General features: G+C 45.1%; 1 pseudogene; it reads left to right on the top strand.

The window, feature by feature from the left end:
* Nucleotides 1-21,415: 21,415 nt before the first annotated feature.
* Nucleotides 21,416-59,194, top strand: LOC124967900 (pyroglutamylated RF-amide peptide receptor-like; annotated as a pseudogene).
* Nucleotides 59,195-72,089: the final 12,895 nt, after the last annotated feature.

Below are 72,089 nucleotides of genomic sequence, written 5' to 3'. Positions count from 1 at the left end.
ACAGGCAGGTCAAGGATGAGACCTCCAGGACCAACCCCTGGACGCCAGATGTGAAGGACACTTACAAATCAAAAAATAGCCTGAGTGAAGCAGTTCCGTCACAGGTTTTCCCTGGGCAGGCCTGTCTGTGTGGGAGCCTCCAAGTCTCACACCCTCGGAGGTCAGTGTGTGCTTGGAGCTCTCCAGGCACAAGGCCTGGCCATGCCACCAGTCCCCAACCAGACATCCGCAAACCTCAGTTGTTCTAACAGTCGACCTTTGAATTCTGGAGTCAATGTTTGGAAACAAGGACCTTTAAAGGCCAGGCATGCAGATAGGGCAAAGCAGCGCAAGATGTCTGGCCTCAGGAATTGGCTGAGGGGTGGGCTGGGCTGCAGCTTCAATCTGCTGGAACCACTGGTGTGCTCATCAACTTGAGGAATGATTCATTTTTACCTTAATTTAATTGGAGTCATAAATATTTGTAAAGACGGACTGAGGATATAGCTCAATTGGTAGAGTGCTTGCCTTGCAAAGCACAAGGCCCTAGGGTTCAATCCCCAGCACCTGCCAAAAAAAAAAAAAAAAAAATAGAAAAAAAAAAGGTTTGAAATGACAATTTTATTTGTATTTTTATTTTATTATTGTATACAAATGGGATACATGTTGTTCTCTATTTGTACATAGAGTCAAGGCATATCATTTGTGTAATCATACGTTTACATAGGGCAATGATGTTTGATTATTTTTTTTTCCTTCCCCCCCCACCCCCCCCCCCCCCCTTTCCCCTCTATACAGTCCTTCTTTCCTTCATTCTTACCGCTCTCCTTATCCCTAACCCTAACACTAACCCTAAACCTAATGCTAACCCCTCCCACCCTCCATTATATGTCCTCATCCGCTTATCAGCGGGATCATTCGTCCTTTAGTTTTTTGAGATTGGCTTATCTCACTTAGCATGATATTCTCCAATTTCATCCATTTGCCTGTAAATGCCATAATTTTATCGCTCTTCCAAATTTTAAATTGGTTATAAAAATCTAAACTTTGTAGGCCAGCATGTGGCTCAAAAGGGAAGTCCAATTCCCACGGCCCATGGCTCACCACCTCCCCATCCTGTGCCTCAGTTACTGCTGCTTGGTTTCTGTGTGCAGCAATTTGGTTTATAAGAGTTTTTAAAAGTAGTCCACTATAATTTTGAAAAATATGCAGCACACATAATTAAGAAAGAAATGTTAAAAATTCCCAGTTAGCTTTGCTTGTTGTGAGAAACAGAGTGGAAACATGAATCAGACTGCCAAGATAGAAAGGAGTCTGCCAGCATCTGCACTCTGGATTGGAAACCGGAGGGTGAGGCAGGGAATGAACTAGGGCTTTCAATTAGAGCCTCAACCAGTCACTCTGCCTCCTAGTTTATCCAGGTAATGATAACTGATATTTGCTGAGAGTCACTGTGTGCTGGGTACATACGAAGCCTCATATGGAATAATTCAGTAACCTGTGAGGCAGAAGCTGCAATGGCCTCAATTTGGGCTGAGGAAAGAGGGGGACAAAGACATGATGCAACCCACCCAAACTCTGGCAAATAAATGACAGTCACAGGCAAACTCAGGGGGTTCCAGGACGTACATGACTGTGCACAAGAAGGTGGAGAATGCCTGGCTACCTCCTGACGGAGTCATGAGACAGAACCAGGAACTGAATACACTCTCAATACAGGCATGAAAACCATCCAAGGTGATGAATGTGCTGATCACTGAGTGATCACTACCCAACGAGTGCGTGCATTGAAAGGTTCCACTGTACCTCACAAAAATATGCAAGTGCTACGTGTCAATCAAAACAATAAATACAAATTGCACATGAAAGCAATCCAAACACTACAAAGTACTACAAAAGGTACAGTGGCAAGCATATATAGAAGCTAGAATATCAATAAATGCTGAGTCTAAAGGCAGTGTTTGATCACTGTGTTCCAAAGTACTATGGAGAAGATACTTTGGAAAATTAAGACAAATTATGCAACTCAAACGATGGATATGTATTTTAAGTACTCTTATGTGCACACAACCAAGAAGTTAACTCCATACAATTTTTCAGTATAATTACAAATATCTATATTTGATATCAGCTACTTTGTAAATTAAGTAAAATATAAAATTAGGGTAAAAAGACGCTCAAGTGCAAATATTTCCCATTGTGATATGTGGGTCTGTTATGGCTTGGATCTGGAATGTCCTCCCAGAGTCACGTGTCAGAGAGTGGATCACCAAGACTCTGACCTCATTGGTGGATTGATGGATTACTGAGAGATGGTGGTGATTGGGGGCAGGAGGGCCATGGGTGCAGGAAGTTGGTCTGTCTTGTCCCTGTCCCCTCCTCACCGCTGTCCCCAGCTTTCCTCTGCCATGCCCTCCCATCATCCTGTTTGGTCCCCCCATCACAGAGCACTGATGATGCTGACCATGGACCCAACCTCTGAAACCCTAAACCAAAATAAATGTCTCCTCTCCTAAGTTGCTTTCCTCGGATATTTATCACAGTGACACAAAGCTGTGACATGTATGGTCCCTAAATGAAGTGCCATTCTCTCACAAAGAGTAGGAACTTGCTAATCTAAGACGATGGGCAGGACTTAGGAGCAGGGCAATGAGGGTGATGCAGGAACCAGTGTCCTGTGTCCCTGCTTTACCTCTGGTGGCATTGAAGCCCCAAGATTGTCACTGCAGACAAGGGAACAGACAGGTGATGATGAGGCCAGGGAAGTTTGTGTCTGGAAGATGAATTTTAGTGCAGGGGAGCATCAGTCAGTGGGGCCCAGCCTTCCAGGGGCCCATCCACAGGCTTCCAACCACGAGTATATAAGCTGGGTCCACTGATTGGCACTGGTGTCTCCAGAGCCACCTAAACACTCACAGCTCAGATGAAGACTCCAGTCCTGGGGTGTCTAAAATAAAATATGGTAAGTTCTGAGCTGCTGGATTCCATTAGTGTGGACTCCATTCCCAGGAAGGAAGAAAGAGCTACAGGCGGAAGGCCCCAGTCACCTGCTCTTCTGGGAAGACCCTGGACCCTGGGGTCTATGTGGGTGCAGACCTGTGTCACTATGTCAGACACTGTAAAGGATGGAGTTTAAAGCAGAGTGGGCAGGCAAAGCTTGCTTCTGCCATCTGAGTCATCTCCCTGAGTCACCTCCACTGAGTCATCTCACCTGAATCGTCTCGCCTGAGTCCCCTCCCCTGCATCACCTCCCGAGTCCCCTCCCTGAGTCACCTCTCCTGAGTCCCCTCCCTGAGTCCCCTCCCCTGAGTTCTCTCCCCTGAGTTCCCTCCCTGAATCCTCTCCCCGAATTCCCTCTCCTTTCTTGATCCTCTGGACCCACATAGCCGGAGCTCCCATCATGTCCTGACAGTGTGGGTGCCAGCAGTGTCTCACCACAAAACCTGCTCAGGGGACCACTGGCCCATCAAGACAGGGCTTGTGACTAGTGGCCCAGAGCTCCTGGAATTCAGGGTGCCACCGGGGCTCCCCAAGCACTTCCATCCCAAGGGCAGACTGTTACGGGGCACAAGTTAAGAACAGACCAATCTCCACTGAGAAGCCCAAATTGAGAGTCTTTATTACGCCGGCTGGCTAACTGTCTCACACCATGCCCCAAAAACAGCTATTGGGAGAAGAGCCCCGACCACAGGGTTGTAGGGGTTCTTATACCAAAAATATGTTAATCATAAATGTCTGTTGCTATGATTTGAAATTACACGTTAACATCATGAGATCATTGAGAAAGGAAGAATGGGGAGTGGATCACCTAGGTACAACTTAAAGAATGAGTATTAATAACCACACAATTACATTTACATGGTACATTTGTAGGAATGATTACTAATAACTACACAATACTGCTTTCATGGTACATTGGTTAGGAGCAATAGAGATCAAAGAGAGCATTCTTCATTACATACGAATTGTCATTTTATATTATTAAACCGTGTCACACCAAGTAACTGATGATGGGCACAGAGGCAGGGTGTTCCCATTGGAGAAACTTATTTCCTACATAACACAGAGTCTCAGAGCAAAATGGAATCTGTTTAGTCAATTCCCTTATAGTCTGGCTTATAACATTCTTATGGAGCCAGATCTATCAGCCCATCACAAGACACTGCTGAATTTGGGCCTGGACTTCCAGACTCTGGGAAGTTGGAGCCCAGGACAGCATGAAGGTTTTCCAGGGCAGACACTGGCCAAGACTCCTAATTTAAAAGGCTATTTCTGCCCTGAACAGAGTCAACCTAGAGAACTTTGAGAAGTGCCAACCCATGCACTGTCATGACTAACCTTGTGTCTCAAGAAAATGCCTGGCACACAAGAGCAAAAAGCAAACCAGGGTCATTGCCGCAGCAGATGCCAACACTCCTGGGGTCCCAGGGCACTGGGTGAAGCCATGTGCTGACTGTCATTTGACATCCTGGTATGACAGTGACACACTAGAAACCTCTAGGGAGGCTGTTGTCAAGTGGTCCTCATGCAGGTGGCATTGCCCTGGGTAGCAGGGTTTTCTGAAGGAGCTGTGTCTTGTTTTCCTCCCCTCTGAAAGTCCAGAGGTGGGGCCTGACAGATCACACCAGTGTTTCTGTTTCCAGTTCTCACCCACAATGTTGTCAGGGAGATATCTAACCCAGAGCCACCAGGAGTGAAGGGTGCCCCTGGGTGACTTACAGATAGGAACTGTTTAAGCCTGGTAACTGCTTTTCCAGGGAGGTGCTTTAATGTGCCCAGGTTTCCCCAGCAGTCTTGTGCCAGAGTCAAGATGGACACCCAGGCAGTGATGAGTCGTGCCTGGCATAATGTGTGGGCTGCCTCCCACATGGACCTGCCGAGACTGACGGCAGGTGTGGTCTGGATGATCACATGTTCCATTGTGCACTGAAATGCAGGTGACCACACAGTGGTCACGAGTTGCAGGTACCTCTTTCTCCTGAGAGTTGGCGAGATCCTGTAAGGAGAGCAGCTAAGGAAGCTCTTGTCTCATGACAGAGTTTGAACAATGATGGTTACTTCTCACTTCAAAGTTCCTGATACAAATTTTCTGTCTTTGCTTGTTGTTCCAAGCTTGATCTTTAAGCAGTACACAGTTGATTTCTTCAGGAATGTTTGCCTGCACCCTTCAGGCTGCCTGCGACCCTGGCAGCCTGCCCTGCCTCCTCAGCTTGGGCCTGGCAGAGCTGACTCTGATCTGAGCACGCTGCAGCTGCTCTGCTTCCTGGTTGTGGTCCTAGCATCCTCAGGCTCTGCTGTGCTGATGAGCAGACCTCTCTCCTGCCTTTGGTCAGAAGAACCATTTGCTACTCAGGCTCTGAACTGGAAACCGATTTTGCATTTCACAATACTTGGCACTTTCTGGAAAATGGAGTGCGCCAGTGATTATTTCTGTAGCAGCACCCGAGGAGTGGCTGACTGGGCAGAGTTTCTGTTTGAACTGGTGTGTGTAGGCAATACTATCCAGGGAATATCAGCAATTCTGTGTCACCCACACCATGAACCCCCCCAGAGAAGAAATAAAGGTTTATGACTAGAATCTTCGCTTGAGTACACACACCATTCTGAGCAGAGGCGATTCCCATCCAGGATCTCCTTGACAAAGCATCAGCTCAACTGTTCTCTGCTTCATTGACTTGGCAAGTATTTTCTAGTTTGCAGTACTTTATGGTCATTCCCATAGGACGAGAATCCATAAAACAAACACAAATATAACACTATCACCTCCCATATTGGGGCCACAAAGCTGATTCTTTGCAATTGATTCTTTATTAGTGGATAGATTGGACTCACTTATGATTTCATTATAAAATAATCCGCTTAATTCAACAAAGCCCTCTTATGATAAAGCAAGACAGTCGTTATTTATATTAGTGGTTCTCAGACTTGATTACCCAGAGTCCTTTGGGAGCCCATGTTCATCCAAATTAGGATCATCAGCGTCTCAGTGGGTCAGATCCACATATGACACTGTTCCCCAGATGATGCCAACATATAGCTGAATTTGGGAACAATTACATACAGGGAGAGTTTAAAAACAGTAATGCCATTTAGTATGCACGGATAATGGGGAATACTTGTTATCTTGTTCTTGGTGTGTACCAGCAGTGCAGAAAAAGTAAAAGCTACTCCCTATTATTGTGAATTTTATGTCCACTATCTGCATTTTATTAGGCTTTATTAATATAAACACATTTAATCCTCCCTATCACTCCATGATTACTCTATTGCTGTCTCCATGTTAAGCTGGTGAAACTCAGTGTGGCTTCTGTAAAGTTGCCCATATTAGAAGTGACAATGATTTTCACTCCATTCCTTCAGTTCTTAACACAGTGACCTGCCTCTGGTGAACTTGCACATGTCCAGTGGAGTGGGCGCAGGTGGCTTTGATCCTGCACTTCCTGTGGAAAGTTCACTCCGAAGAGCTTCGCACAGAGAAGCAGGGATAGTAAGAAATTCTATGTAAGCGCCACTCTTAGAGTAACTGCTCCATCTAACTAACCCTGATTTTTATTGTTCTCTCTCTGAATAAAACTCTTCTCCTCCCACTTGCAGTCCCAGTCCCAGAACTGGTGACTGCTTGTTGGAAGCTCTCTCTGCTGCTGCTGGCTTCTCCTTCCAGGTCCTGGTCTGCCCACATTCCCACAACCTCCTTTCAGCTTCACTGACACCTGGATTTCACAGAAACAATTACCATGGTCCCTCGGGACACAGGGAAGAGGAGCTGCCTCCTCTGGCCAGCCTCAGCCCAACAGGGGCCTCTGCTTGCCCCTCCCACTCAGAATCTTCAGCAGCTCTCCCAGGTAGAGTTCAAAACCATATCAGTGGAGGAACATTTAGTACCCTACCCTCTGGGGGTCACAGGTCAGCATGCAGCACCCGGCAGAGCATAAGCTGTTCCCTCTCATGAACCTACAACTGACTGTGAGCCTCAGCTTTATGCCCTTGAACATCATGAGAGAGTGGTTCTGATTGTCACTAGCCTGGGGAGAGATCAATATCCCAAATTAAAGGTACATTTCTACTAAATGTCTTGCATCCTCAGTGTTACAGTTGGGGGACTTCTGCACTTCTGTCCTGTCCTATGGGGACAGGCTGGATCCTGGCACCAGTTCCTTGGCTAGGCTGGAGCCAGTTGGGCTGGGTTTGTCCCTGGAACAGGCCCGTGAGGTCCCTTGGTAAGGTTGGCATGTACATGTGTGGTGGTGGCGCAAGGCCTGAGCTTGCCTATGGTGGGGGTGCATGGCTTGAGCTTGGCTGTGGTGTGGGTGCATGGCCTGAGCTTGGCTGTGGTGGGTGTGCATGGCCTGATCTTGCCTGTGGTGGGGGTGCATGGCCTGACCTTGACTGGTGCTCAGTGAGCAGTTGACTTATTTCTCTGTCCACCCTGCATCTTAGCTTTAAGGATCACATCTGTTTTTTTCTCTTCTCCACACCTGACTTCACATTCAAGCCTCTGATGCGGGCCAGACTGGGACTGTGGTCCTTTCCTGTTCCCTTACACCTGCTGGCATCTGTTGTCCAAGTCCCCAAATCCAGCTGCCAGTAGGGTGGCCACCTGTTGCCTGGTCTCCCTGGGCCTCTGCTTGGTCTCCTGACCTCAGGTCTACCCTCCAGCCCTTCTGCCTCTGATTACAAGGCGCTGGGTGTTCTTCACTTCACTGGCCCCACCCTGGGCTCTGAGGTGCTTCTGGCTGTTCTTCCCAGCCTGGCCCTCCCCCAGGGCTGCCTTGCTGTCTGGAAGCCTTTCCCCCTCTGGAGCTGGGTTTTGTGATAAATTAATTGCTACAGTCAAGTGGAATTTTGTTTTCTACTGAGCTGTGTCCCAGGCTTCTGGCTTGGCTGTTTTCCCACCTGCCTCAGGAAATCTGACATAGACCACTCCTTTACTAAAGGGGCCAACTCCTTTTCAGTATCATATTTGAACGGTCACACTGTACATGATGTTCAGTATCTCTGAGGGCATCACTGGGCACCACCTCCCCCACACCTGCAACCCCCATCCCTTCCCCCAGCACAACTCACCCGACCAGTCCTTCCCTTTACCACGATCCCACCCCCAACAGCCCTCGCCTCAGCCTGCTGCCCAATCTGGAAACACTCAGCAGGTTGGGCTGAATATCAGAGCCACCAGGATCATTTTTAATTAAGCCAGAGGCTCCACAGGTGGCAGCTGGGAGCTGGGCATGGCAGTGTTAAGAGCTCTTCTGGGCACTCCACTCTCTTTAAGCCCAAGGAATTCAGATCTGGAAAAATCCAGGCTGTTCTCTGCACCAAGGTGAGAAGGTTCCACAGCCCAACCAGCTCACACCCAGTTCCTCCTTATTCCTGGCAGGGAGCATAGATGCGGTCAAAGTGCCTTGATGAATAAACAGATGGGTTTTCCAAAATGTGTTTTGACTTTTCCCAGGGCTGGAGGCCAGGATTCCTGTCTTCCCAGGCCTGGACCCAGGATTCGGGTTCACAGAACCCAAGTGGTAGGAAATTGAGGCAAAGGCATTCCAACTATGTACATATCCAATTATGAAGTTTTTAGATTTTAACAATCTTGACTTCCCCTAGGTTTTAAAATTTAAGTATTTTCTTCCATTTTTTGTGTATCTCCATTATAGGAAAACATAGAAAATACTTAGAACCCAAACAAAGAAACTAAAAAAAAAAAAAAAAGAACTTGTACTTCAACCACCCAGAAATAAACTAACAGTAATTCTTTATCATCTTTACATTTATTATGTACACATATGTATCGCTGCATGCATTGTATTGAATCATTGTATATCAGCCATATATCATGTGAAATCATAATCTCCCTGGTTGGTAACTCGTACGTGGGTCAGGAAAACATTATGAAGGTCAGATTCAAATGCGAGACCCGGCAAGGACCTGGTTCCTGGCCTTTGGCTCATCATTGCCTTTGTGCTTCCTTGGCACCGAGGTCTCAGACAGGATGTCAGAGTGAGGTCCTGGGACCCCTTGGTGAGTTCATATGAGGGGAGGGTGACTGCTGGAAAGGGGATTCGAGCATCAAGTTCCTTGTTTCCTCTGGCGGCCGTTGGCTGTTGACAGAAGAAATCGCAAGGCTTGTGTCAGCCAACTTTGTTCACATCCTGCACCACGTGCTCCACGTGATTTTGTTTGTGGTTTCAGAAAAAAACAGGTAGACTCGGGGCCATGGCTAGTGAGAGTCCAGTTCCCGCACTCAGCGTGGGGGAGCAGGGACTCGGGTTAGAAATTGTCCCTGGCCATAGCGAAGGCAAACATCGTGCTGCTCTGCAAAACCTGTTCTTCCCATGTCCTCCCTCCCTTCCTCCAGCACACCCCAGAGTGGTCTCGGGGTCACGGCTTAGAAGTCCCATTTTCTTCTTGGGACCTTGGGAAGTCACCTGAACCTGGTCTTTGGACTTTCCGTGGATTTCCAACTTAAAGGATTCCAGGGTCAGCTCTTCAGTCAAGTTGGCCAAAGTCTCCTGAGGCTGCAGAGTGACACCATCTGTTGCTGCCCCATGCAGAAGGGAGAGGTCTGGCTGGCCGTGGATGACACAACTGAGGCCTCAGTCTTCACACACCAGGACACAGTGTGGCCATGGCACTGCGTCTCTGTTCAGCCCCCAGCAGACTGACTCGCTTGCTCCAGTTTAGAGCATCTGCAGCACGGCTCCCATGCAAAGGCTGGCAGGTCAGCGACATCAGGACTGGGGGCCCTGAGATGAGAGTGCCATGTGCTTGCAGGACTCTCTCCTCATAGGCCACCTCAGAGGCAGCAGCTTGCCCACATCACATTGTTCTGAGTCTCCATAGAAATGGCTGTGCAGAGGTGCCACCTGGATCAGGCCATCATCCTGCACCCTGTTTGGCATCAGGAAAGACCACATGCAGAATGTCCACTGCCGCTGGCCATGCCACCTGCTGTGCACTGGACTGGTCTCATATGCAAGTTGATGTGGCCAATTACTTCCAAAGGTGGGGCTGGGGAAGGTAGGCTCTTCTGAAGGTGGGTGTCCCTCCTCTCTGGTTGGCGAGGACTGCAGCACTCCTCTGCATTCTGCTCTGGCCGCTTCCTGACTGCAGAGCTGGAAGCTCTGTCTACTGTCTGCTGCGGCTTCCAGGGCCCCAGCTTTGGCTCTGTACTTACCTGCTTTTCCTTTGACATCCCTCACACATACCCCTTCCCTCTTTCTATTTCCGTGCTGTCCTAACAGTTTAGCTTGGTAGGTGGTGAACACAGTGTGGTGTGGGATAGAAAGTCTGACTGCTTGGAATTTTGAGAAGCAAGCTGGTTTTACCTGTGTGATTTTGAACAAGGTTTCTAATATTGTCTAAATCCCACTTTTTCATCCATAAAATGAAGGAAAAGTAAAGTCCCTATCTCAAATGGTTGTTGGGAATTTATAATGCTGATGTGATATGGTTCAAAGCTATGCTTGCAATTGTTTTCTCCTTTTCAAAAGTCATGGTAACAAATATCACAGGAACCCAGAGGATCATTAGGAACTATTTGGAAAATGTATACTCCAATAAATTGGAAAACCTAGAAGACATAGATACATTTCTAGACATATACAACGTGCCAAAATTGAATCAATGAGGCATAGAAAACCTAAGCAGACCAGTAAAGAATAAAGAAAAGGATGTGATGGATTCTCAGCTGACTACTAAGTCTTTAAAGAAGAACTGATACCAATGCTCCTCAAATTATTCTATGAACTAGAAAGGGATGGGACACATTCCAATTCATTCTGTGAAGCCAGTATCACTCTCATACAAAAGCCAGATAAGCACACATCAAGGAAAGAGAACAGCAGACCTATATCCCTGATGAATTCAGATGCAGAAATCCTTAATCAAATATTAGCCAATCATGTTCAACAGCATGTTAAGAAGATTACACATGATGACCAAGTTCATTTTATCCCACAGAAGCAAGGATGGTTTAACATACACAAATCTGTAAGTGTATTCATCTGTAAGTGTATTCATCATATAATAGAGTTAAGGAGGAAATCACTTAGTCATCTCAGTTGAGGCAGAGAAGGCCTTTGACAAAATTCAGCACCCACTCATGAGAAAAACGCTAGTAAACTAAGCATGGAAGGAACATCTTAACATCATTGAAAATCCACAGCCAACCTCATAGCAAATGGGGGAAAACTAAAAGCATTTCCTGAGCAATGGAAAACTGCACCCATTAAGCACCACCTTGTCTTCCTCTCTCCCAGTCCCCAGCAGACACCATCCTGCTTTCCTCTGGTGATTGGCTTGTTTCCCTCAGCATGCTGCCCTCAGGGGTCATCTTTCTTTTCAGTGCTGAGTATTATTCCATGCTGTGTTTGTCCTGGACCACATTTCCTTTAATCATCCACCACTGTGAGCATGCAGGCTGCTGCCACTGTGGGCTGTTGTAAAGATGCAGCCATGAATGTGGGTGTGCTCACGTCTCCTCCAGACCCTGCTCTCAATTCTTTGTGGGGGGGGCTACCCAGAGGTGGAAATGCTGGATCACACAGTGGCTCTAGTATTAATTTTTGGAGGAACTTTCGTTCTGTTTTTCATTTATACTGCTCCAATTCTCACCTACTCCTCGGTACAGAAGTCTCTCCTTCCATACCCTGTCCACACTGGCCTTTTTGATAACAGTCATTCTGACAGAGGCAAGGCGACAGCGTGTGTGTTTGAATTGCATTTCCTTACCTCTTAGCATGTGAACAAGCATCTTCTCCTGTGAAGCTGGTCATTTGCATATTCACTCCCGGTCCGGTCTTTGATTATTTTGTAATCAGGTGTTTTGTTGTTGAGATGCAGGAGGCCTTTGGACACTTTGGGTATTAACTCCTTATCAGATTTGGAAATACTTTTCCCATTCCATAGGCTGCCTTTTCAGCCTGCTGTGTCCTTGGAGCTTTACGTTGTCATGTGGTTCGATCTGTCTGCTTCCAGTTCTATGGCCTGTGCTTTTGGGGTCATATCCAAGAGCCATGATCACATGCAATGTCACACAGGTTTCCCTGCATTTTCTCTCAAGAGTTTGATACTTCTAACCTTATGTTGGGTTTTTGATCTGTCTGAGTGAAAAAGAAATCTCTAGGGCCAGATGGCTTCATGAGAGACTTCTAGAAAAATTTAAAGAAGAATTAACACTAATTCTATACAATCTCACCCAGAAAATAGGAGAGAATACTTTCTAATTCACTGTATGAAGCTACTATTACCTGGATACTAAAATCAGGGGAGAACAAGTTCAAAAATAAAGAAATTACATCCCAATATTTCTCCCAAACATAGAAAACCTTAAAAATCATAACTAACAAAACTCAGCAATATGTATAAAGAAGTTATATCATGACTAAATGGATTTTATCTCAAACTTTCAAGACTCATTCAATATTCAAAAGTCAGTCCATGTAATCCTCCACATGAAGATGAAAAAAATCACATGATTGTATTAATTGGCACAAATGTTTATTTGATGAAATTCATTTACCTTGATAAAAATTTCCAGTTAAGAATTGAAAGGAACTTCCTCACCTTTATAAAGACCATCTGGAACCAACATCAGACCTGAGAGTGAAAGAGAACTGAATGCTGCCCAGGGTTAGGGACAAGACAAGGCCATCCACCACCTCTGTCTACTTAAGGTAGGGCTGGTATCTAACCCCTGACAAAGGCAAACACAAAGAAAGGAAGGAAGAAATCAAGAAAGATGTGATGAATGCATGCAGACCAGAAAGGAAGAAACAAAACTGTTTCCTTTCTAAGATGGCATGATCATTAATAAAGAAAATCCCGACAGTGTTTCAAGATGGCGGACTAGAGGGTGGCTGCATTTCATGTTGCTCCAGGACTTAGGATTCAAGAAGAGGAGATATTGAGAGACTTGGGACCAAGTCAAACCCACCGGGTGAGTCCCTCCTGTTGGGGAGGCGTCCCGGATGGTGTGGTAGTCCTGGAACACAGGGACCTTTATGAAGTAGAGCTGCCCGGTGAGACACCCCTCCCCCCGCTGGAGCAGTGATCTTGGACAACTGGGAGCATCATAGAGGAGGCCGCTCAGTCCCGTGCTTGGACTCAGAGCAACCCACCCAGGCTCCGGGTGGCTGCCCAGAGGAGGAGGCACAAGGCGAGTTGTTTGGATTCAGAGTGACTGCTCCTGAACACCGGGGGTGTGCCCGGAGAAGGAGGAGGAGCGCAGCGGGTCGCTTGGACTCAGAGTGACTGCACCAGGGCTACGGGCGGTTGGCGGGAGGAGGAGTCGTGCAGTGAGTTGCTTGAACTCCTAGCGACCACACCAGAACACCAGGTGGCTACCCGGAGGAAGAGGCATGCGGCGGGTCACTGGGACTCGGAGCGACTGTACGGTGCTCCAGGTGGTGGCTCAGAGGAGGGGCCACATAGCCAGGCGATTAGGTGCAGAGCAGGATCCCGGGACCAAGGAGGCTTCTTGGTGGAAGAGCCACACAGAGACACACTTAGGGGTAGAATGAAGATTCCAGGACTGCGGGCAGCGTCTCTGAGGAGGAGCAGCCTAAGGAGACTCCTCTGCAAAGGGTGAGGCTCCCAGGCTCAGGAGATAGGTCCGGGCCCCTGGGAACATTGCAGATGAAGGCAGCCCAGCTCAGGCGGTAGTTGTGGATTGAGGGGAAACTCGAGGAGGGGAACTGACTAGCCAGACCTCCCCACAGGGTGAGTCTTCCCTGGCAGGTGAGCTTGAACCACAAGGACAGTAAAACAAGAGACACAGGCCCAAACAGGCCTTGCCTCAGCCCGCAGCCTAGTTCCCCTTTGGATGATCATTGGTCAACAAGTGGAGGCACCTCTGCCCACTAGAAGGAAATATACCCCACCTGAAGGCCACCACCCCTAGAGAGGCAGCTTCCTTGTGGAACACCACATTATCAACTTCCTCCAAGACTTCAGGCTACTGAAGACAAAGAGGGGATATACTAGAAATCTTCAGGGACATTATAAGTCAATAGAGGAAATCTGCAATATCTTAATGACCCACTGATTCCTGAACAATATGAGAAAACAAGGGAAGAAAATGCCCCAAACAAATCTAGATGTTACATCAATAAAATCCAATGACAGCATGGCAGAAGAAATGACAGAAAGGGAGTTCAGAATGTACATAATTAAAATGATCAGAAAAGCAAACGATGAGATGAAACAGCAAATGCAGGCATTGAATGATCGCACAAATCGACAGTTAAAAGAGCAAATACAGGAAGCAAAAGATCATTTCAATAAAGAGTTAGAGATATTGAAAAAAAACAAACAGAAATCCTTGAAATGAAGGAAACAATAAATAAAATTAAGAACACCATAGAAAGCATAACCAATAGGATAGAACACCTGGAAGACAGAACCTCAGATATTGAAGACAAAATATTTAACCTTGAAAAGAAAGTTGAACAAACAGAGAAGATGGTACGAAATCATGAACAGAATCTCCAAGAACTATGGGATATCATGAAAAGTCCAAATTTAAGAATTATTGGGATTGAGGAAGACTTAGAGAAACAAACCAAAAGAATGAACAATCTATTCAATGAAATGATATCAGAAAATTTCCCAAATATGAAGAATGAAATGGAAAATTAAGTTCAAGAGGCTCATAGGACTCCAAATACACAAAATTACAATAGACCCACACCAAGAAACATTATAATGAAAATACCTAACATACAAAACAAAGATAGAATTTTAAAGGTTGTGAGAAAAAAGAACCAAATTACATTCAGGGGGAAACCAATACAGATATCAGCAGATATTTCAATCCAGATGTAAAAGCTAGAAGGGCCTGGAACATCATTTTTCAAGCCCTGAAAGAAAATGGATGCCAACCAAGAATCTTATACCCAGCAAAATTACCTTCAAATTTGATGCTGAAATAAAATCCTTCCACGAAAAACAAAAGGTAAAAGGATTTACAAAAAGAAAGCCAGCATTACAGAACATTTTCAGCAAAATATTACATGAGGAAGAGATGAAAAACAAAGAAGCAAATCAGCAAAGGGAGAAATTATCCTAAAGGAATTGTCAAATAAAAGAGGAACCAAGTCGTGTCAAAATAAATGAATAAATAAAATTTAAAAAATGAACCAAATGACTGGAAATACAAATCATATCTCAATAATAACCCTGAATGTTAATGGCCTGAACTCATCAATTTAAAGACATAGATTAGCCGATTGAATTAAAAAGAAAGATCCAACAATATGTTGTCTGCAAGAGACTCACCTCATAGAAAGCGATACCCATAGACTAAAGGTGAAAGGATGGAGAAAAACATACCAGGCACATGGAATCAGCAAAAAAGCTGGGGTATCCATCCTCATTTCAGGTAATGTGGACTTCAAGCCAAAGTTAGTCAGAAGGGATAAAGAAGGACATTTCATACTGCTTAAGGGAAGCATAAATCAGCAAGACATAACAATCATAAACATCTATGCCCAGTGGCTCATCCATGTATGTTAAACAAATCCATCTCAATTTCTGAAACCAAATAGACCATAACACAATACTACTAGGTGATTTTAACACACCTCTCTCACCACTGGATAGATCTTCCAAACAAAAATTGAACGAAGAAACCATAGATCTCAATAACACAATCAATAATTTAGACTTAACAGACATTTATAGAATATACCATCCAACCAAGAGCAAATACACTTTCTTTTCAGCAGCACATGGATCCTTCTCTAAAATAGACCATATAGTGTGCCACAAAGCTAATGTTAGCAAATACAAGAAGATAGAGACACTATGTTGTATTCTATCAGATCATAATGGATTGAAATTAGAAATAAATGAAAGAGTAAAAAACAGAAACTACTCCAACACCTGGAGATTAACCAATATGCTGTTATATGATGAATGAATAACAGAAGATATTAGGAAGGAAATTAAAAAATTCTTAGAGGTAAATGAGAACAAAGAAACATCATATCAAAATCTCTGAGACACTATGAAAGCAGTATTTAATGGAAAATTTATTTCATGGAGCGCATTCAATAAAAGAAATAAAACTCAACAAATAAACAACCTAATACTACAGCTCAAAGTCCTAGAAAAAGAAGAACAGACCAACACCAAAAGTAGTAGAAGACAGGAAATAGTTAAACTCAGAGCAGAAATCAATGAAATTGAAACAAAAGAAACAATACAAAAAATTGACAAAATAAATAGTTGGTTCTTTGAAAAAGCAAACAAAAAATGATAAAACTTTAGCCACACTAACAAAGACAAGATGAGAGAAAACCCAAATCACTAAAATTCAGAATGAACAAGGAAATAACACAACAGACATGACTGAAATACAAAACATAATTAGAAGCTATTTTGAAAATCTATACTCGAACAAAATAGAAAATTTTGAAGACATCAACAGGTTTCTAGAGACATATGAATTGCCTAAACTGAACCAGGAGGACATACACAATATAAATAGACCAATTTTAAGTAATGAAATAGAAGAAGTCATCAAAAGCCTACCAACAAAGAAAAGTCTGGGACCAGATGGGTTCTCAGCTGAGTTCTACAAAACCTTTAAAGAAGAGCTCATTTCAATACTTCTCAAAGTATTCCATGAAATAGAAGAGGAGGGAACCCTCCCAAACTCATTCTATGAAGCCAATATCACCCTGATAACTAAACAAGACAGAGACACATCAAGGAAAGAAAATATCAGACCAATATCCTTATGAACATTGACGCAAATATCTCAACAAAATTTTAGCAAATTACATACAAAAACATATTAAAAAGATAGTGCACCATGATCAACTGGGTTTCATCCCAGGGATGCAAGGTTGGTTCAACATCAGGAAATCAATAAATGTAATTCACCATATCAATTGACTTAAAGTCAAGAATCACATGATTACTGCAATAGATGCAGAAAAAGCATTTGATAAAATACAGCACCCCTTCATGCTCAAAACACCAGAAAAAATAGGGATAGTGGGAATATTCCTTAACATTGTAAAGGCCATCTATTCTAAACCCATGGCTAATATCATTCTAAATCGTGAAAAAATGAAAGCATTCCGCCTAAAATCTGAAACAAGTCAGGGATGCCCTCTTTCACCACTTCTATTCAATATCGTCCTTGAAACTCCAGCCAGAGCAATTAGACAGACAAAAGAAATTAAAGGGATACTAATAGGAAAAGAAGAACTCAAACTATCCCTATTTGCTGATGATATGATTATATACTTAGAGGAACCAGGAAATTCCACCAGAAAACTTTTAGAACTCATAAGTGAATTTAGTAAAGTAGCGGGATATAAGATCAATGCTCAGAAATCGAATGCATTTTTATACATAAGTGATGAATCTTTGGAAAGAGAAATTAGGAAAACTACCCCATTCACAATGGCCTCAAAAAAAATAATATACTTGGAATCAATCTCACAAAAGAGGTGAAAGACCTCTACAATGAGAACTACAGAACACTAAAGAAAGAAATTAAAGAAAACCTTAGAAGCTGGAAAGATCTCCCATGTTCTTGGATAGGAAGAATTAATATTGTCAAAATGATCATACTACCAAAAGTGGTATACAGATTCAATGAAATTCCAATTAAAATCCCAATGACATACCTTACAGAAATAGAGCAAGCAATAATGAAATTCATCTGGAAGAATAAGAAACCCAGAATAGCTAAAGCAATCCTTAGCAGGAAGAATGAAACAGGGGGTATCACAATACCAGAACTTCAACTATACTACAAAGCAATAGTGACAAAAACGGCATGGTATTGGCACCAAAATAGAGAGGTAGATCAATGGTACAGAATAGAGGACATGGACACAAACCCAAATAAATACAATTTTTTAATACTAGACAAAGGGGCCAAAAATATGCAATGGAGAAAAGATAGCCTCTTCAACAAATGGTGCTGGGAGAATTGGAAATCCATATGCAACAGAATGAAACTAAACTCATATCTCTCACCCTGCACAAAAATCAACTCACAATGGGCCAAGGAGCTTGAAATCAGACCAGAGACCCTGCATCTTATAGAAGAAAAAGTAGATCCAGATCTTCAACATGTCTGTTTAGGACCAGACTTCCTCAACGGACTCCCATAGCACAAGAAATAAAAGCAAGAATCAATAACTGGGATAGATTCAAACTAAAAAGCTTTCTCTCAGCGAAGGAAACTATCAGTAATGCAAAGAAAGAGCCTACAGAGTGAGAGAAAATCTTTGCCCATCATACTTCAGATAGAGCACTCATCTCCAGAATCTATAAAGAACTCAAAAATCTCTACGTCAAGAATGCAAATAACCCAATCGACAAATGGGCTAAGTAAATGAACAGACACTTCACAGAAGAAGATCTACAAGCAATCAACAAACATATGAAAAAATGTTCACTATCTTTAGTAATAAGAGAAATGCAAATCAAAACCACCCTAAGATTCCATCTCACCCCAATTAGAATGGCAATCATCAAGAATACAAGCAACAACAGGTATTGGCGAGGATGTGGGGAAAAAAGGTACACTCATACATTGCTGGTGGGGCTGCAAATTAGTGCAGCCACTCTGGAAAGCAGTATGGAGATTCCTTAGAAAACTTGGAAATTGAACCACCATTTGACCCAGCTATCCCACTCCTCGGCCTATACCCAAAGGACTTAAAATCAGCATAGTACAGAGATAGAGCCACATCAATGTTCATAGCTGCTCAATTCACAATAGCCAGATTGTGGAACCAACCTAGATGCCCTAGATGGATAAAGAAACTGTGGTATATATATATATGCAATGGAATATTACTCAGTCATAAAGAATGATAAAATTATGGCATTTGCAGGCAAATGGATGAAATTGGAGAATATCATGCTAAGTGAGAAAAGCGAGTCTCAAAAACCAAAAGACAAATGATCTCACTGATAAGTGGATGATGACACATAATGGGGTGTGGGAGGGATTAGTGTTAGGGTTAGAGTTAGGGTTAGGGAGGGGGGCAAGAATGGAGGTAGGAAGGACTGTATAGAGGGAAAAGAGAGGTGGGAGGGGTGGGGGGGGAAGGTAAAAAATAACAGAATGAATCAAACAACATTACCCTAGGTAAATTTATGATTACACAAATGGTTCACCTTAACTCCATGTACAAACAGAGAAACAACATGTATTCCATTTGTTTTAAAAAAAAACGAAAATCCCAAGAAATTTACAAAAGTGAAGAAAAACTCCAAAATTTAAGTGAGTTTATTAACATTGCAGGACTCAAGACCAACATACAAGATAAATCACATTTCTAAATATTAGTAATGAGCAAAAGTTAGACGTATACCTGAATGAATGCTTCAAAAAAGAAAAACTTGGGTGAGAATCTAACAAAACACGCACAAGAGTTTATGCTGAAAACTACAAAACGCCATTGAAAGAAAACCAAGGTCTGAATACATGGGGACATTCACTCTGCTTGTGGATCGGAAGACTACTATGCAAGGTCTCCTGCAGAGATAGGTGAGCTTATTGTAAAATTTATATGCATGGGCACAGGCCCTAGAAGATACAGTAATTCCAAAAATTAAGAGTAAAGTAGGAGAAATCACTCAATGATTTCAGTATTTATTCCTGCAAGTGACTGTGGAGTGCAGAGACAAGATGTGTGGAACAGAACATAGCCTGGGAATATAAATTGTGAAACCAAAACACTTAGACATGAGAAAAAGTGTTCAAGACCCAGGATGTGGTGAGGAGTTGCAGGAATGAACACCAGCCTGACAATCAAAACAGTGAGCCCTGTTCTGTGGAAGGTACTGTGCCGTGACCCACGCACCCAAACTCTTGTGTCCGACGAGGGGCGAAGGGGGATTGGAAAATAAAGATTCACAGACACAGATTTTGAATATTAAGTTGGGATCAGGTGGAGCCTGCTCTCTGATGGAGATGCAGGTCTCAAGAGTTAGGCCAGCAATCTTTATATGTGTGGGTCTCATTATCAGGTTATAGACTATGCAAACATTATTCTTTATATTCAGGAACATTACAGAAACTAGGACACCTATGTAGCTTTTCCACAGTTTCAATTCACAGTTGCAAAGTGCAATGCTAGGAGCTTTGTGTAGCTCTCAAGAAAGTTCATTGTTTAAAGTTACTGTAAGGCAGGCAGGAACTGGAGAAGTGGAGCTGGTGAAACACTGTGGTTGTCTAGCATAAGAGTTCCTTCCTTCCTGGGAGCTGTGTGCCTGAGATCAAGGTCAGAGCTGATAGGACTCTTGCACAGAGCCTCCTCATGCAGGGCACTGCCACAGCAGCTGAGTATCCTGTACCCTTGCACAGGAACATTCCCAGGCACCAGACATGCCACAGCACGAGGGCATTAGAGACCCTAATCAGTCACTGCTCCCCCATTCTCCCTCACCGCTCTCCACAGTCCTGTTAACCAGAGAAGCAGCCAGTTACAGACTAGGAGAAAATACTCGCAATGGATTCGCTTGGCCAAGGGTTGTATGTGTAACTTAAAAAGGACCCTGAGTCAACAGGAAAAGATCCAAACAACTCAATTGTAGAATGGCCCAAAATTAAGGACAGCCACTTCACTGGAGTGGGGTGGCAAAGGCCACCTGGACGTTCAGCACCACTAGCTATTAGGAAACACCCAGATAAGATCCCAGGAGAGATCCCACATTTCCCAGAACAGCAGATTAACAGTGGCAACGCCAAAGATTGCCTTGGCATGGCTAGCAGAGAGGTTCAGTGGAGCGGCTGCCCAGAAGGCACTCTGGTCATCCTTTAAGAGTTACAGACAAATCTAACATCTTGGCTTTGGTATGATTCTATTTATATGACTTTTTGACAAAAGTTCAGAGGCAGAGAACAGTTTAATGATGGCCAGGGGTTAGAAATGTTAGGGTGTGGCCAAATTCAGCATCTTGGCTTGGTAGGGGCTACAGGATCTGCTCCTATGATAAAATGACAAAAGACACACTAGCTCTGTCCAATTTCTGGCTTGGTGTTTAATGATAATTCAGCAAGCCACAAACAATGGAGTCAATTGAGCAAAGGCTGTGAGCCAGCTGTGGCCCGCGTTACTTCTCCAGGGAAACCTCGATGCCCACTTTCACATGCAGGCCTGACCCAGCACTGCGGACACACGCTGGCTGTTCACGGGCTGCATGGGCGCGGTGGGCACTGTGCCTCAGGAGTCGCGCGGGCGGGCTGAGTGGGGCAGTCGCAGCGCACTGCCTTGAGACTGCTAGGGAAGAACATTTTGGAGCGCGCCTGTGGGTCCCTGGATGCAGTCGCTCTGCCTTGGACCCCGCCTCCCCACTGCTGTGGGCCCCGCGTCGCCTGCCTGTTGTGCTCTTCAGTCGTCGCTGAGGGAGTAGAGGCTGCGGCCCTGGTAGGGCAGGCGGGCGCGGCATGCAGGCGCTCAAGGCGCTCAACATCACCCCGGAGCGCTTCTTCCAGCTGCTGCGCGACCACAACCTGACAAGCCAGCAGTTCATCGCGCTCTATGGGTTGCAGCCGCTAGTGTACACCCCGGAGATGCCCGCAAGCGCCAAGGTGGCCTTGGTGCTCACCGGGGTGCTCATTTTCGCCCTGGCGCTCTTCGGCAACGCGCTGGTGGTTTACGTGGTGACCCGCAGCAAGGCCATGCGCACTGTCACCAACATCTTCATCTGCTCCCGGGGGCTCTCAGCGACTTGCTCATCGCCTTCTGCATCCCGGTCACCATGCTCCAGAACATCTCGGACAACTGGCTAGGGGGTGAGTGCGTGCCTCCCCCAGTGCCCCGCACCCTTGCTGAGGGTGTTTTTTCCTTCCCACTTTTACCTAGGTTCAAGTCCTATTATTCCAGATATAAGAGGATTTAAACCTCTATTATTTACTCTATCAAAGTAACTCTTTTGTCAATTGTCAAAGAAACTCAATTGGCAATCCGTGGTTTCTTTCATAGACATTGTTTTCTATTATCTTGCACGGAGTTTACTGTCAGGTAAACTGTTAGGTCAGGAGGCTAAGTCTTTAACTCCCCTCTCATCTGTAGTGGATATCTGAAGCAGCCTTAAACATAGATTTACATAGCATTGACTTGAAAGTGACACACAGTGCAAAAAAGTTTTAAATGATTTATAGATCAGAAACTTTCTCATGCTCTCAAATGCAGCTATTATATTTGGGCATTTAAAAGTTGCCTGGTGCAACTAACACCATCAAATTAAGGGGACAATTTTAGATCATCTCATAGAACTTGGTTTTTGATCAAAAGATGAAGGCTTACCATTTCTGCACAAAATTATTGAGGAGACGATGTTGGAGCTGTGTTTTGAACAATAATTTAGACTTGTCAAGCAGAGAAAGATGGGGTGTTCTTAGGAGCAGGACTCACTCCAAAATTGGGAAGAGAGACAGAAGAGGGTACTTGAAGCTATTTCAGGAATGTGCAGTTTACAGGTGGAATGGTGGGAAATGAGATAGCCAGTGATGAAGGAGCAGATTTGTGAAGCCTGCCATGCTGCTGTGTGATTACAGCTCCGTTTGTACGACAAGGAACATGCATTTCTTTCTGGGAATCAGGAGACCCTGGTTACCACCTTGGCTCTAATGCACATGACTTCAACATGTCTGGGCCTCAGTGTTGCAATGTGATATTAGGAATCAGCATCATTTGCTAGTGAAATGAGGCCCACAGCCATTCTGAGCACGGATATCCAGGGAGACTGTAATGGAGGATGTCCCCTGCTGATGGCAGAGGGGCACTGCCAAGGCTTTTCTCACGCCCTGCTTTCTTTGCTTCCTATTTCATGGGGGCATTTCACGTTAGCTTCTAAATACTGAAAAAGGGGTGATATGTGGCTGAAGTATTTTGTAGGGTGAGAGAGAGATGAGTGTTAGAAAATGTGCTTTGAAAAGGTGGGCCCTTTTCAAAAAGTGGGTATTCAGCTGGAGGCAGCCTGTGTTTATCTGGGATGGGATTTGTAGAATAAGCGATGTGCTGTAATCAAGTAGAGGACACCTAAGTTGAAGTCCAGGAAAGAGGACAGTGCCTGGGAAACAGCTGAGCAAGAATCAACTTGTATGTTTCTAAGGTAGCAAAAAAAAAATTGCAAAAAAAAAAAAGAGTTCAAGAGCTGAAAATTAATTCTTAGTTTATTATTTTACAGAGCCATTGAGGACTCCTAGGTGGCAAAGTATTCTACCTTGGGGGTACAGACACCAATGAAGCTCATCTATGTCCCTGTGGGTCTCAGAGACGCTGTCCCAGCTTGAGCAAAGCCATGGTTTGAGAGGAGGAGGGCCACTCTGGTCGAGATGGGGGTAGGTCAGGAAGGCCTCCCAGAGGAGGGGGCATTGTGGCAGGGGCTTGGATAATTTAGGCTTTTGTCAGTAGACAAGGATGGCATTTCATAGGGGCTGGGCTCCTTCCACAATGTGGAGAGAGGAAGAAGATGGTGCCCTTTAAGAACTCCATGTAGGACCTTTTCAGAGTACACAGCTTTCAGGTGGGGAATGGTGAGAGGTGAGACAGATTAATACCACCGGGGAGGAAAATGCACACATTGTGTAACAACCCACCACAGGACTACTTCACAGGTGAGGCAGGACAGACAGGGCCTCCAAGATCAGCAGGTGGTGGCAATGGCCAAGGGCAGACCCCTGGGGGAAGGGCGGGGCTGCCCAGATGGGGCCGGTTTCACATATCTCCCTTGCTGAGGTGGCAATTCCCCTTCTGCAGAGGAGGGGATGTCTGTGTTTATGATGTTGGCATAGAACTGAAATGAAAGAGCCATTGAAATGATAGTGCCACTGAGTCACAGAAAGCACCTCTGTGGCCCAGCCAGATACACTCCCCACCTCCTGGTTGGGATTTCTGCAGTTCAAGCATTTCTGACGGTGGTGGGCTGGGAACCGCTGCTGATCTTCCTTTACTCCACTCACCTCCTCGCTAGGAGAAGCAGCACCCACAGTGTCAGCTCCTGCATCTTGATAAGTTCCTGGTGATCATGTGCAGGTTGCATTGTGAAAGTGCTGCTGGGTGACACTCTTGGACCTGCCTGCATGGGCATCTGCTGAAGGGCTGGACATCATCCCTGCTGGCCTCCAGTCTTGCCAGCTATGCTTGGCTCCATGGAGCCCGCTCATGCTGACTCAGCCTCGCATAGGGCTCTGCCCAGCTCCTCCTTCAGCAGGCCATGTTGTTGTCCTATAGTCAGTCAGAGTGGGAGTATTTACAGCATAGAAACCAGCGGCTACAAATTAGGCTGCAAAACAAACAAACAAAAGTCAAATGGCTGTTTTCTGGTACCCTGTGAGCACACTAGCAAAGTCACCCATAAACACCCAGTTTATTTAGGTGAATCACACTGACATCAGGAAGGAACCCCTGATGTGCAGCATCCAAGTGTGCCAGCAGGATGGGGCAGTGTGCAGGGGCTTTTACCCACCAGTCTCTGGATCAGTGACTGGAGTGGGTTCTTACCCCAGGCATGGTCAGCAGCCTATGCTCATGACCCCCCAGTGGCTGTTGTGAGGATGAGATGGTGTAGCCCTGGCACGTAGAAGTTCATCCAGAGAGTCCTCTCTCTTTCTCCTCTTATCTTTTTCAGATGCCACCAGTGAATTTCCCCATTGCCCTCTGAGAATGACATTTACAATCTTTGTCTGGAACTTTCTCATTTGCCTCCTTCTTCTCTTTATTTCTTCACAACAGCAAAGTCTCCTCTGAATGCACTGACTGAGCACATTTTGCTTCTAACTAAATTCAGAACAATTGATTTTGCTGTGACTGAGGCTCAGGAGCAAAGCTCTCTTCTCCAGGTCCCCAAAACTCCTTTTTTCCTCTTTCTTCCTTTTCTTTATGTTTCCATGTCTTATGTTTTCTCTTAGATGGTTCTCCCAATTCTTCTTTTGTGCCAGTGTCCGCTGAAGCTTAGTGTCAGTCTCTTTTCTTTGTTAGTCATCCCTGCATGGAGGCCATTGCCAGGTCTCACTTCTCCGCTGATGATTCTGAGCTTAGCATCTGATTTTTATCTTGAGCCATGTGTTTCAGCTGATCTGAAGACTAGGCATGCACATGCACAGCATCCAGGACTCTTGTGCATCTCGTCCTTCTTCCTGCAGTCCAAACTGTAATTTATGCTGTATGAGCTGATCCGGCATCTGGCATTCCTGGGTATCTGCTATGTGCTATGTGCATGGCATGCCAAAGGTGTTGACAGAGCTTTGTCCTTGTGGGGCAGCCAGGGTTCAGTCAGATCAGGAGAAGGAAGCACTGGAAGAGAGGGGGAGGACAGGGAACTTCATCAGGGTTCCAGGGTGCACAGCACCAGTGCTGGGATCAGTTCTGAAGATCTCCCAGCATTGAGTAGAAGTCAGCGTAAGTAAGGTGACATGGTGTGCTTGGGGAGGGCATGGAGCAGGGCTTTGCAGGCACCTGGGGAGGAAGGGTCTCCCCAGGTGCACGCTGAGCTCTCTGGTACTCCCTGCACCCCTGCTGTGGCAGCCAGGGAGCTTCCTGATAGTGACTGGCAAGCTGACTAAATGCAGTTCCAAGGAAAGAGTTCCAGAAGCTCCCTGAGTGGTGGGGCACCGAGGGCAGACGTGTGTGTCCTCTCACCTGCAACGTGCAGCTGCTATGAGAATTCCTGAGAGTTCCCCTCAACAGTGGCTCTCAGTCTTGGCCTCACCTGGATCTGACGGGAGTTTTTAAAGATGTGTATCTGCCCACCACCTGCCCTGGGGATTCAGACTTTAATTGACCTGAGTGTGATAACTGGTGTCAAGTTTTCAAAGTTCCCTAAGCTAGAGAGGATCTTTATTTTCAACCAAGGCCTACACCACTGACATAGTATAAATGCTACCAGGACCAGGACCATGGTGGGGACTGAGGATGGGGCTAACAGAGTAACAGAAGCGAGGTTTCAGAGAGCATGGAGCCTTCACACCACAGGTGGCATGTTCTCAAAATAGGACCAGGAGTGACACATGCCTGAGAAATGGAGAAGTGGGTTGTATAAGATGGAGTCCCACAGGACCTCTGAGGCAATTGCTGCATTGTAGGCAGTCCATATGTTTTCATGGAAACTCTGACCTTCATGCAGTCTTTCCAGATGAATGTGGAGAACTGGGATGCAGCTCATGGATAAAGTGCTTGATTTGCATGCATGAGATCCTTCTCTGTTCTTTGCTTTTTCCTCCCTCCCTCTCTCCCTCCATCCCTTCCTTCCTTTCTTCCTTCCCTCCCTTCCTTTTTTCCTTCCTTCCCTCCTTCCTTTCTCCCTTCCTTCCTTCCTTTTCTTTCTCTTTGACACAGAATTTAACCCAGAGGTACTTTACTGCTGAGCTATATCCCCATCCCTTTTGTTATTTTTTTATTTTGAGATAAGATCTTGATAAATTGCTAAGGATCTTGCTAAGATACTGAGACTAGCCTTAATTGTTTCAACCTGTGCCTCAGCCTTGGATTCACTGGGATTGCAGGTGCTCCACCACAGTTGGCTAGAGGTTCTGGTTTAATTCCCAGCATGAAGGGAAGACAAAAAAGAATTTGGAAAGGAGTAAAAAATGGTACAGAGGTTGGAATATAAGATATACTAAGACTAGAAACCTTTTTATGTCATTTGGAGAATAGGATGCCTGCTATAAATTAGCATACCTCTGAGCAAAGACTTTCAGTACCTTGTTCCAGAGCCCTGGGGATTGGTGTGGGTGGATGCCGGAGTGGGCAACTCCCAGGCTTCACCAGAACAGCACCTGTCTCTGTTTTTAATAAATAGATCTTTGCATCTGACTTTAGATGAGAAAGAAAAGGATTTTACTGGAAGGAAAGGAAGGGAGTAACATGCTCCAAGCAAGGCATAAAACATTCAGGTGCATTTTTAGAGAGCCATAGTGATCCTTGGTGACATGCGCTAAAGGAAGGCTGCAGGCTTTAATTGTGGGGCCAGTTCAGAGCAGAGGCCTGACCCTGAAGCTTCTCCAGTTTAGGTTTAAAATGCAATTAGCAATTAGAATACATCCCTTTTTCATAATATCATCCTTTTCTATGACACTTTGGAAACGTACATCTGTGAAACTGATATAGAATCAGGAGTTGTGTGGGGTTTAGAAAGTCTCCTGGCAGGAACAGTGACAGCTGCTGGTGAAGAGTAATCTCTTTAAAGCAGAGAAGAATGACAAGAGGAGAGGAAGGAGAAGCCCACAGCAGCACTCAGTTTGGAAGTGAAGTTGGGAGGTGCCCTGGGTTGCCTCTGGGCCAGTCCTTGGAGTCAGCCTGCTCGCATCTGAGAGGGAAAGCCCCTGAGCCAAGGAAAGCATCACTAGGGAAGTGGAAGGGGTTGTAACAGTGGCAGAACCCACATGGAAGGTCTTTCCTGCTGAGGACGATAGCAGTTTGCCATTACCACGATGACAGAAGTGGATCTATTACCGGGAAAGTCTGAAAACGCTCATTGCACACGTAGGAGGCACAGACAGCGTCCTCTTTTGAATTTGCTTCTCTACAATGTAGGCCAGCATGTTCTTTGTCCCTGGGCTTGTTTATTAGGGTTCTTGTTTGCAAGTAGAGAAGCCCAGATTAAACTCCCTTTAATGAAAGAGGGAGGCTATGCGCACGGGAGAAAATGCTCAGTTAGGGCAGTTCAGTCACAGCACCATTTAGATCCTCCAGCAGGGCTCATCCTATCTCTACTCCAGGCTCACAGTCATAGTTTTGTGGTCTTCTTCTTCTTTTTTTTTAATTTATTTTTTTGTAAAAAAAAGGCATACATGTTTCTGTTTGTACATGGAGTAACAGCATACCATTTGCATATTCATACATTTACATAGAGTAATGATGTTTGATTCATTCCATTATTTTTTTCCTTCTCCCCCACCCCTCCCACCTCTCTTTTCCCTCTATACAGTCCCTCCTTCCTCCATTCTTGCCCTCCTCCCACCCCCCCATTATGTGTCATCATTCGCTTATAAGTGAGATCATTTGCCTTTTGGATTTTTGAGATTGGCTTATCTTACTTAACATGATATTCTCCAATTTCATCCATTTGCCTGCAAATGCAATAATTTTATTATTCTTTATAGCTGAGTAATATTCCATTGTGTGTATATATATATATATATATATCACAGTTTCTTTATTCATTCATCAAATGAAGGGCATCTAGGTTGGTTTCACAATCTGGCTATTGTGAATTGAGCAGCTATAAACATTGATGTGGCTCTATCTCTGTACTATGCTGATTTTAAGTCCTTTCGGTATAGGCCAAGGAGTGGGATAGCTGGGTCAAATGGTAGGTCCATTCCAAGTTTTCTAAGGAATCTCCACACTACTTTCCAGAGTGACTGCACTAATTTGCAGCCCCACCAGCAATGTATGAGTGTACCTTTTTCCCCACATCCTCGCCAACACATATTGTTGCTTGTGTTCTTGATAATGCCATTCTAATTGGGGTGAGATGGACTCTTAGGGTAGTTTTTATTTGCATTTCTCTTATTACTAAAGATAGTGAACATTTTTCATATGTTTGTTGATTGCTTGTAGATCTTCTGTGAAGTGTCTGTTCATATCCTTAGCCCATTTGTTGATTGGGTTATTTGTACTTTTCGTGTAGAGTTTTTTGAGTTCTTTATATATTCTGGAAATTAGTGCTCTATCTGAAGTATGAGTGGCAAAGATTTTCTCCCACTCTGTAGGCTCTCTCTTTGCATTGCTGATAGTTTCCTTTGCTGACAGAAAGCTTTTTAGTTTGAATCCATCCCAGTTGTTGATTCGTGCTTTTATTTCTTGTGCTATGGGAGTCCTGTTAAGGAAGTCTGATCCTAAGCCAACAAGGTGAAGATTTGGACCTACTTTTTCTTCTATAAGATGCTGGGTCTCTGGTCTGATTTCAAGGTCCTTAATCCATTTTGAGTTGATTTTTGTGCAGGGTGAGAGATAGGGGTTTAGTTTCATTCTGTTGCATTTGGATTTCCAGTTTTCCCAGCACCATTTGTTGAAGAGGCTATCTTTTCTCCATTGCATATTTTTGGCACCTTTGTCTAGTATGAGAAAATTGTATTTATTTGGGTTTGTGTCCTTGTCCTTTATTCTGTACCATTGATCTACCTGTCTCTTTTGGTGCCAGTACCATGCTGTTTTTGTTACTATTGCTTTGTAGTATAGTTGAAGTTCTGGTATTGCGATACCCTCTGTTTCATTCTTCCTGCTAAGGATTGCTTTAGCTATTCTGGGTTTCTTATTCTTCCAGATGAATTTCATGATTGCTTGCTCAATTTCTATAAGGTACATCATTGGGATTTTTATTGAAATTTCATTGAATCTGTATAGCACTTTTGGTAGTATGGCCATTTTGACAAAATTAATTCTGCCTATCCAAGAACATGGGAGCTCTTTCCATCTTCTAAGGTCTACCTCAATTTCTTTCTTCAATGTTTTGTAGTTTTCATTGTAGAGATCTTTTACCTCTTTGGTTAGATTGATTCCCAAGTATTTTATTTTTTTTTGAGGTTATTGCAAATGTGGTTGTTTTCGTCATTTCCCTTTCAGCTGTTTCGTCACTTGCATATAAAAATGCTTTAGATTTATGCGTGTTGATTTTATAGCCTGATATTTTGCTGAATTCATTGATGAGGTCTAGAAGTTTTCTGGAGAAGGTTTTTGGATTCTCTAAATATAGAATCATGTCATCCACAAATAGTGACGACTTAAGTTCCTCTTTTCCTATTCATATCCCTTTAATTTGTTTGATCTGCCTAATTGCTCTGGCTAGAGTTTCGAGGACAATGTTGAATAGAAGTGGTGAAAGAGGACATCCCTATCTTGTTCCCATTTTTAAAGGGAATGGTTTCAGTTTTTCTCCATTAAGAATGATGTTGGCCATGGGCTTAGCATAAATAGCCTTTACAATGTTCAGGTATGTTCCTACTTTCCCTATTTTTTCTAGTGTTTTGAGCATGAAGGGTGTTGTATTTTGTCAAACGCTTTTTCTCTGTCAATTGAAATAACCATATGATTCTTATGCTTAAGTCTATTCACATGATGGATTACGTTTATTGATTTACGAATGTTGAACCTTCCTTGTATTCCAGGGATGAACCCCACTTGATCGTGGTGCACAATTTTCTTAATATGTTTTTGGATACGGTTTGCCAATATTTTGGTAAGGATCTTTGCTTCAATATTCATCAAGGATATTGGTCTAAAATTTTCTTTCCTCGATGTGTCTTTTCCTGGTTTGGGTATGAGGGTGATATTAGCTTCATAGAATGAGTTCGGTAGGGTACCCTCCTTTTCTATTTCCTGGAATACTTTGAGAAGTATTGGAATGAGTTCTTCTTTGAAGGTCTTGTAGAACTCGGCTGAGAATCGGTCTGGTCCTGGGCTTTTCTTGGATGGTAGGTTTTTAATGGCTTCTTCTATTTCATTGCTTGATATTGATCTGTTTAAATTGTGTATGTCCTCCTGGTTCAGTTTGGGAGGATCATATGTCTATAGAAATTTGTCAATGTCTTCAGTGGTTTCTGTTTTTTTGGAATACAGATTTTCAAAGTAACTTCTCATTATTTTCTGTATCTCAGTGGTGTCTGTCGTGATGTTTCCTTTTGCATCATGTATTTTAGCAATTTGAGTCTTCTCTCTCCTTCTCTTTGTTAGTGTGGCTAAGGGTTTGTCTATTTTGTTTACTTTCTCAAAGAACCAACTTTTTGTTTTGTCAATTTTTTTGAGTAGCTTCTTTTGTTTCAGTTTCATTGATTTCAGCTCTGATTTTAATTATTTCCTGACTTCTACTATTTTTGCTGTTATTCTTTTCTTCTTTTTCTAGGGCTTTGAGCTGTAATGTTAGGTCATTTAGTTGCTGACTTTTCATTCTTTTCTGGAATGCGCTGCATGCAGTCAATTTTCCTCTTAGTACTGCTTTCATAGTGTCCCAGAGATTTTGAAATGTGGTATCATCGTTCTCATTGACCTCTAAGAATTTTTTAATCTCCTCTCTGATGTTTTCTGTTATCCATGTTTCATTCAATAGCATATTATTTAGTCTCCAGGTGTTGGAATAATTTCTCTTTTTTATTTTGTCATTGATTTCTACTCTCAGTCCATTATGACCTGATAGAACACAAGGCAGTATCTCTATTTTTTTGTATTTCCTAAGGGCTGCTTTGTGGCATAACATATGGTCTATTTTCGAGAAGGTTCCATGTCCTGCTGAGAAGAAAGTGAATCTGCTCGTTGATGGATGGAATATTCTATATATGTCTATTAAGTCTAGGTTATTGATTGTGTTATTGAGTTCTATGTTTTCTTTGGTTGGATTTTGTTTGGAAGATCTATCTAGTGGTGACAGTGGTGTGTTAAAGTCACCCAGAATTATTGTGTTGTGTTCTATGTGATTCCTGAAATTGAGAAGGATTTGTTTGATGTACAGGGATGCATAATTGTTTGGGGCATAAATATTTACTATCATTATGTCTTCCTGATTTATGGTTCCCTTAAGCAGTATGAAATGTCCTTCTTTATCCCTTCTGACTAACTTTGGTTTGAAGTCCACTTTATCTGATATAAGGATGGAAACCCCTGCTTTTTTACTAAGTCCATGTGCGTGGTAGGTTTTTTCCCATCCTTTCACCTTTAGTTTGTGGATGTCTTTTTCTATGAGATGAGTATCTTGCAGGCAGCATATTTTTGCGTCTTTCTTTTTAATCCATTCTGCCAGTCTATGTCTTTTGATTGATGAGTTTAGGCCATTAATGTTCAGGGTTATTATTGAGATATGATTTGTATTCCCGGTCATTTGGCTTATTTTTGTTTTCTAAGTGGGCTTGGTTTCTCCTTTGAGTGGTTTTTCTCTAAGGTAGTTCCTCCCTTTGCTGACCTACATTGTTGTTTTTCATTTCCTCCTCATGGAATATTTTGTTGAGAACATTCTGTATCGCAGGCTTTCTATTTGTAAATTCTTTTAACTTTTGTTTATCATGGAAGGAGTTTATTTCTTCTTCAAATCTGAAGGTTGGTTTATCTGGGTATAGGATTCTTGGTTGGCAAACATTTTCTTTCAGTGCTTGAAATATGTTGGTCCAGGTCCTTCTAGCTTTTAGAGTATGAGTTGAGTAGTTGACTGCTATCCGTATTGGTCTCCCCCTATATGTAATCTGATGCTTTTCTCTTGCGGCCTTCAAAATCCTATCTTCATTTTGAATGTTAGGCATTTTCATTATAATGTGCCTTGGTGTGGATCTCTTGTGATTCTGTGCATTTGGTGTTCTGTAAGCCTCTTGTATTTGATTTTCCATTTCATTCTTCAGGTTTGGGAAATTTTCTGATATTATTTTATCGAATAGGTTGTTCATTCCTTTGGTTTGTATCTCTGTGCCTTCCTCAATCCCAATAATTCTTCAATTTGGTCTTTTCATGATGTCCCATAGTTGTAGGAGATTCTTCTGTTCTTAATATCTTACCATCTTCTCTGTTTGGAAACTTTATTTTCAAGATTAAATATTTTGTCTTCCTTGCCTGAGGTTCTGTCTTCCAAGTGGTCTAGACTGTTGATGATGCTTTCCATTGAGTTTTTTATTTGGTTTATTGTCTCCTTTATTTCAAGGATCTCCGTTTGGTTTTTTTTTTTAAGAATCTCTATCTCTTTGTTGAAATGATCTTTTGCTTCCTGCAGGTGCTCTTTCAACTTATTGGTATTATCATTCATTGCCTGCAATTGCTCTCTTATCTCATCCTTTGCTTCGTGAATCATCTTAATCATGTATAATCTGAAGTCCTTTTCTGACATTTCTTCTAACATACTGTCATTGGATTCTATTAATATAGAATCTAGATTTGTTTGGATCATTTTCTTCCCTTGTTTTTTCATGTTGTTCATGTATCTTCCCCTCTAGCAGTGCAGATCTGGGGTATTGCAGATTTCCCCCTAAAGGCTTATAGTGGCCCTATAGGTTTCCAAAACCCTTTCTTTAATGGGAGATCAATATTAGCAGTGCCCAAATCAGCCACTATGCAATCCTAGACCTAATAGCCCCTATGGGGACAATAACAAAATTGTCATAGTGAACAAAATGAGTTCAAATATTATCTTCGGTAAAACAAACAGGTTTGCAATAAGGTCTGCAATTTCTAATGGAGGACAAAGAGGATGCAGAGGGATGTAGAATGTGGCTGTTAATGGAATAAGAAAAGAATATATAGAAGTTCTAGAAAATAGAAAGCCTGAGAGTGTAATCAGAAGAAATTGGATATTAGCATGCAAAAAATGGAGAAAGAGACTCTGAGGGAACAGGCAAACAAAAGGAAAAGAGAACAAGAAAAGTAAAGAAATAAAAATTAGGACAGAGTGCTCATGGTGTAGATGGGGTCAGACAGGAGGTGAGGCAGTCCTACTCAGGGACCAGGACAGTGTGCTAATGGTGGAGATGGGGTCAGACAGGAGGTGGGTCAGTCCTACTCAGGGACCAGGACAGTGTGCTGATGGTGGAGATGGACAGATGCACATGTTTCACAGAGTTGTTGCTATCCTCATGGGACTGTTTCCTACCTGTGGGACCCCAGCTCTGTGTACACATGTGCTCCATCAGGGATTTGTTTTGTGTCTGTCTCTAGACCTCAGTTCCGAGCTGGCATCTCTCTGTCCCAGCCTGAATGGGACACTGGCATCTCCCTCTGCTGTCATGGAGTGGGTGCTGGCCACTCTCTCTGCAGTCCCCTGGTGCTCCCATGTCTGTACCTCTCTCTGCTGAGGGACTACCAGAGGCCCATGAGCAGTCTGGGACCTTCACTTCAGCAGCTCCCTCAGTTCAGGCCTCTAGGAAGGATTTGGAAGAAGCTGCCTTGTTGCATTTCCTGTCCTTAATTAAGGATTTCTAATAGTTAATCTGAAGTAGTGGAACCAGTACTTACTAGATTTTTTAAACCTGTCTTTGCAAAATTAAAACTATAGCTGAATTTATTCTTCCTGTGGCTGGGTTGCTAAGAAATTTCCTGTCAACCAGAGAGACAGTGTGCTCCTCAGGAAAACAGGAAGCTCAGAAGACAGCATGTTCCCACATCCAGGGAGAAAGAGGACTGGGCGTGGTGCACAGGAGCTTGAACGTTGGATTCAGACAGACTCACCTCTCATTCCATCCATGGCTCTTCCTCATCACGTCCTCTGAATATATGGTTGTCACTTCCTGGCATGAAGCCAGACCTGGTGGAGGCCAGAGAAGCTGTAACAGGACATTTGAGGCCACCCTCCAGAGGCTGGTGGAGCAGCAGAAAGTATGGGAAAGAAGCAAGTTTTGTTTCATGCTCTTTTTCAACAAAAAGCATTAGTACTTTTCCAAGTCTTATTTCCAGTTTGATTTCAGTATGAAGCAGGTAGTTCTTTTTTCTTTTTTTTTAAACCGATTAAAGTCTCCCTTGAAAATCCTTTTCAACCCACGTAAGAAAATAATATCAATGTTAAAAAATATCTTCCTGGTCATAATGAGATGTAAGTCGCTCTGCTAATGGTGTACCTTGGCAGAGTAGAGTCTGACTTGGGGCAACCATTTGGCTTCCTCTGGCACAGCTTCCTTATCTGTCACTTGGGATGGCTTAGACATGCCTCTTGGACCTGCTTCACTCCGTGAGAAATAAGGACCTGCCACTAGGGACCCACAGACAGCATGTTAGGGTTGTTCACAGAAAAAAGTTCACTGTTTAAAATGTTATACACACGTGTGTGTGGAGCGGATTTATATCCAACAAGAATGAGAGAAATTAAAAAAAAAAAAACATGGTCACTGCACCATTAGTAATCTCTGATATGTACAATGGGCATCTACACAAAATAAGTGTGATCATTCTATCTATTGATAGCTTATTTATGCTAAAATATTAAACAATTCACTTCAAGAGTATTTTCTTCTGATATTCAGATCTTGAGGATTCTGACTAATCCCATGTGAATAGCGCACCAACAGGGCTGCTTTTGTGGGTTGCAGAGCAGGAGGCATCTGTAGGCCTGGCTCCATGGCAGAGACCTGCTGGGGCTGCTGCCTCTGCAGCTCCCCAAGGCCTGGGTCTCTCCAGGCCACCCAGATGTGGGTGGGGCATCCCCTCACCCATGCCAACCAGGTGCAGTCCCTGGCCTGGGCCTGCCTCCTAGTGTGGGACAGCTCCCTCAAACCCCTTCACCAGATTCCCCAGCATGGATCATTGCCACGGGCAGCTGGCATTGTGGACGTCCATGCTGATTCATGGAAACACACATGAGGCACCTCCAGGGCCACCAGCCTCAGGCACCATTGAACGGTGATGTCAGTTTCATGACAGTCATCAGTTGATGTCCTCATGGAGCCACAGATTTGCTCCATCTGGGCTGCTGGGGGCCCTAGAGCTCTGCCCTACACCACGGAGAAGCAGAAAGCACAACGGCATGAGTGCCAGATCCCTGACAGAGCTTTCCTGTGCTGGGCTTGTGATCCCTCTTGGGCTAAATGCCAAGTGGGGGTGCAGAGGAGGCAGTGTGTTGGTTTTTCTGTTCTTCAGAATGGGCCTCTCAGAAGCCAGGGGACTCCCACTGTTTCTGTGGCCTGGGGGGTGGGGGGGCAGCAGGTTTGACTGGGCTTGGCTGGGTGGCTCTTAGGCTAGTCTCCTGTGGGTCGCTGGAGAATTGATTGGTCTGATGACCTGACAGGTGCTTGTGTTAGCTGACCTCTGCAGGAGAGGGCCCAAGAGCCTGGGACTGTCCTCTTCCAGTGGGGAGCCCATAGTCCGTTGGAGACGGCACCACCTCCTGGAGAGAGCTGATGCGGACCTCAGGACCCAGGACTGGGAGTTGAACTCACATCACTTCTGTGCTAAAGTGAGTCACCATGGAACCCAGAAACAAACCGCAGAGGCGTACCTCCACCCACTGTGAAAGTGGCACAGCCTGGCGAGCAGGGGTTGGGGCTGTGATGGGAGGAGCGGCTGCCATGGCCTTTGTCTCATGGCTGGTCCTGTTTGGCCCATTGCCTGAGCTAGTGCAGCTGGTGAGAGCTGTGTCCCGAGGACTCTGCTGCTGGGTGGGTGCCTGCCACAGTCATGCAGGACAGGAGCCTGGGCACTTTTTCGAAGAGGCTTCTTCACCTCCCCATCCACTTTGGGCAGCGTGGTCCACCACCACTCCCCTCATACTCTGGTGCTGGTTTGGGGCCTAAAGGACTAATTCCAGCAAGGGACATTTGCTGATTATCCTTTGAGAGTCTTCATGGAGATGACCCTGGCCAACTGCCTCTCCGTGGCCTGCACACATGTGGACCCTGAGGTGAACACGCTCATAGAACCCCACAGTGGCTGGTGTGAGAGTGACCACCAAGCCACTCAGCAGCAGAAATTGTGCACCTGGTTTTAATTTCTTTTTCTTTACTAAGATACCCAGAAGCAATAAAGTATTTGTTTATTTGCAGGGTAGTATTTGTTCTATGCATGACAGAAAAACTCATGAGCGTAACTCTCATTCCTCTGGCTGAACATGGTGCAGAGTCACACCAGTTGTGTAATCACACAGGATATAGGGCAATGATGTCCATCACTTCCACCGTCCTTCCCATCCCCACTGCCCCACCCCTCCCCCTCACTCCCCTCTGTACAATCCAAAGTCCCTTCATTCTTCTCTACCCTGGCCCCACCATGGATCAGCATCTGTTTATCAGAGACAATATTCAGCCTTTGAAGCATTTGTTTTTATGAAGAGAAATTTTATTAGATGAATTTTTTCTGTTGGGTGTGGTGGTGAACACCTGTAATCCCAGTGGCTCGGGAGGCTGAGGTAGGAGTATCATGAGTTCAAAGCCAGTCTCATCAAAACTGAGGGCAAAGCATTCAGTGAGACCCTCTCTCTAAATAAAATACAAAATAGGGCTGGGGATGTGACTCAGTGTTCAAGTGCCCCTGAATTCAGTCCTTTATATGCCCCAATAAATTAATCTGAGTATTAACACGAACCTGATTCATGAAGAGACATCCTCAACAGGTTCTGAGGAGGAAACACTGGTGCTGTATTTTACAAGGACAGTTTTAGTGACAGAGTAACAGAGCCTTGGAAATTTGCCTTGCCTACTGCTCAAAATGAAGGAAGTCAGGACCAAATAGAATAAACCGAATTCTGAGCAAGATGAAGACACCGTTAAAAGTTTAGATTAAGGGCTGGGGAGATAGCTCAGCTGGTAGAGTACTTGCCTCGCAAGCACAAGGCCCTGAGTTCAATCCCCAGTACTGCAAAAAAAAAAAAAAAAAAAAAAAAAAAAAAAAAAGTTTAGATTACCCATAAATCTCTAGGTATAACAGTGAGATTAATTCAATGAACACATTATTCAAATTCAGCTTGATTCAAATTACATTTTCAATGTTGAGGAAGCACTATCCAAACTTTGGATTCTGAAGACCTCGTTCACTTGCTGTCTGGAATGGGAGCTCCATGAGGTCCAGGGCTGCTCTGTTCTATTTTTCCAGCACTTTCATACTCAGCACACCAGGGTTTTCAGCAGCACACAGGAGATTCTCAGTCTTGGAGTAAGTTGATGACCATCATCTTTTCCTTGTACTCATGCTTCTGACTTCTCAGGAATCCGTGTTTATTCTGCAACATGAACAAGAGTCAGATTGTGTCTGTTTTCATGTACATTGCATTTGTGCTTTTTTTATTTACAAAAACAAAGATTCTGTTAGCTGCAAATAATTGGAGTTACATCAAGGCTACTTTGTAGCAATCATGGAATTGTGAGAGTAAGGTAAGTGTCAGGGGGTCTCCAGAAACCCCAAGGAGGCCCCAGCAAAGCAGTGTCAACTCCAAAGAAAGGCAGTCCAGTGACCAACAGTCATGCACACTGTCTTCTGTCTCCAATGGTGCATTTCAGACACTGAAAGGTTCCAGCTAGTTACTGAGCCAGGCATTACTCAAGCCTTCCTCCCATTCACTCAGGTCTTTCCCGTGGCACCCAGTAGCATCCCAGACTCTTCCTCACTCTGCTGGGCTCCTGTCTTTGGTGATCACACCCTCTGTAGGTGCACAGCTACCCCACCACCTCTCGTCCTGGCCCTGATCCGCATCCTGGCTTGCACTGCCAGCCTCATGTCTCAGGGTCCATCTCACCCTCCTGCACCTCCTGGACTAGGAGCAGGTGGGGCCAGGTAACTGGGAACCGATTGTGCAGTCTGGGTCCTTCCTGCCATGCCACACATCCTTGCCCTGTGTCCTCTGTGGCCTTTCTCCCACATCTGGACCTCTCCCTCTGTCTCTCTTGGGCAAGTGCCAGGTCTTGATTTTCTGGCATCACCTGCATGTCCTCACACACTGTGGCTGCTTAGATGGCCAGCAGAGGGAATGACCACCAAGCATCCCCTTGGTCAAGGAGTGAGGGTGCAGTAGAGAAATGAAACCAGAAGCACGTTCTTCACAGCCTCAGTGGCCTTCTGATGGGCTGCTGTGTAGACAGGTGGGCCGCATCCTTTTTATAATGAGCGGGAATGGCCCAGGATCAGGAGAAGGGCAGAAACGAGGCCAGAAAGCCCTTGCACTCACCCTCTTTGCCTGGCTGGTGAGTCTGTCCTACCTCCTCGTTCCTGAGGCCTCACTCCTGCTAGAGTTTCTCCTTGCCTCCTGCTGCCACCTCCCTCCTTTTCTCATTGGTTCCTGCAGCTTCTGCCAAGCCTGGGGCAGGCTGTCTCTCTGCTGTAGTTCTGTGCCTGGGCTTTCCACTGTCCTGTGTTTTGTTCCCACGTGAGCTGGCTGTTCTGGATCTCAGGAATTCACTAGTGGGTATCCACAAAATAGCGTCCTGGGATTTTGTCTTGTGAACACAGCAGGGAAAGACTTTCTTTGTAGCTCTCTACATGTTTCCACTTTTATTTTATTTTTTTCCTCTTCTGGGATGAGGGTTATACCAAATGTACTTTTTAGAAAAAAGAGAGAAATGAAAAGACCTAATGTTTTTCTATCATTGTTAGAAAACCTGATCTACAGATATTCCGGATGCAGGGGAAGTTGACTACAGGAAAATGGAATTGGCTACCATTCTTTGAAAACATTTTGGAAAAGGGACTGGGGCCTGGGAAATCTCTAAACAAGAAACGGCTGTTGACAGACAGGAGCTGAAATTGTGCCCCGAGCTGTTTGGGCTTGACTGGACTTTTGCATTTTGTGGCGTGTTCACCAGGTAGAGGCGAGTTGGAGGACTGCAGAAGATTGCAGTTGTTTTTTGGGGTTCTGAGGATGGAGCCAGAGACTGGCACCTGCCTGGTAAGTTCTCCAACTCCAAGCAGCACCCAGCTCACAATTACTGCTTTAAAAAATGTTTTCAATATAAGGAGGTAAGTGAGTAGTGGTTGCCCCACTGATGAGTAGAGGAAACAGACTGGCTCCTGGGAGTCTGGAAGGGCAGCAGGGTGCAGTGTGGCCTGCAGAGGGGTTGCCAGGGAAAGGAGAGGGTGCTTTGATGAGGTGCTCTGCTGCAGCACAGCACATCAGCACACCAAGCACTCTTAGGACCACTGTTGCCTGGTTGCCATGGTGACAACAGTATTGGCATCTCTAGTCTGCAGTACATTTTTCCTTCTCTACCATGGATCGTGTCTGCCCACCACCTTGGCCTGGAACCTTGCTCCAAACTGTCTCAGCTCCTGGGTGAGTCTCTCTTCCCAGAAGTCCCAGGTGAGCCTTATGCACACAGGAGTTGGAGACCCGCTGGTGGATTCCCTATAGTCACTGTGCTTCACATTTGCTCCTGAAGGACTTGGGGTAGAGTACACTGAGCACCTGGCACACTTCTCCCTGCTTCTGTCACACCAGTGAGGCCATCGCTGTAGTAATCAGGACCACTTGCATTAAAGTCTGTTTTCCTCATCATCATCACACCAAGGAGGGGCTGAATTTCTGCCCAGCCTGATACTTGTCTGCTAATTCATGATAACCAAATCCAGCTGGCCCTTATCAAATGGTGAAAATGCCCTCAAGGTAGATGGGCTCTTTTTTAAAACATTTTTTTAGAGGTTGATAGACCTTTATTTTAGTCATTTATTTACATGTGGTGCTGAGAATTGAACCCAGTGCCTCAAACATGCTGGGGAAGTGCTCTACCACTGAGCCACAACCCCGGTCCCAGTAGACAAGCTCTTCATGACAGGCTTCCTCTGTGAATTAGTCCATTTTTTGTTACTATATTGAAATAACCAAGGATGGATAATTTATAATGAAACAAGGTCTATTTGGTGATTTTTCTCCTCTCTGTGTCCTGTGGCTAGATTTTCAAACTGAAACATGAAAGATGTTATTGTCAGAAAACATTCTTCTGGCCAGGCATGGTGGTGCACACCTGTAATCCAGCAACTCAGGAGACTGAGGCAGGAGGATTGTGACTTCAAAGTCAGCCTCAGCAACTTAGCAAATCCTTAAACAACTTAGCAAGACCCTGTCTCTAAATAAAACATTTTTACGAAGGGCCAGGATGTGGCTTGGTGGTTACGTGCCCCTGGGTTCCATCCCTGATATTGAGAAATAAAAATAAAAAGACTACTTCTGAGTGGCTTTTGATGAGGACAACATCCCACTGAGGCAGTGAATTTAAACTGGGAGTCGCAGCCTCTAGGTGAATCCTGAAGTCTTTCAGCAAGTCCACATTAGCAGTTTCAAAGCCTGAGCTATGTTGGAATAGTATGCACTGAAGAGCACGTCTGCTTGGGCTGTGGCCCTGCAGGTGCACGCCATACCTTGCACCTGAGCATCCCCAGAGGCACATGCAGGCCTGGTCTTCAGCCTGGTGCCTTGGGTGGTGGCAGAGCCTGAAGGGGTGAGTCCCACAGGGAGGCCTTGGGTCACTGGGAGCCAGCCCTGAAGGGGACAGGGAGACCCCCGCCCTTCTTTCTCTCTCTTTTGTTTCAGGCCATGGTTGAGTGGTGCTGCCTGGACAGGTGCCTGCCTTGTGCTGTGCTGCCCCCCAGAGGCCCGAAAGCAGCAGGGCCGGCTGCTCATGGACCAGGGCTGTGATCCCAGATTGAACCTCTCCTTTTCATGGATTGATTATCCTGGGTGTTTATAGTGGTGGCAAGCAGACCAAGGTGTGTACACAATGGCTTGGTCAGACGTCGCTGGAGGGGAGTCAGGTGTCAGCAAGTACAACTGACCATGGGCAACCCCATGGCCATGCCCATCTCAGCCAACCCTTGGGACTACTTGACTAAACCAGAGGAACTGTTGTAGCAATTTACAGGAACACAGTCATCTGAAATATGCACCTACCCATGGGCAGTTGCTAATGAAATGGTGTGTTTTGTCCACTTGGAATGTCTGTGCGGGGTGAGACCATGACAGTGTGATGGGATGCCACCATAGCTGAGTGGGGACAGCTGTCATATTGTGATTGTGTTATGACCTCATTGCTTCCTGAATATTTTTATTACTGTAATAAATGCAGAGCTCAGTTACTGAAAAAACGTCTCATGCACTCGTGTGGATAGTATACTTCAGTTCTGGACTGTGCAGGGTGGAGACTGCTAACTCGTCATTCATGAAGTGAGTCTAAATCCCAGAAGGAGCTGGCAGCCTCGGCCTGGTGGTGACTGCAGACATGGACTGGCTGGAAGTCCTAGCAGTGGCTTTAAAAATCCCCAACTGCCCCTACCTCTCTTGTAAAACTGTTTACCTATTGTCTCCTTATTTTCCCAGCTCCCTATATACCTGCCCCATCATGGATCTCAGGTTCATGGTGATGGATTAATAATATACTATCATTATCATTGGGGCAATGATTCTCTCCTGTTTCATCACATCCATATATATTTAAAACAAATCTCCATTCCTGTCTTCATTCCTCTCACACCTGCAGAGGAAGCTGCAGTCCCTGCTGATGCGCATTCTCTGCTTTGCTCTGTCCTGGTTGCGTGTCTGCATGGTCAGCTGACCTGAGTTGTTCTTAACATCTCTCTGAGCTGCTGCTCAGCTAGTACTGGGCAGTTCATCTGGCTGGAGTCTGACTCTGCCTGCAATGGAACACAGGAACCCTAGCTCATTTTCTCCACAGAGTCTCCTCCACACCACCAATGAACACCTCGCCTCTTCCCCAGGGATTTGTGGGACTACCTGATCATACATCCCTTCCCACCTCCCCAGCTGTCCAGGAGTAGTGTTGATTGCAAATGCTTTCAGCATATTTGAATATTGCAAAGGAAAAGTCTTCCACCCCTTTGTCCTTCATTTCATGAGTTGAGGTAGCTATGTATGGGACCTTTACTTTTGTACATGCACTTTCAACTTCCAAAAAACTTCTTCTAGGATTTTGATTGTCATTTCAATAACCTGTATATTGTTTTGAAGATAGTCAACATATATGGCACTGTGCTGCAGCATGAAGTCAGGTGGGTTCCATGTGTCAAGACCCAAGAAGGCCCCTCAAGATCCGAGCTGCCAGGTCAGTGTCCACATTTAACTTTGCCTGTCAGTGGTGGTCAGCAGATTCCAGCCCTCAGGTCTGAGGCTTTCCTGGAATGCCTGTGCTTTCTTTCCCCATTGGGTCTCAGAATGTTGCTGGGATGCAGTGCTTGGAGATGCCATGGTCATTCTGTGTACACAAGTGACCATCTAGGAACTAAAGCAGAGGCACACCAAGGAGGACACAGTGGCAGGGCAGAGGGAGCCTGGCCGTGCGCAGCTGTCCTGCCAGGTCACGTTGTTGAGGAATACATTCCTGCAGTGTTCAAGCCTCCCAAGTTGAACTCTGTATTCCTTGTCACCTAAAATATCCTAATTAATATTGAGAAAAAATAGAGAATTGAACTTATTTATTATGATTATGATCAATTTAGTGTATGGCATCTGGCATGGTTTCTATCTCTAGCAAAATAGAAACAACTCCCTTGTTTGTTCATTGTGTGATTTTAGTTAGTTTTCTGTTGCATCCAGAAATGCCCTTTCCAAGTGGATGTAATGGTCTGTAGAATGTGAGCATGCTGCTCTTCCACAACAGGTAACACTAACTCAGAGCTGCTGTGTCTGATGAGCTGCTGAGCACACACTCCCGCCCTGTTCATCACACATGGCCGCCTGGTCACCACCTTCAGTAAATCCCTCTCTGCTGGCCTGGACCCTCTCCACTTCTCGACCAGTACACAGGTTTCCTCCTCAATATTTCATGCTGCGCCACTGAAAAATTCTGAACATAGCAGAACACGTCATTTCTGCATTATCATCCTCATGGCTGACCTGGGCTCATTTTCTTTCTATTATTGGAAAAGTATAATTGCTGTTATTAGTGGAAAGTAGAAAAGCAACAGTTATTTTCCTAATGGTATTTGTCACTATTAGAAAAATGAAAACACAAGAAAAAAACCAGAATAGAGAGTTGAACTCTGGAGAACCTGTTTTCTGGCTCAGATGCACATGCAGATGGCTCTCAGAAAGGAGTCAAGGAAGCACCCTGAGCAAGGTACAGGGCTGTGTGCTCTGGCCCACCAGGTCAGGCTCCTGTCTGAACTATGTGACAACAAGTCCTGCTTCTCCAGTGGAATTCCTGTTGGCTTCTGCAACCTGTCACTTGCATGACAATTTTTAGCTGATGGGCATATGAGAAAACTGCATGTCCCCAACTCAATGCAACCTTCTAAACAGTAACAGAGAGGAGAATTATCTGGCTGTATTCCAAAAGGTTGGAAGCACATTGGAAGCACAAGTGCTTTCTTTGAGCAGTGTGGCTGGAGTTCCCCCAGGGTTGAGAGTGCCAGACGTGGCTGATGGGGAGAAGGAAGCATCCCACCAGCTTACTCGCTGTGAGCTGCTCAGCTCATGCAGAGAAAATGGTCTTTGAGAAGAGATGGGAGAAGAGGCTAAAGACTCTTTAAATGCCATGCTGAGAACACAGACACCCAGCTTGTTCAGAACAGCAGTCCAGGAGAGTCAGTCATGGTGATGATACCCAGGAGGCATTAAGTCAAACTGAAAATAATCTGAGCTGTGATGAATGATGCACTTGAACTTGATGCACTGGGACTGACTGATGTCTCTTATTGCACCATGCAGAGAATTCCAAGGCCAGACCAAGCAGAGCAAGGAAAACTCAGTTCCAGTTCTTCATCCTGCACTGAGGATCTCCCATGAAGAGCCACGCAGATGTCTCAGCCTAAAATTGCCCTGTTTCCACCCAATCCCCCATGACCATCCCAACCTCCCTGCTTTGTCAGGTTTCCAGTGTCCTCTTTCCTTTAGGAATAATATCAGGTCATCCCAGGCAATTGCCCTGTTTTATTTGCAGATTTTACTGGCTTTTTTCTCAAGCACGTACTGATGACTGTGTCTGGTTGCCACCCCCTGTGGGAAACAGTGTTCCTGGTCACAGTGAGCACTGTGTGAGGCTGGCACCACACACCTGTAGGTGACAGCAGCATCCTCAGTCTTGCAATCATGGAGCCGTGATTCAGGCATCTTGTCTGTGGTGGTCCTTCTGTTTCCGTTACATGTAAGGAAACATGTTGGAATTTCTTCAGAGTCTTAAGTTAAGGGAAATGGGCCACCCACACTGACTGCCTCATTTTTAGGGTGGGTTCCTGACACAAAGTGGGGGCATCTGGGTTTAAGAAGATCCTGACCTGGTAAGTCACCAACAAGCTGCTCTGAAAAGAAATTTTTCAAGAGCAAGATAAAGCCCTCAAAAGTAAAAAATATATGATCACTGAAATTACATATAAAAGTGTTGGAAGAAAAAGAAAATGCATCCCCACAGACAGAATCTACAAACAAAACAATCCATATGAATGGAAGGTGTGCCCGTGGGAGGATCCATCCAGGATCCCAGCCTCTGATCAGTGGGACTCCCCACCAAAGCACCAGATGGCTTAGAGATGAGGCGGTGATGCCTCCAGGGCAGACGACTTCCAGGGCCCCAGGAGGAGGAGGCAGCCACACACGCTTCTCACTTGCCCAGAGTCCCAGCTGCAAGGAGATCAACCCAGAGTCAAGTGGAAACCAGACTGGCAATGGCAACAGCAATTGGATGCCAGAGGTTGAGAAAGCAGATCTTAGCACTCCTGAGGAAGGCAAACTGATGGAAGTCCCAGCTACAGCCATGTGCAGAGGCCCAGGAGCTGGAGGTGGCTTGCTTTTTATCTTGAAGAAGATACTTGGAAAAGATTCATGTAAAAACAAGGATAAAACACAAGGGATAAGAAGTTGTGAAACTAAAGAAACTGAAGAAGGAATTCTTGCAAACCCAGTTTAAAGAAGACAGCTGTAGAGCAGCTGATAAGAAGAAAGTGAAACAGAGCATAGACTGCAGTCATCAGAACTGGAAGTTGATGGTCTTCCAGAACAAAGTCCCAGGAGGCCAGATGCTCAACTGAGCCAAAGCAGCCCTGTGGCATTCTGGGAGTTGGGCCAAAGCCGTCCAGACGCTGCCACTGCTGAGTTTTCAGGGGGTCCAACCACTGTCCTCAGGCAGATGCTTGCTGAGGATCCTACAAGACATCTACTGCTGTCCTCATCTATATTTTATGGGTGTGGAAACCCAGGACCAGAGAAGACAGGTGCTGCTCTCTGGATCTGGCTCCAGAGTGCCCTCTGAAGGCCCTAGTGTCATAGGTCTGGGCCTCACTGTGACCTTGGAGACTGGTGGAACTCCAGAGGTGGGGCTGTGGAGTGATCATCAGGTCACCAGGTGGGTATGGCCCTCAGAACAGATTAGTGCTGGTCTCACAGAATAAGTTCTCATGATTAAGGTATACAGAACAAGACTGGTCCCTGCTTGGCTTCTGACTTGGTCTGTCATCAAGGGTTCTGTTCCTCTCTTGTGCGTTCCTGCCACTTTGCCACCTGCCTTGCTGTGGTGGAGCAGAAGGGGCCTCTACCAGAGCCTAACAGATGGGCCACCCAGTCTTGGACTTCCTCCCTCCATGACTGAGCAAATGAACCTCTGTTCTTTATCAAGTACCCAACCCCAGGTGTTTTGTGATAGCAACTTAGAGTGGACTAATGTATTAGGTTGTTACCTTTAGGTCACATAGTTAGCCAGCAGTGGGCCCTTGATGCTTGCCCAGGCAGCCCAATTTTGGAGCCTGTACTTTATCCATTGTACTATGGATGGAAAGTATAGGTTTCTTCTTCCAACTGCAAAGATAAATGCAATCCAAAACTCCAGGGAAAATACTCTACCAAAAATTCATGGCCCATATATAAAGCAGAAAACAGTGTGGTAGACTTCAGAGCAAAATGTAGATGCTGAGGATCTTGACCACATAATCACTGGATGTGTGGAAAAGTTCACTGTGATATAAGGGATCAAACTATTCATCAACGTGATCATAAGCATGGTCACAAGCAGCAAGAAGGACCCTTGAGGAGTTGGAACTGCTCAGAGTCTTCACTGTGCAGCTGGTAATAAAATCATGCACAGCACGCACAGGAAAAGCCAGGAAGTTGGAAAAAAATCAGGGGACCATGGTGAAGGTCAAATCTTGGTTGTGGCATTGTACTACACTTGCAGAATGTTGTTGTACGAGACTGGGCAGAGAGCTCAGGGGGCCATACCATTTCTCTCTGCTGCCTGTGAATCCACAATAATCTCCTTTCAATTAATAAAAAGAACAAGACAATGAGAACACAGTGCTGTTCAGGCAGGGCAGGAGCAGCCCGCAGCCCCCAGCATCTCTGGGCAGGGGCTGACGGCCCCCCAGGGCTGCTCACAGCAAGGCCACCTCCTGGCTGCTGGGCTCAGTCCTCCCCCCTCCTCTGCCTGCTGGGCGCAGCTCACTCTCTCTTTCCTGCAGCATTTTAGTTCTTCTCAGTCTCTCTTGTTTGAGACAAGTGACCTTCTTCAGGGCCAGCTTTGTCCTCCCATGAATCCAAAGGAAACCCCAGGGGATGTGGCTGGTCTTCTCTCCTGCCAGTTTGCCCACCACCTCTTCCCTTCTTCCCTAGGCCTGGCACTGGGGTTGTGTCTCCACTCCCTGCACTCTGCAGAGGCTGGCTCTCTGGCCTCCTCCCATGCCTCCCTCTGTGTCCTGAGCCATGCTCCCTTCCCTGCCTCCTGCCACTGGAATGGAGCAGCAACCGAAGTTCCTATGCCACAGGATATTGCCGCTGTGCTCTCGATGGTCATATGCCAGGTGGGTGGTGATGGGGAGGACATTTTCTAGGGGAGGCAGGGCTCACACCTTTGTAGAAGAATTTAGTAATTATGGTCCTCTTCTTCAGTCTGCAGTTAAAATCTCCAGGGTTGTCCACTTCAGGGTTTTCTGACATCTCTAAACTGGTGGGTGGCTTCTGTGCTGCAGCCCCAGCCATCAAAGCTGGACATGCTGGAGTCTGGAGCCCCTCCCAGGGCTCTGGACCCACCACTCCTGGTCTTTGCTGGGAGCGCTTTCCAGTGAAGGGACACCATGGTCTGCCACCCTGTGGACCTCAGCCATAGCACGTGTGGCAGTTCTGACCTGGTTCATTTTAAATTTGTACCCCACTCTCCTGTAGGACACAACTGAGGTATGAAAGTGGCCAGGGGCCCATCAAGCCCTGCCCAAAAACCACACTGGGCAAAGCTAGAAACTTACAGGTTATGGGGACAGGCGTGTGGATCCTCTGGACACAATTTGGTGTAGGAAATCAGGACAATGGCATGCAGTTGCTGCGGCCTGTGGGACTGTGCTTTAGTGTGGCTGTATGAGACAGACTTTCTTTTGTAAAACTGAACATGCCCACTAATGTGGTTTTCTCCCACCTTGGAACAGATTCGTCACAGGCAGAGTGCTTATGCTCCTCAGTTACTTTCATGCCATTATAGTTCATTACATCATTTTCTAAACTAATAAGACATTTTTAAAGATCTTTACTATGAATGAATGCTCTATTTTCAAAATTCCGTTCCTTCCACTTGGATCCTTTTTAAAGTCACTGTCAGGCCACATTGGACATGGACACTGTCCCAGCTGTTTCCGTTTTCAGGCATGTTGTCTCCTTTTTCTCTGGATCACAGACCTGCCCTCTCTGTGGCAGGGGTGTGGCAAGCAGGTGGCGACCCTGCACCCTTTCCCACCAAGGGTGAAGTTTCATGTTGGGGAGAAGAGTAGAGTGAGACCGGGCTGGACGTGGCAGGTGGCTAGTACTGAACCACAGCATGGCTTCCTGACCTAGTCGACCAGGCAGATAATAGAGGTTTCCCACCAATAGGCAGATGTAGCAGATAGGAAAGCAGCATGGGCAGCCTGCATGGGAGGCTCAGGGCTGTCTTACCTTAGAGGCAGTAGAACACAGGAATACCAGCCATGGAGCGCTGCTGTAGGAAAAGTACCTCCCAGAGAAAGAGACAGCAGGAAAGCATGTGAAAGTTTATTTGGTCACAAGCAGCAGCTGGTATGAAGTCATTTCAGGAAAGGTGCTGAAGGATCTGTGGGCCCAGGGCATCAGGCTGAAGTTCGGGCGTGGACTTCCACAGATGGGGACCAGGCGCCCTGGGCGGCAGCAGTGGAAGCAGATACCTGGAGAGCAAGGACTTCCCTTCTCAAGCCTCCGCTCCTGCACTAGGACACCAAAGCATCTTGCCTGTCCCTCTTCTCTTCCTCAGTAGGGTCTCCTGACACAGCCTGCCCACCAGAAAGCACTGATACTCTAGAAGGAAGTTGTTGCCAGCAGGAGAAATGCAGGTGGATGCGGGATCACCAAACTATGGGGAAATCCCTGCGAGGCTGGGTTAAGAAACAGCTCTGCTCTCGTCATCAGGAATCCTGTGGGGAAAAGCACAGATGGGCATCCTGAGAAACCAGTGTTCAGTGGAAGGATCTAAGGCAATAGCAGTTCAAGTGGTTGATTTTGAGAGGAGATGTCACGAGGGACTTCTTGTTACAAAATATCTTAGACCTGTCCGATTTGCCTTGGGACTGCTAAGGCGTGGAGCGGGCTGACGGAAGAGATGACAACAGAGGAGTGACCACAACAGGAACTGATGGGAAAGGGAGGGTGGTGTGGAGGCTTGCTGCAGGGCAGGGGCAGAGATGGACTCCCAGGTAGAGCTGAAGGAAACACACCCAAGAGAAGAGGGCAGGTCACAGAAGCACATGCCTGTGGTCGCCAGAGTGCAGACCTGTATTCCAGACAGACCAGGGGCCGCACATCACAGAGACTTGTAGATGTGGTCAGGCAGCCCCCGTCAGGGGCCTTTCAGAACGTGGTTTGAGGGTGTCAGGTGTTGAGCCTGTTCCATCAGGATCCATGAGAAGGGTAACATGACAGATCCCAGAACTTTGGTGTGGTGTGCAGTGCTCGAGTGGGCTCTTGAGCAGAGGATCTGTGAGCACACAGACAAGAAGACTGCCACTTAGTGCAGCCACATCAAGACAGATGAGGGTGATGTGATGTGATGGTTGGAGTCAGGCAGCTGGGTTCACACCCTCACTCTCTCCACAAGTAGCCTGTAGACGTGAGCACATTGTTTAACCCCTTTGAACCACAGTGTCTTTTATCTAGAAGATAAGTTTTTAAATTAGATGTCTTTTAATCGTCCATTTAGCAACAAATAACCCAGTAGCCCCAAGAGTTCAAACTGACCTCAGTTCTTTTAATTGGGCTGCCTGATGAGAGAACTGCTGTTTACTAAAGAGCATGTTCTGTTCTGGGCACTCAGGCCTTTTAACAACATGCATTGGCTTGTGGCAGGTGGGTTTCTCTGACCTCTTTTTATAAATGATGAAATTTTGAGTCTCAGTGTGGCCAACAGATCAGTCAGGAGTCAGCGTATATCCTGATACTGAGAAATCAATTGACATGTATCCCACGTTATCATGATGGACAAAAATGAAAATGTTTGTGATGAGATAACACTACAGTGAACTCTGCAACACAATTCTTATCTGCTTGTTTGGTTATTCCTAAAATATACTAAAGTGCCCATGTGTCCATTTCATGAAAATTTCCATCTGGCATTCCCTTATCCTTGAACTGGTCAACATTTTTATGAACAATTTGGTCAAAAGAATTGAGAAATACAATCAAGCTTTCAGAAATAGTGGGGAAAAACCTACAAGAAATAGGATTGACAGTTATTCACATATTAATTTGTTCAAGCATCACATTTGTGTGAGCTTTCTGTTGCTGTGTTGAAAAACCTGAGAGAATCAACTTAAAGGAGAAAAGATTTCTTTGGTTCACAGTTTCTGAGGCTTCAGTTCATGGTCTCTTGACTCTATTATTTCTGGGCCTTATCATAGGCCCAGAAACATCATGTCAGAAGGGCATGGCAGAGTGAAGCTGCTCCCCTCCTAGCAGCCAGCAAGCAGAGAGAGAGAGAGAGAGAGAGAGAGAGAGAGAGAGAGAGAGAGGAAGGGCCAGGGCCAAGGCACACTTTTCCAGGGCACACCACAGAGCCTCCTTCCTCCCAGTTCCACCTTGCACAGTTTCCACCATTGCAATAGTCCATGTGGCTGTGACTCCATCACTGGATGAAGCTCTGATGATCCAGTCATGACCCCAAAGTCCCACCTCTGAACATCGATGTGTTGGGGACTAGCCTTCAGCACATGAGCCTCTGGGGGACATTCCAGATCCAAACCACAACAACATCCAAAACAGGATTTGAGGTGAGCTAACTTACTGGTGGTATAAGTATTCAGACAGAGAAAAGGGTCACCACTGGAAGTCATTTCTGTACTTGACATCTAAAGTGGCTTCTGAACAAGGAAGGGCCTTCAGTTGGAGCAGGGTTAGGATTTGGAAGACTGGGGCAGGGACTGGGTGTGCTGGGTGTTGGCTCTTGGGTTGTTCTTTAGAGTCCTAACAGGGGATGGAGTGACTCTAAATCCCCAGTTCCCCAGAGTCCTAGGAGATGAGGTGAGGGCATCTTGGATTACCAAAGTCATCTCAGGTTGATTTCAGGGTCCACAGAAGCCTGCTGTTTGCAAAGGTTGGTGTGAACTTTCAGAGGAGGCTCACAGGCCAGGAGGCTTCTGCCTTGGCCTGTCTGCATCCTCAGCACAGGGGGCTCCTGTCACATGGTCTGGCAAGCACAGAGGTCTAAAATATGTGTTGGATGAGGAAGACCGAGGGATATTAGGGAAGCCTAGGCTCAGGAGTGGTGAGAAAGCACTTTTTATATACACATTTGGGAAAAGTAGTTGTCCAGTTCTGAGATTCTCTGAATGCAAAACTCAAAAGAGATTGAAATTGAAAAGCACCTTTTCCAACTACAGCCTCTTCAAAACTGAATGGGATGCCTTTGGAGGTTAAGGGCTTCCTGGTGATTCATTTTTTCAATTCAATTAATATTTATTGAGGTTCTGCTTTGTGCCATTATAAATGTTGAGAATACATCAATGAAGAAAATAGACAAAAGGTTCTTGGGATGTTTATATTCTAGTAGGGGCAGGGAGACTGTCAATAAATAATAGCAACAAATCAGTAATTGTGTGTGTATCTGTTATAGCTGTCTGTGTTGGTAGGTCAGAAGGCAAAAGAGGTATGGGACAAAAATAAGAAGAGGAGCCAGAGGGTATGGGAATGGAACAAGAGAGGCTGCTTGAAACAGGGTCATTAGAGCAGCTGGGCCTCAGTGGGAAGGTGGCTGGTTTAGTCATTCTGCTCCAGAGAAGCAGAATGGAGAGATATTAGAAAAAATCATGTTGAGGGATTGACTGAGAAGCTCTGCAACCTGTCATCTGCAAGCTGGAGGCCCAGGAAAGTCAGGAGCACAGCTCCAGTCCATGCCTGAAGGCTGAGAGCCAAGGCTGCTGACTTCCAAGGGCAGGAGAAGATTCATATCCCAGGGAAGTAGAAGGTAGGTCACTCTCCCTGCACTCTCTTTCTTTCTGCACCCTCCACAGGCTGGACACCACCCACCACAGAGGTGAAGACAGAGCTCTTTACTCTGCCTCTCAATCAAAAGGTTAGTTTCTTCCAGAAACATCCTTAGACATAAAAAGAAAGTGTTCTGCCAGCTGTTTTGGTATCCCTTAGTCCAGTCGACCTGACACATAAAATCATCCATCACAGTGACATGTGAGCAGACTCCAGTGAGTCACGTGAGGGAGTTATTCCTGGGAGAAGCAGCCACACAGAGGCCTTCTCTGTAGGGACCTAAGCTAAGCCTGGCCCAGCACTTGTGAGACAAGATGAGCACATTTCTTTCTGCCTTTGGTGCGAGCCTGGACTGCATGACTTCCACAATCTGTTTCAAGTCTTCACATGCTCAGAGCTTCTGGTTCTCTGATAATCAGGTGGCAGGGAGCAGGATGGATTCAAGAGTAGAGGTACTATACAAGAGCACAAAAAACCAAATGGTGAAGGGGGCCAGACAGGTTGTATAAACATTTAAAGGATTGGCAATGAACTCAGATTTTTTTTTTTTACATTTACACTCTATATTCATATAAATCTTTAAAAAAAAAACAATCAAATAAAATGAGGAAAATCAATGGATACAATCAAACATTTTATATCATTTTAAAACTAAATTCAAAAGAGATGTTGATATATTTTATAAGATTTTTTAAGGATTAAGATGACATGGGATCTCAGATGTAGTTAGAATAAATTTTAAAAATATATCATCTGAAGTAAACGAAGCTTGATTGTGGGCCATAGCTGGCCTGGCTGCCACCAGCTTGAACCTTTGCATTAGAGAAAGTAAAATCAGCTAAAAATGCATGGCACGATCTCCATATAGAGTTTTGGACAGGAGTCAAAGAGAAGAAATCAAAGGTGATGTTAGGAGTGTTCAATGAGAATTGTGCCTTTGTGATGATTTGACAGGGAACCAAGAGGAAGAAGAATCTAAGATTCTTGTGCAGTTTAGAACCCAGGAGACCACTTCCTGCTGACTGTCCCACATGATGGTCCTATTGATTGTTTCCTACCTGTTATCAATGACTAGATATCCATTTGTCCCCCACCATTGCCGTATTGTACATAATTTTGTGGCATTTAGGAACTAAGAGTCCAATCAGAGAAAGCAGAAGTCAAGGCGCTATCTCCCCTGCTGTGTCTGTGTTTTGCTGTAGTGATGGGGTCCTCAATCTGAGACTTGTGTGGCCACCTGCAGCAGGAAGACCTTGCTCTCTGAGTGACTTGTCCTGTTTCCCTCCAGCAGATGCCTTCATCTGCAAGTTGCTGCCATTTGCCCAGTCCACCACCATGGTGATGGAGATCCTCACCATGACCTGCATTTCTGTGGAAAGGCACCAGGGCCTTATCCACCCTTTTAAAATGAAGTGGCAGTACATGAACCAGAGGGCTCTCGCAATGCTAGGTGAGTCTCAGGGAGGACCTCATGCATGCCCTGAGGCGTGTACCCCTGAGCCGCCAGCACTGGGTGTCATTAGAGGGGATCAGATTGCCCCTGTTTGCTTCTAGCCCACCCATCGCTGCTTAGGCCTGTCCCAGCACCGACTTCTTCAGGACATACCTCCTTAGCAAGCTCCTCTGGAAACCTGCCTTGGTCTTAACCTGCAGGACCAGGAACTGTCCACCCAAGGTGACAGGCTCTGAGCTGGGCAGGTCCTGAGGCAGCAGAGAATGTGTGGTCAGAAAAGCAGAGGACTGGAGTGCTGCCTAGGGGTGCACCTAGTGGTGAGCGCACCCCAGGAGACCACTCTGCCTGAGAGCAGAGTGGCTCCTGGATGCCTGGCCAGACAGGCTCCCCATGTCGCCCCTGTGCACCAGGCATCCCTGTACCTTCAGCTTGTTCTGACTGCTTGTTTAGCCACACTGGTGAATGTGCCACATGCCAAGTGGCACATCTGAAGTGGGTCCAGTCGCCTGGCACAGTAACACAGGAGACCTTTCCTGCTCTGTAATGGGTAGCTGAGAACTCAGACACTGAGGGATCTATTGCTGTTAAACCAACAGAGGCATAGAAGGCCACAGAGTGGTCATCAGAGAGAGTAATTTTTATTAATATATCATGTGAAAGGCATCAGCAAACATTTATTTCCACTAATGAGCATTTAACTAGCATTGGATTGTGGAATTACAGAAGAATTCCTGAGGACTTTCCAATCTACTTTCCAATCTAAACTTACTTTAAATAGTTGGAAATGAACAGGTAAATCAACAGGGAGAAATTCATCAGTTTCAATTATCTTTAAATGTATGTCACATCTTTCCTGCAAAGAATTCAAAGATCTCTGGGCTTTGGATAATTGACAACCTCCTGGCATTGAACTGTGTGAGACAGTGTGGGTCAGGAGGCAGGTGAGGAAAGGGACGCCTGGAGGCAGAGTGACCAGATGGAAGGAGGAGTGATTGGTCTAACACACAGTAGGCCAATATGGCAGACCAGCTCAGCAGTCAAGCAGACCCCCGGTGCCACCTGACCCTGCATCCAACATCTCCCCAGAGGTGGTCTTCTGGCCTCATGAACCAGCCTCCTCAGTCACACCTGGGTCCCTGGCCTTTTGCCTCCTTCTAGCTGACACTGTCCCCCAAGACACATCTGGGGAGCCTCCCAGGCTTTCAGCCCAGAAGTGGTCATGGGTTGTATGAGCCTGTCCCTCTCACCTTGTGCCAACAGTCCAGGGCTGGTCAAGGAGCCCAGGAGGGTTGGCAGTGAACCAAGGCCAGGAGACTCAGTTCCTCCAGATTTGCTACAGATTGGGAAAAATGGCCAGGCACACAGCAGCTGCGCTGACTAGAATAGAATAGATATGGACTGAGGTGTGGACTGAGGAGACATGTCCAAAAGCCCTGAACCACCTGGGATCACTGGGTCATGAGGACTTTCTGCTGGTAGTGCCAGTTCAAGTATCTCCTCTAAAAACCCCAGATTATAGCCTGAGTCTCAACTTCTTGGAAACCAGAGGAATGTGCTGTTTCATAATGACTCACCCAGTAAAAGAAAAAAAGAAAGTTTTATTTACCCCAAATCAAAGATGGGCCTTTGACTTGTTAAAATTTGCAGGTTGAGATGCTCCTTGGTAATTCATATTCTTTTTCTTCTTTGCTAAGAGCCTGTCAATAAGGTGACTCCTCTCAACAAATGCATGACAGAGGTGTGGGGTATTTAGAAAGAGCATGCTGGTTTCTAAAGTTACACTTATTTGTTTTCTAGATCAGAGAATAGTGCCAAGGACTAGACTGCCTGATCTGGGACTTTGCTGATGGCTGCCACTAGAACTCTTTCCTTGGTGCTCCACAGTAGATGTGGATAAGGTGGGAGAGGGCTCATTACCAGGTGGGAGAAGGGCAATTATGAAAGAGGAGGTGGGAGTGTGGGCCCAGCATGTCCCTTCCCAGGGCCAGCCAGGGAATCTGATTTTGGTTGTCCTAAGTGCATCCAAGTGTGCTGTTGGCAAGCCTGGGCCTGTCCCCAGCACTGCAGGACCCTATGTGGATGCCTCCAGTCTCAAAGCAGCTGTGGGATGTTGGGACAGGCCCCCATGACTTTGTAGGGCCTGCTGACCTGCAGTCAGAATGAGTTTCCTTTTGTCCTCCTATACCCAGGGAGGTTGAGGCTTAGAATTTTTTTCCCGCTATGTTACTGTTCCTCATTGTATTTCCTCAACACCTGGATCAGAACTTGAGTTTTGTTACCTTTTCAACTGATGTTGAAGATTTGTGATAGAATTTACTGGGAATGTAGACAGAATACGACTGATACCTAAGTATTCATCAGGAGCTCTCCAGCATGATTGAAGTGTTTTGGCAGTTTGGATAAATTCCCTCATTGCTATTCCTGTCACACAGACATGACTTTCAGATGTGTTCCAAATGCTTAGTGTGTCCGGGAAATCAGCCCTTTAGTAATCATGTGTTGTTGTCATAGTTGCCAATAATATTTTTGAACGTACAAGGCGAGTCCTCCAGAAATCATAAGAACACATCAGCAAGTAAGTACAATCTGACAGAAGTTTGAATCCAATTTCTCTTCCATCCCAGAATCCATCCATTGGCCTTTAATACCTTTCCAAGCAACCCACTCATTCCACTATAAACTGTAGTATATATCGTGGCTTTCAGAACCTTTTGCTAGGAAGAAGTCTGAGAACTCCCCAGACCTGGTTCCTCAGCAACTGAGAAAGAAAAGGTCAATTAATTACCTCAGTGAATATTAAGCTTGCTGGCCTCTCACACAGAACGTTTTCAACCATGGAAATAGGAGTTGAGAAAGATAAAAACCATGGAAATAAGAGTTGAGAAAGATAAAAAATGAAAGTAAAAGCACAAAACTCTGAAGATCTTGAGCAGTTGTGTGGGAAACTACTTTATAACCAAATAGCAGTGGGTAAGGCGATTCTCAGGGAGATACCCAGCAGCGAGTCTGAGGAGCCGAGTTTGGCAGCTTCCACCCTGGGGCTGCTGCCTTCTGGCCCTCCTGACCCTCTGTGTTCTTGTAAAGGTCAAGTATGACTTCCTATATGACCAAGAGCATGTGTGCTGCCTGGAAGAGTGGGCTATCCTGGCGCACCAGAGGGCCTACACCACCTTCATCCTGGTCTCACTCTTCCTGCTGCTGCTGCTCCTCATGCTGGTCCTCTACGGGAAGATGGCTACATGCTCTGGGTCAAGAAGAGGGTGGGGGACTGCTCTGTGCTCTGGATCATTCACCGGAAGGAAATGTCCAAGGTCACCATGTTGGTCCCACGAAATGCTCTTCTCTCTCCAAGTACTCTCACTCAGTTATGCTGCAGGTGGGGCATTCGCCAGGGATCAAGAGCCCTCGGTGATTTAGTCAAAGCATCATTCTTTGTTCAAAGGTAGAGCATGGCTGGACTATAAAGTCTGAGGTTTTATGAGATGGCGTGTGAGGCAGGAAGAGCGAGGTAACCAGCTCTGAGATCAGAACAGAAGCTCTGGCTTTAGATAGAAACTTCATTGGCATTGGGAACATAGTTACAATGTTATCTGTGTGTGAAGATGGTTTGGTGGGAACTGAAGGCTGGTGCCAGGACCTTGATCCCCTGGGGCTCTCTCAGAGGCTAGCCAGCCATGATGTAGGCCAGCACCCTGAAGAGAGGAGCCTGCTTTCCTCATAGTCAGAGGGGCCTGATACCTCCATTCTTCTCCCCACCAAGGATGTCACTCAAATACATGCAACAGCATGTGTGAAAATCCTTCCAAACTGGAGCACTGTATTTTATTATCTTTGTTCTAGTTAGTTACACATGACAGCAGAAGGCATGTCAACTCATTGTACACAAAAGGAGCACAGCTTTTCCTTTCTCTGGTTGTGCATGATGTAGTCACACCATGGTGTAAACATACATGTACATAGGGTAATGATGTCATCTCATTCCACCATCTTTCCTACCCCATGCCCCCTCCCCTCCCCGCTCTCTCCCCTCTGTGCTCAATCCAAAGTTCCTCCATTTTTCCCTTGCCACTCCCCAATTATGTATCAACATCCACATGTCAGAGAAACCATTTGGCCTTTGGTTTTTGTGATTGACTAATTTTACTTAGCATGATATTTGGAGCATGTTATTTTTTTAAATTAGTATTATTGATATTTTATTTGTATCAAGGCTGTACTTTCTGATCTGATTCACTAAGAGCATTTTAAAACACTACTTACTGCTATGACACTGGCAGTCCACGTGTTTTATTTTACAGTCTGTACTTCATGACTCCTAGAATGCTAAGCAATGCCCAGTATTGAGAGGTCAAGCAAGTCCATGGGCTTCCATCAGTCCGAGTGTGCAGTGCCCCCTGGTGCCCACCTGTATAAAGAACTCGTTCCTCGGACTTAATAATGGGCTGCGTTTTTGTTCCGTCCTTGGGGCTCACACATTTCATAGACATTAACATTTTACTGTTAAGGGTGTGAATGGTCTTTCACATGCAGTGAGCAAGAGCATGGCCGCTGAAGTTAGACGGCCTAAATTCAAATCCAAAGCACCCCTCTGTTGGTCCTTGGACTTGGCAAAGGACCTCAGCTTCTCTGTGCCTCTGGCTGCACCTGTGTGGTGGTCTGATAGGAAGGTGTGTGGCAGAGTCTTGCCAGTCACCTGTCGAGCACCAGCTTGCAGTGAGCACACCCTTGATGGATGCCATTGGGGACACCTTACCAGGGCAGGATGACCAACCAGTGTCTCTCTGTGGGTCTAGGAGGAAGAAGCGAGTGGTCATCATGATGGCAATGGTAGTGGCCCTCTTCAATGTGTGCTGAGTGCTGTTCCATGTCATCCACATGATGAATGAGTACAGTGAGTGTCCTTGCCAGGTGAGGGCATCTCGTTTGTGGGCTGCTGATGGGAGAGGAGTCTGTGGGATTTGTTCTCCCCACTTGAATAATCACATGCCAATTACAGAATGCCGTTCCTTCAGGCTGAGGACCGCCAATCATTGTGTGGGAGGCAAGTAGTCACAACTGTGACCAAGTTGTCAATAATCATGAAGACAAAGAGAAACTTTGTGACTCTTCTCCCCTGCAACCACTGCTCTTCTTCCTGGTAACCTGATCGAGGCTGGCACCTCACAGACCTTCTTTATTTAGGACCAGCCTTCCCAGCATAGTGTCGTGAGGCTGAGGATTTAGTCAGTCTCTCGTTGAATCCTACCTGGTGACACAGGACCCAGCAGGGGTCTTGGTATAATCCTGATCTGGGAACACTAGCAAACATTCACAGGTGACTGTTGCTTCTAGCTGGCAGGACACTTGGAGCCTTGGTTGAAGGACAGTTCATGTGTGGGCACCAGGCTATACATGCAGGGCTCAGTTTCCTAAGAACGTGGCCCTGTCCTAGAGGTCATTTATTCAGATACCAGGTGTCTCCCCAAGTGGTCTTGAGAGTTTCCAGGCCTCTACCCACTGTGTAAATGTAAGTTTGTGGTGAAGACAGGGCATGAGCCGCAGCCTGTTTAATTCTTGATGAAACAAGCAAGCATTCTAAATTATTGCTTTATTCCAGGTAACTTCAAAAAGGAGTATGATGATATCACCATCAGGATGGTCTTTGCTATCGTGCAAATCATCGGTTTTTCCAACTCCATCTGCAATCCCATCATTTACGCATTTATGAATGAGAACTTCAAAAAAATTCTTTTGTCTGCCTTTTGCTATTGCCTAGTAAAATAACACTTCTCCCCAGTGTGGCAGCCTGGACACTTGGGGGTTACAATGATGCAGAAGAAGGCAAAGCTGTCTGGGAGACAGAACCTGGTAGAGGAGACCAAGGTGGAAGCCTTCAGTGATGGCAACATCGAGATCAAGCTGTGGGAGCCACCACGGGGCCCCAGGAACCTCAAGTGCCTGCTCCTCCTCTTCAGCTGGGAATGCTTAGAGAGCCCTGCCCCAGGCAGTGGGTGTTAACTGGCGCAGCTCTAGGGTCATCATTCAGGCTGTAATTGAAGATCATGTTGAGCCAAGGTCAGAGACTTTATTTTTAAAACAATGACAAGAAGGAAATAGATCATTTTTTCCAGTTTAATCTTGCATCGCGCATGAAGATAGAATTTAGGAGAAGTATTAAACCATCCTTGTTGATCATTAAAGTGGTATTTTAACTGTCTTGTACAGAAATCTTTGTTCTTGGCTAGCAGTTTTCCCCTGTGCAGTCAATAGTGTGACTTTCTGTGAATTACGGAATTGAATGAAAACATGAAGCTGTGTCTTCTTCCTCACTGTTAGGTTAATGGCTGAAGGCCAGGGCTGGAATTTTTCGTGCCCTGGTGGCTTCAGGGCATGTGGTCTTTTGCTCACAAAGTCTGTGCCATGAAGTCAAAGAAGATGGGAAGCAGCGAGGCCCAGGGGCAGACGCCTGTGTGGCAGCTTTGTGTAGCTCTGGAGTGCCCACTCTGAGCTCTCTGTCTGCCTTTGTCCCGCCTGAACGGCCAGCAGGCCTGCTCTACTGCAGTCCCTGGGGCCACAGTGTTGCCAGGGTGGAAGGGCCTCTGTCTTCTGAGCACCTTAGCTCCACAGCCTTGTCCCAGCTGCTCCCCCAGCTCCTCTTCTGTCCTGGTCCCTCTGAGGTCTGCCTGGCCCTGCACAACTTCCCTGTGCGTATTCTATAACTGGTGTCTCTGATCCCAAGAAGAGTTGGAGGTGCCATTTGTTGATGGACTGTGAAGTACTGAGACCCCTCTACCAGTCTCCACTAATATTTTTAGCCCCTTATTTTCACTAGCAGAATGGGAGACTCTTCCTACATGGAAGAGACTTTCCACATAGTAAGTAGATGAGGGAGGGTCCACACCGTACCCGTGACATTTTGCTGTGCCCAAGGCTGAGCCCCAGAGCTGGCTCAGGGGGGAAATGGAGTGCCCACTGGTGTTCTTCCCTCAGCCTCCTTTAACCAAATCCCACTCTCTCCAGTCTTCCAACTCCTGACTGTCAGGGACCCCAAGGCCACTGTACTGCCCCGTTGTTTCCCCTCTAAATCTGAGATTCCCAGAGCTCTAATAGTCTCTTGGTCAAGATGACTTGATGCCCCCAGTTTTCCAGCACTCACTCATCCAGTGAGGTAACAGGAAGGAAGAGAAGTCCAGCAACTCTCTGGACCTTTTAGGATTTAAGCTTTAAGACTTGGGAACCAAAGAACCCAGGCCATTCAAACCCTTGAGTTACGGTTAACTTTAGATGTCAAAGCTTGTGTGATTGACAATGATGAAGTGTGTGGCCATAGGAAAATGCCAAGGAACCATAGAAACTAGAGCAGAGATGGGGCAGAGGGCCCAGCTCAGGTGGAGATGGGTCATCTTGTAATTTACCTGCCATGTCCAGTTGTCCTGTGATAACACACAGTCATTAAACATTGGCCATTAAAAGTGGATCAGATTCACTTATGTGGGCTCTCCTTACTTAACCAGGAAGCATTTGTCTGACAATCTAAACAGGGTACACACGTTCCAGAGAGGATGGAGAAAAATGACCCATAAATGGCTGTTGATTACTTAATTTTTGTTTTTCTGAAATACTTAAGCCTTGCAGAGCTTGGTCTAGGAACACACAGATCCTAGGTACTGATAAATGTTTACTGTAGAATCTCTGGACATCCCAGGAAGTTCCTTTTATACACAGCATCCCCTGCTCTGTTAGAAAGTGCAGAAGGAGCACAGGGGAGCCCATGACGGAGGGTGTCCTTCTGTTGGCCAAAGCTCTGGGCCCGTCTGGAGGGCTGAGTGGGGAGTATGGTGGGTGGCGTGGTTTGGGGAGGACCCTGAAGACTGCCCGATGACCGCCCTCTCCCTCGTGTCTGACCTCCCAGCACCATCTTTCAGCCCTGCCTTTTCCCAGCCCACTTTTCCCACCAGATTCTCTTCTGCAGACCTCACTCATGTCCCCCACCTGGTTTTCCTTTATCTGGTGCCTGGAGCGAGAACTGAAAGGCTTCCTGGGATCCAGGAAGAAGAGTTGGGGTACAGAAAACTCATTTTCCATGTATCGACAGGGTGAGACATCTGGGAAGGCAGGAAAAAGGTCTGTTCACAGCTAAAACCTGTGAGCCTGTTTTTGGTTTTAAATCAGTGCCACAGGGTGGTGGATATTTTTCTCCTCCCACCCAGAGGATGCCCTGCTCCTACAGCCTGGGGAGGGTCTGGATGGCAGTGCTGTGCATACTATTTTTGTTAAGGACCAACCCTAGTACCAGAACAATTTTAAAAAGAAGAACTCAGTGGCAGACCTTCACTGCCTCCCTCAAGGTCTTATCATAAATCACAGCCACCAGGAGAACATGGCAGTGGCCTGAGGGCAGGTATTCAGCAAATACAAAAGCATGCAATATCAGATAAGACAGATGCACGAATGTGTTCAGATTGCCCTGGTCAAGGGGGCAACACAATTCAGTGGAGAGTTAAACCTTTCAAACAAATGTCACAGAACTGTTCAATATCCAACTACCAAAAGTAGGACCTTGATCTATAAGTTATACACAAAAACTAACTCATTATGCAACATAGATTTAAACATAAGAGAGAAATCTATGAGATGCATAGGAAAGTTCTTGTACCCTGGATCAATTGGACAATAAATGCAGAAAACATAAAGGAAATAAGTGATAGAATAAAATTTGCCAAACTTCATGACTTCTGCTGTTTGAAAGGCACTGCTTCAAAAATGAAAGATGAGTCAGAGAGTATGAGGAAAGGTGCACAAACCTATGTGGCGAAGAGCACATCTCCACTGTTCGTGAAAAACCCGTACAACTTGGTAAGAACACCAGCAAACTATTTGATCAAGCACTCCACCTAAAAAGGCACACGGGTTTTCAAGATGGCGGACTAGAGGGTGGCTGCATTTCATGTTGCTCCAGGACTCAGGATTCAAAAGAGGAGATATTGAGAGACTTGGGACCAACTCAAAGTCACTGGGTGAGTCTCTCCCATTGGGGAGGCATCCCAGATGGGGCAGTTATCCCAGAACGCAGGGAACTTTGTTAAGTAGAGTTGCCCGAGGAGACACCCCTCCCCCCACTGGAGCAGTGAACACAGACAACTGGGAGCATTGTAGAGGTGACCGCTCAGCACAGTGCTTGGACTCAGAGAAACCCACAGGGCTTTGGCAGCTGGCCAGAGGAGGGGCCGCATAGCCAGGCGATTCGGTGCAGAGCAGGATCCCAGGACCTAGGCGGCTTCTCGGTGGAAGAGCTGCAGAGACACGCTTAGGGGCAGAGTAAAGGTTCCAGGACTGCGGGCAGCTTATCTGAGGAGGGGCAGCCTAAGAAGACTCGTCTGTGAAGGGTGAGGCTCCCAGGTCCAGGAGGTAGGTCCGGGCCCCTGGGAACATTGCAGAGGAAGACAGCCCAGACCAGGTGGCAAGACACCCCTCCCCCTGCTGGAGCAGTGAACACAGAAAACTGGGAGCTTTGTACAGGAGGCCGCTCAGCACAACACTTGGTTTTGGAGCAACCTGCAGTGGCTCCAGCAGCTGCCCAGAGGAAGAGCTGTACGGCGAGCTGTTTGGACTCAGAGCAACCTCCTGAACAATGGGGGGGTGCTGCCCTGAGGAGGAGGAGGTGCACAGTGAGTTGCTTGGTCTCCAAGTGACCACACAGAACACCCAGTGGCTGCCTGGAGGAAGAGGCATGCAGCGGGTCGCTGGGGCTCAGAGCTTCTGTATGAGGCTCCAGGTGGCTGCTCAAAGGAGGGGCTGCATAGTCAGGTAATTAGGTGCAAAGCATGGTCCAGGGACCTAGGCGGCTTCTCGGTGGAAGAGCTGCACAGAGACAAGCTGATGGGCGGAGCGAAGTTTCCAGGACTGTGGGCAGCTTCTCTGAGGAGGGGCAGCCTAAGGAAACTCATCTGCGAAGGGCAAGGCTTCCAGGCCCAGGAGGTAGGTCTGGGCCCCTGGGAATGTTGCCTGGGAAGGCTGCCCTGCCCAGGCGGTAGTTGTGGATTGAGGGAAACCTCCAGGAGGGGAGCTGACCAGTGAGACCTCCCCACCAGGTGAGTCTTCCCCGTCGGGTGAGGTTTTCCCACAAGGACGGTAAAACCAGAGACACAGCACAAACAGGCCTTGCCTCAGCCCGCAGCCTAGTTCCCCTTTGGATGACCATTGGTCAACAAGTGGAGGGACCTCTGCCTACTAGCAGGGAATATACCCCACCTGAGGGTCACCAACCCTAGAGAGGCAGCTTCCTTGGGGAGAACCGTATTATCAACTTCCTCCAAGACTTCAGGATACTGAAGGATAAGAGGGGATATTCTAGAAATCTTCAGGGACATTATAAGTCAATAGGGGAAATCTGCAACATCTCAGCAGTCCACTGATACCTGACAATATGAGAAAACAAGGGAAGAAAATGCCTCAAACAAATCTAGATGTTACATCAATAAAATCCAATGACAGCATGGCAGCAGAAATGACAGAAAGGGAGTTCAGAATGTACATAATTAACATGATAAGGGAAGCAAAAGATGAAATGAAAGAGCAAATGCAGGCATTGAATGATCGCACCAATCAACAGTTAAAAGAGCAAATACAGAAAACAAAAGATCATTTCAATAAAGAGTTAGAGATATTGAAAAAAAAGAACAAACAGAAATCCTTGAAATAAAGGAAACAATAAACCAAATAAAGAACTCCATAGAAAGCACAACCAATAGGATAGAACACCTGGAAGACAGAACCTCACATATTGAAGAAAAAATATTTAACCTTGAAAACAAAGTTGAACAAACAGAGAAGATGGTAAGAAATCATAAACAGAATCTCCAAGAACTATGGAATATCATGAAAAGGCCAAATTTAAGAATTATTGGGATTGAGGAAGGCTTAGAGAAACAAACCAAAGGAATGAACAATCTATTCAATGAAATAATTTCAGAAAATTTCCCAAATCTGAAAAATGAAATGGAAAATCAAGTTCAAGAGGCTTATAGGACTCCAAATACACAAAATTACAACAGACCCACACTAAGGTACATTATAATGAAAATATCTAACATACAAAATAAAGACAGAATTTTAAAGGCTGTGAGAGAAAAGAACCAAATTACATTCAGGGGGAAACCAATACAGATATCAGCAGATTTTTCAATCCAGACAAAAGCTTGAAGGGCCTGGAACAACATTTTCCAAGCCCTGAAATTAAATGGATGTCAAACAAGAATCTTATACCCAGCAAAACTTACCTTCAGATTTGACGATGAAATAAAATCCTTCCACGATAAACAAAAGCTAAAAGATTTACAAAAAGAAAGCCAGTATTACAGAACATTCTCAGCAAAATATTTCATGAGGAAGAGATGAAAAACAAAGAAGCAAATCAGAAAAGGGAGGAGCTATCCTAAAGGAACTGTCAAATAAATGAGGAACCGAGTCGTGTCAAAAATAAATAAATAAATTAATTAATTAATTAATAAATAAATGAAATGAGTCAAATGACCGAGAATGCAAATCATATGTCAATAATAACCCTGAATATTAATGGCCTGAATTCATCAATCAAAAGACATAGACTGGCAGATTGGATTAAAAAGAAAGATCCAACAATATGTTCCCTGCAAGAGACTCACCTCATGGAAAGAGATAGCCATAGACTAAAGGTGAAAGGATGGGGAAAATCATACGATGCACATGGACTCAGCAAAACAGCTGGGGTATCCATCCTCATTTCAGGTAATGTGGACTTCAAGCCAAAGTTAGTCAGAAGGGATAAAGAAGGACATTTCATACTGCTTAAGGAAAGCATAAATCAGCAAGATATAACAATCATAAATATCTATGCCCCAAACAGTGGCTCATCCATGTATGTCAAACAAATCCTTCCCAAACTCAGAAACCAAATAGACCATAATACAATAATACTAGGTGATTTTAACATGCTTCTCTCACCACTGCACAGAACTTCCAAACAAAAATTGAACAAAGAAGACATAGACCTCAATAACACAGGCAATAATTTAGACTTAACAGATATTTATAGAATATACCATCCAACCAAGAGCGAATACACTTTCTTCTCAGCAACACATGGATCCTTCTCTAAAATAGACCATATATTATGCCACAAAGCTAATGTTAGTAAATATAAGAAGATAGAGACACTATCTTGTATTCTATCAGGTCATAATGGATTGAAGTTAGAAATAAATGAAAGAGTAAAAAACAGAAACTACTCCAAAACCTGGAGATTAAACAATATGCTATTATATGATGAATGGATAACAGAAGATATTAGGAAGGACATTAAAAAATTCTTAGAGGTAAATGAGAACAAAGAAACATCATATCAAAATCTTTGTGACACTATGAAAGCAGTACTTAGAGGAAAATTTATTTCATGGAGCGCATTCAATAAAAGATGTAAAACTCAACAAAAGAACGACGTAACACTACAGCTCAAAGCCCTAGAAAAAGACGAACAGACCAACATCAAAAGTAGTAGAAGACAGGAAAGAGTTAAACTCAGAGCAGAAATCAATGAAATTGAAACAAAAGAATCAATACTAAAATTGACAAAATAAATAGTTGGTTGTTCGAAAAAATAAAAAAATTGATAAGCCCTTGGCCATACTAACAAAGAGAAGACGAGAGAAAACCCAAATCACTAAAATTTGGAATGAACAAGGAAATATCACAACAGACACGATTGAAATACAAAACATAATTAGAAGCTATTTTGAAAATCTATACTCCAACAAAATAGAAAATTTCGAAGACATCAACAAGTTTCTAGAGACATATGAATTGCCTAAACTAAACGAGGAGGACATACACAATTTAAATAGACCAATTTCAAGGAATGAAACAGAAGAAGTCATCAAAAGTCTACCAACAAAGAAAAGTCCAGGACCTGATGGGTTCTCAGCCAAGTTCTACAAAACCTTTAAAGAAGAGCTCATTCCAATATTTTTCAAAGCATTCCATAAAATAGAAGAGGAGGGAACCCTCCCAAACTCATTCTATGAAGCCAATATCATCCTGATACCTAAACCAGACAGAGACACATTGAGGAAAGAAAATTTCAGACCAATATCCTTAATGAATATCGACGCAAAAATTCTCAACAAAATTTTAGCAAATCGCATACAAAAACATATTAAAAAGATAGTGCACCATGATCAAGTGGGTTTTATCCCAGGGATGCAATGTTGTTTCAACATCAGGAAATCAATAAATGTAATTCACCGTATCAACAGACTTAAAGTCAAGAATCACATGATTATTTCAATAGATGCAGAAAAAGCATTTGATAAAATACAGCACCCTTTCATGCTCAAAACATTAGAAACAATAGGGATAGTGGGAACATTCCTTAACATTGCAAAGTCCATCTACACTAAGCCCATGGCTAATATCATTCTAAATGGTGAAAAACTGAAAGCATTCCTCCTGAAATCTGGAACAAGGCAGGAATGCCCTCTTTCACCACTTCTATTCAATATCATCCTTGAAACTCTAGCCAGAGCAATTAGACAGATCAAAGAAATTAAAGGGATACAAATAGGAAAAGAAGAACTCAAACTATCCCTATTTGCTGATGATATGGTTATATAACTAGAGGAACCAGGAAATTCCACCAGAAAACTTTTAGAACTCAAAAGTGAATTCAGTAAAGTAGCAAGTTACAAGATCAATGCTCATAAATCTAATGCATTTTTATACATAAGTGATGAATCTTCAGAAAGAGAAATTAGGAAATCTACCCCACTCACAATAGTATTGAAAAAAATAAAATACTTGGGAATCAATCTCACAAAAGAGGTGAAAGACCTCTACAATGAGAACCACAGAACACTAAAGAAAGAAATTAAAGAAAACCTTAGAAGATGGAAAGATCTACCATGTTCTTGGATAGGGAGAATTAATATTGTCAAAATGGCCATACTACCAAAAGTGCTATACAGATTCAATGCAATTCCAATTAAAATCCCAATGACGTACCTTACAGAAATAGAACAAGCAATCATGAAATTGATCTGGAAGAATAAGAAACCCAGAATAGCTAAAGCAATCCTTCGCAGGAAAAATGAAGCTGGGGGTATTGCCATACCAGAACTTCAACTATACTACAAAGCAATAGTAACAAAAACCGCATGGTATTGGTACCAAAATAGAAAGGTAGATCAAAGGTACAGAATAGAGGACACGGACACAAACCCAAATAAATACAATTTTCTCATACTAGAAAAAGGTGCCAAAAATATGCAATGGAAAAAAGATAGCCTCTTCAACAAATGGTGTTGGGAGAATTGGAAATCCATATGCAACAGAATAAAACTAAACCCATATCTCTCATCGTGCACGAAATTAAACTCAAAATGGATTAAGGACCTTGGAATCAGACCAGAGACTCTTCATCTTATAGAAGAAAAAGTAGGTCCAGATCTTCAACATATCAGCTTACAACCAGACTTCCTCAACAGGACTCCCATTGCACAAGAAATAAAAGTAAGAATCAATAATTGAGATAGATTCAAACTAAAAAGCTTTCTCTCAGCAAAAGAAACTATCAGCAATGCAAAGAAAGAGCCTACAGAGTGGGAGAAAATCTTTGCCAATCATACTTCAGATAGAGCACTAATCTCCAGAATCTATAAAGAACTCAAAAAACTCAACACCAAGAGTACAAATAACCCAATCAACAAATGGGCTAAGGAAATGAACAGACACTTCACAGAAGACCTACAAACAATCAACAAACATATGGAAAAATGTTCAACATCTCTAGTAATAAGAGAAATGCAAATCAAAACCACCCTGAGATTCCATCTCACCCCAATTAGAATGGCGATTATCAAGAATACAAGCAACAACAGGTGTTGGCGAGGATGTGGGGAGAAAGGTACACTCATACATTGCTGGTGGGGCTGCAAATTAGTGCAGCCACTGGAAAGCAGTGTGGAGATTCCTTAGAAAACTTGGAATGGAACCACCATTTGACCCAGCTACCCCACTCCTTGGCCTATACCCAAAGGACTTACAATCAGCATACTACAGAGATACAGCCAAATCAATGTTCATAACTGCTCAATTCACAATAGCCAGAGTGTGGAACCAACCTTGTTGCCCTTCAATTGATGAATGGATGAAGAAACTATGGCATATATATACAATGAAATATTACTCAACCATAAAGAATGATAAAATTATGGCATTTGCAGGCAAATGGATGAAATTGGAGAATAGCATGCTAAGTGAGATAAGCCAATCTCACAAAAACAAAGCAAGAATGATCTCGCTGATAAGTGGATGATAACACATAATGGGTGTGGGAGGGGTTAGTTTTAGGGTTAGAGTTAAGGTTAGGAAGGGGGGCAAGAATGGAGGAAGGAAGGACTGTATAGGGGGAAAAGAGGGGTGGGAGGGGTGGGGGGAAGGGAAAAAATAACAATGAATGAAACAAAATTACCCTATGTGAATTCATGATTTCACAAATGGTACGCCTTTACTCCATGTACAAACAGAGAAACAACATGTATCCCATTTGTTTATAATATAAAAAAAGGCACACGAATCTCCAATAAGCATATGAAAGCATGCTCAATGTCTGTAGTCATCAGATATCTAGGAGCTGATGTGACAATAAGACACTGGTGCTGAACCACCAGAATAAAAAGCATTGGCAGTGTTGAGTAACCAGATTTATCATGTGGGGCTGTTGGGGATAGGAGATGGCACAGTCACCTGGGAAATAGGTGCATTTATTCTGCAGCCCAGGAATTCACCCCTGGATATTCTTCCAAGAGCCTTTAAAACATATAGCCATAAAAAACCTGGACAAAAGTGTTCATTGCAGTTTAATTCATAATAAAAAAATAACTGGAACCAAACCACGTGTTTATCAGTTGATGAATAGATAGACAAATTATGGTAAAGCTACCAGACTGCATGATACTCAGCAACAATGAAGAGTTAGCTAATTTTGCTTGATATATGTGACATAATTTCCAAAGCATCATGCCACGTGAGAGAAACCCCACATGAAAGACTATATACTCCATGATGGCATTTCCATGAAATTCCAGAGAGCACAAAGGTCCAGGGCAGAAAACAGGCAGGTGGTTGCTAGGAACTGGCTAAGTTCAGACAACTGAAAACAAGCAGTGTGACAGACTATTTTGGATCATAGAAATGATATTTTGATTCTGATGATGCTCACTTGAGATATTTGTCAAAATTCACTGAGTTTTATACTTTAAAAGATGAAATTCTTACATGCAAATCATTCTTCCAACCTGAAGAGTAAGGCCCACCACAGCAGGGAAGGCCTCCGAAACTGTCTGCCACCCCTCTGACAAGACAGGGGTTCCACTGTTTCCTCCCGGGTGAACACAGACCAGCTGCTCCTAAGGGTGAGTGCTGAGGCAGGTGTCCCCGACCCAGATGGCCTGATTCCCTAATCCAACCTCTACAAACCCAGGCGGGGTGTCACCAATGACAGTAGGCCACCACAGACCTGAGCAGTAGCCTGGTGTCCTGTGGTGCTGCAGGACCTGGCTGTGGGTCACCATGGCCACAGGCATGCTGTGTGCAGCTGCTGGTCAGGAAGATATGATGCTTCTGAACCCATCAGAGGTGAGTCAGAGAGGTGCACAGGACACGGTGGACAACAGAGCAGAGCCCACAGTCTTGATGGGGGTCTATTTGCTGTTTTCCCCTATGATGCAGTCCTGATGAAGACCTGAGCCTGCCTGGGTCGCTACAGAGGGTCATCTCGGCCCAGGGTACTTGTGACATAATGTTACTTACATCTGATCAGCAAAAAGGAAAAAATAATGGGGAAGATTCCACTCTGGAAGACCACATGTGCCCAGGAAATGAGAGACGGTAGAGATGAGGTTGGAAAGATTTAGAGCAGTCTCCATGGGGAGGTGTTCAGGGGTGGATGCACCTTTACGTATGTAACCAGCCTTTGTACCCTGAACTCCTACCACCAACCCAGTCACAAGTCCTCAGGGTCTGGGCGTCTCTCTCTGCTCCAGGGGACACAGCTTTCACCTTCCACTGGTGGAGTCGAGGCTGCTGGTTTTGAGAGTGTCCCAAAGTGTGTGGTGCATTGTGGCACCTGACTGTGATACAGCAGCCTGTGGCTGAGTCCACATGGCCCAGAGACCCCATGGTGCAGGATGCAGCACACAAGAAAGCCAGTCACTTGGCTCAGATGACCTGTAAGACTCTGTAGTCCTAAGTTGTCTGTCTGTGTAGACAAGTGTGTGTCCTGGGGCCTCTGGTGGGTCTCAGTGTGGGAGTTGCAGGACTTCTGGAGCAAGTGGCCCATCTGCAGCTACAGCTGTCCACCGTCCAGTGGGGCCAGGTGGACACCACATGCTCTCTCCAGCACTCCATTGCCAGAACATCTTGGCATGAGTGGCAGTGTCATTATCACTGGCATCAGTAACAAAAGGAAGTCGTGCCTCCAGGATCACAGGGAGCAGGTGCAGAGCACACAGGTGAGCTGCCCATGCTTCCTCTCATGGCCGCCCTGCCCTGGGGCTCACATCTCTGCTGTCCACGGCTGAGAGGCCAGCCATCTCCCACCCAGGCTTCTGTGGGTCGGTTTCCCATCACAGCTGCCAGTTGTTGCTAACGCGCCATGGCTGTGCTGTCCGGTCCCCGCATGGCGAGGATGCCTACATCTTTGGGATGGTCCACTCCATCATTACAAATTGTTCACTTTTGTCTTTCAGCAATGGGGACATCTTCAAGCAAAAACTGCGTTATTAAAGACCTTTTTATTTCTAAGTATATCTAATGTAATGTTAAAAAGAATAGAAGCACTAAGTCAAAAATAGAAAAAAAATGTAAAAGGATGGGGGGATGACTCAGTGACCCAGCACTCTCCCTGTGTACATGAGGCCCTGGACATGATCCCCAGCACTACAACAAACAAAAACAAACACACACCATGGGGAGAACCCAGGAGTACCCACCAAGGAGAGCGTGGGGGGAGTGGGCAGCCACCACACCTTGTTTCCTGAGTGCTAACCGCAGGTCAGGCAGCAGTGTGTGCCGGGAGACCTGCATCCCCACTCGGAAGCCCTGAGCGAACTTGACCTTCTACCCCCCACCTAGTGGACAGAGCAAATCCTCTATGGCCACTCCACCAGGACTCTGGTTTACATCCTGCCACTTACCCCATTCCAGGCAGTGACCTGCAAGCCTGGCAGGCTCTGGATAATGCTGAGAGGTGGCTTCTACCTGTAAGCGGCATTGGACCTATTGCTGGATGAAGCATTCATAGACTTGCTGGGGAAGCATGGTCCTCCCACACTGAAACAGAACCTGCTGCAAGCACAGACAGGCAGTGCGCTTCTCTATTCAACAAATATTTCTGAAACTCAGCAGAGAGGCCCCTTCCACTCCAGATCAAGAAAATTGTTTCTTCTCTATACCAGGAAAGTTTGGCAAAGTTGGATAACTAATTAAATAACAGAGGAAAGAAATTTATAAGACCCAGGTGACTCATAAGCTTTAAAGGCAGCCATAGCTTTACTGACTCAGCCCTCAGGCCCCCTCTCCTGCTGGCCCAAACTTTTGTTTTTCAGAACTAATAATATGACTTATTGATTATTATCATTTTAAATTTTTTGGCACTGGGGAATGAACACAGAGGTACTTAACTACTGAGCCATATCCTCAGACCTTTTTATTTTTTATTTAAAAACAGTCTTGCTAAATTTCTTAGGGCCTCACTCCTACTGTTGCTGGAATCCTCCTACCTTAGCCTCCTGTAATTTATTGATTTTAAAACAGAGATAAATGAGCTAATGTGGAATTAAGAATGAACAATGGGGGGTGGAGCAGGAGTAAATGAATAGTC

Source organism: Sciurus carolinensis, chromosome 17, assembly GCF_902686445.1.
Source record: "Sciurus carolinensis chromosome 17, mSciCar1.2, whole genome shotgun sequence".
NCBI lineage: Eukaryota > Metazoa > Chordata > Mammalia > Rodentia > Sciuridae > Sciurus > Sciurus carolinensis.
Note: the sequence above shows the minus strand (reverse complement) of the source record. Positions and strands in the feature narration are given on the sequence as shown.